The following is a 72,089-nucleotide window of genomic DNA, read 5'->3' as shown; positions in this document are numbered from 1 at the left end:
ACAGGGGTGAAATTCTTGAGGGTATCATGGGACTAACAGCCGGGAAAGCACCCGGACCAGATGGGATTCCTCCGGACCTATTTAAGTCTGAGCCTTCTTTTTGGGCTCTTGTTCTAGAGTCTGTATTTAATGCCGCAGTGCAAAGTGGATGCCCACAATCCTGGGTGGTCTCTACAATTTTCCCGGTTTTCAAATAAGGAGACAAATGTAGCCCACATTGCTATAGACCCATTTCGCTCATCGATTCCATGGTAAAAGTTAAAGGAAGGATACTACTGCAGAGACTTTCAGGTTCGATGGTGGAAAATAACATCATGTCCATCTCCCAGTATGGATTCTGCAGTGGTCGTTCAAACAATAACTAAATGCCTTAACCTGTTCTTAATTTTAAGTAAGTACACAGTGGCTCAGAGGGGCACCATCCACCTCGCCTTCATGGACTTGTCCTCAGCTTTCGACTGTGTGAACAGGCGGAAGCTGTGGCAGTCCATGAGGGCGATGGGGGTGGACAGTGGTATTGTTGAGTTTCTTGTAGATCTCCACAGCAATACCAGAGCCAATGTTAGATACTCTCAAGATCTGAGCGTGACAAACAATTTTGATATCAAAAAGGGAGTCCGCCAAGGATGCATCCTGGCTCCTTTCCTTTTTAATTTTTATATTGATGATCTGGATAGCGTTTTACAGGAGGTGTCGGCTGACTGCCCCAGAGTCGGTCGGTGGGGCATTCCAGTTCTCTTTATATGCAGATGATGCAGTATTAATATCGAGGACTGAAAGGGGCCTTCAAGCTCTTTTAAATGCTTTTAAGTCCTTCATGACAGATAGAGATCAAATGATTAATAACTCTAAATCATTTGTCATGCAAGTAGGTCAACAACCCAGAAGAAATTTTCTATTTAAAATAGACGAAGCAGTAATTCCGATATCAAAAACATTCTCCTATCTTGGGGTCCTTTTTGATACTAAGTTGAACTGGGGCCCGCATCTACTTAAAAAGAAAGGAGAACTGGTCAGGGTGAACACCTCTATTTTTAATTTTGCCTCGAAATTGGGGAAAAAACACACTGGTGCTATGCTGCAAACCTATAATGCCAAATCAGTGGCCACGGCTACATATAGTAGCGAAATATGGGGGTATGTCGGTGGTGAGCAGCTGCAGATTGCTGAAAATTCTTTTATGAAGCGTCTCCTGTGTGTCCCCTCAGGTACGTCCAATCTTGCAGTTCATGAAGAACCGGGGACACAATATATAAGTGATATCCTCTCCCTACGCCCACTGACCTGTTGGATAAAACTTTGGCTGAATCCTGACATCCCATTGACACACCTGATTGTGATGGACTGCTTGTCTCAGGACAAGGCACTGGCTATCCCATAGATAAAATATCTAAAATCCAGTTTCTCTAGACTGGGGCGTCCTGATTTGTTTGAAAATTCCAGTAATATTGTCAAGGGGGACCTGGAGGTAACGAAACAGGCCTTCCTCATGGACAGGAAGACCCAGAGGGAAGGCATAGAGCTCCAGAAGCCGAGTGTCAGGAAATAAGTTATGTTGAAAACGTGTGTAACTACTGAGCCATATTAATTGGGCTCCCTGACCTCTCATGAAATTTTTTTATTAACTAGGTTCAGGCTGAATCTTTTTCATCATCTGGTTATTAGGCCAAGAACTGCTAATTTTAACAAGACTGCAGCTCCCTGCGGCTGCGACGGAAAGTCTCAGCAGGATATGCTGCACTTTATATTTTTATGTAGTTTTTATGAATACCTCCGTAAGCACTATCTGGTGAATCTTTTAAGAAATCTTAATTTTACTCAGATCAGACCGGCCCTGATGTATTTTGCACAATGATAGTATTCTCCAAGTTACTGAATTTTTAAAATTAACTGTTAATTATAAAAAATGTATGGATCTGTAACGGGCCTTATGCAATGAATTTTTTTTCAATCTCCTAGTTTTCTTGTAATGATGACATTATATCCTTGCACCTTTGCACTTTATTATGATATGTGTTTTTAACAAAAAGTATTATGAATTGCTAGCATTACTGTATATGTACTTTTATGGTTTTGAACAAAAACCGAAATAAAGTTTCATTGACTTGACTGGACTGTTAAGTGGTGCGGGCTCATCAGAAACATCACCCATCAAAGGTAGATCATGTGCTGGTGTGGGTCTGCTCTCTGGGGACGTGCTGGACAGTCACCCACCGCCGGGTGCGGGCGGTGGGTGACCGCCCACACCATGGCCATCCATGCCAGGGTGACATCATTACACAGGGCGGTCACCCATCGCCCGCACACGGCGGTGGGTGACCGACCGCTCCCAGCGGTCTGCGGTGGGTGCTGTAATGTGACTGAAAGGGGGGGTACCAACTGCCATTTCCACTTGCACATTCAAATGTATGTGTTAGCCTGCCCCGCCCCCGCGGAATGCGTGCTTCGCCATTGCGCTGCCAGTGAGTGATGAATTTCAAATGATGCACCATCGTGATGGACCCTGACCATGCAGCCGATAGCACGCACAATTGCAGTATCAAGGATCATCTTCTGTGATTGCGGAAGGCGTACCCGGATGCCGTGTGTAGACACACTGCATTTCTCCGCACACATGTAATGATTATAGGTGTACATGTGTGTCAGGCCATGTCCGTACTGCGTCAAAACCCGTTATGTCATTTAAATGGCCCCTGTCCACGTGTCACATTAATGTCCATTTGTTGCATGTGTGATCATACTATTGACCTTCCCAGTGCTTTACAATGGACAGGGATGTGAGCCCAAGCTGCATCAGATGTGCATGTCAATGTGGTGACATCTTGGTTTTGAGATCACATACTGCTGATTGTACACATCTACACAGTCCATGAAGGCTGTGTAGCCACATTTTTAACTACTTCGATGCTGATGACGGAACCGCTCCGTCATCAGCTGCGGTTGGGCTGTGCTGATGACGGAGCGGTTCCGTCATGGCCCGGCCGCCGTGCCTGCGCGGCGCGTTCTATTAGGCGGGCGGGGCCATGACGGAACCGCTCCGTCACGAGCACAGCCCAACCGCGGCTGGTGACAGAGCGGTTCTGTCACCAGCATGCGGCCGCCCCGCCCTTTTAGCGCTGCGGCGGAATAGCCGCCGCAGCAATGTGGTTAAGAAGTCATGAGTGTGTGTTTTGTGTGTGCAAGTAGCAATGATGGGGGTATACATGCTTTCTGTGTATGCGTCTGTGTGTCGTCTGTTGTGTGTCCATGCCTGTCATGAGAGGATGCACAGCATTGTTGGTGTGGTCATGGGCGCATGAAGACACGGAGGGTGTGTTCCATGTTCGAGTTGTGAGTGCACATCCATGTGTGTATGTGGGGATGGTTGTCCACACATGGGCACTGTAGGAGAGTAGGGTCTGCTATCCTATGGTCACCCCAATTTTTGCTTTTTGCTTCACTGGTTTTCGACTTACTGAGGCTGTGGGCCTGCTAATCAGACCCCCAGCCTGCTGTTCTCTCTCTAAATTCTTAATACATGTGCTATAGGTACATACCACAATTGGAAATGGACGCCTTGTCAGCCCTTGTACCATGCACTATAGGTGCTCAGGGCATAGGTGCCACCAAGGCCTACCAGGGGCTGAAGCATAGCTTTTGCCACCCCTGGCTGGTTCTTAAATTGACACAACTGGCTGATCACTCAGCTGGGGCAAGTGGGTGTAATCACCCCTTGCTTAGATATAGTATACCTATATCTAAACCTATATCTGGACACATATATAGCCTGTAAGCCACTCCTATGGAAGGCCTCATCAATCCTGGAGGCAGAGTGCGTGGTTTTATGTGAGATGGTGCTCTGGCGTGAGCTGAGCCTGTCTGCAGCTGTCGGGAACAACTCCCTAAGCTGATCCGGGATAATGCCATACCATATACTCTTAAGCGCATTATAATCCTCGCGGTTATATAGCAACTTTGGTTTGGCTTTATCAAAACATGTCGTGTAAGGTGTCATACGAATTGGAATACTACCCCCTCGCCAGTTCTGGTGACGGGGGTAGCATTCCACCCTTCTAGAGGGAGAAGACATGTTACTTTACTGAAACGCGGTTGATTTAAAGATGAGCCTCAGATCCACAAAATGGATGCCCCTGCCACAGACACGGGTCTGACCTCCTGCTGCTGACCGAAACCCGGCAAAGGAGGCCTGGACAAAGAGTTTCCTGTCACAGGGCGGTGTCAAACCACCCCAGACAGGAGATAGTGGATTGGAGTAGGGAGGTTTCAATGAAACCAGACACTGCCTGGGGAGCACAAGGCTGCCCCTTGCAGGATCCGGCCAAACCGGTTCTGGGGCCTCCCAGCCCCTGTCCCAGCGCGGCCAGGATCAAAGGAGAGGGGTGTAACCACCCCCTTCCTGGGTCCCACCCATAGGAAGGGACCTAGCAGGATGTCCAACCCCCTAGATTCGAATAAGAGGGGGAGCAGTCCCAACGGACCTCAGATCATCCTGAAGAAACATAAGAAACGAAATCTGGACCCTTCGACTTTCTACACGACGTGAGAAGACTGAAGAATCTCCCTTGTGGTCAAGGAGTGACCACCCTGTGCAAACAGGCACCATCCAGCCCTCGACCCTTGCTTTGTTGCAGTTCCCGCCGGAACTCGAGCGACAGAGATCGACGAGATCAAGCTTGCCTGCCTTCTACCTGCCCGATCCACAGTCCCTGCAGAGCTGGGACCCGTGGAGGCGACCGGAAGCGTGGGGCACGCCATCTTGAAAAGGCCACGAGACGCTGACCGTGCGGCCCACGAGTGACCCTCGAAGCTGTACACCGGGGTTTGAGAAGCCCCAGCCCCGAGCTCCACTTGCACCAAAGCTCACCCCTCCACACTCGCTGAGTGCTGCGTGGGGCCCTTCTGCTTGTGTGCGCTCGACGAGTGGGCCCGGTCACTTGCCAGCTGGCTTGTGGCCCCTGTGCCGACGAACTTTGAAATCCGACTTGCTTTTCTGGTTGCTCCAGATCTGCACCAGCTCCTGTGAAAAGGAGCACCCACTCTGACCCTCCCGGTTCGAGTGATAAGCAATCTCCCGGTTCCGCGTGGATTGCTTTTGCCAAGTGCTGTTTGCTACAATCTTCAAGCCGACGGTGCTGACGGCGAGAGCCTACGTGGGACAGATCGTGACCCGCTCCTGGACGTCGCAGATGCCCCAGAGCCCACGTGACAGCGGAGAGAAGCCTATCGACAACTGCCTGATTGCGCCCGACATTGCCTGGTTCCGTCCTGGTTCCACCCTGGTCACTGCTGAGTGACCCAGACTCTGTCCCCTCTGCTTTCAGGTACTTTTCTACATCGATCCACCCTTGGATCGCACCGGACACTTCTGCTTCCCAGCGCCTGCAGCTGCAACAGCTCCAAGCACCAAGAACCTGCGTGACAGAACCCGACGCCACTTCGACCCTGTGCACCCACGGCCTGTGGGTGAGGTAACTTTGCAACGCCGGTGTCTTTACACTGGTACACACCTCTAGGGTCTGTGTCTAAAGTTTTGTGTTCCTAGGTTCAGCGGAAGTATCTTTTTATTCACTTTAATTGACTTTTACGCACCATTGACAGTGCATTGGTGCGCGCCGCACTTTCCGTGCTGCACCCGTCTCCTGTGGGCTACTCCCGACTTCTTCATTGCTTGTCCTGACTGCTCCCAGCGAATCTCTAGGCCCTAGGCCTAACCATTGTTCGTAAAGTGTTACTTATACCACTTTTTTGATATATGGTCTGAGTGGCCACCCGCCCTCATCCATAAACGTGCAACTTTATATGTGTAACAGTGCTTTTGATTTAACGCTTGTGCCCCTTTCCTCATAAAGAGTACTGGGGAGTAATTTAGAAATAAATACATATATTTTTATAATATATACTTGTGTGGTGTCCTTTCATTTGATTACAGGATTGTATGTGGTAAAACAAGCTCGCTTAACACGACCTCTTAAGTTAAGCCTTTAAGGCTGCTTAGTCCATGCTACCACTAGGATAGCTTGTCTACAAGGTTGACTTACAACCTGACATCTTTGGGGTTTGTTTGGACTGATAACCAGTGGTTCCAGAATTGGAAACACTACCTATCAGGCCAACTTCTCACATTGGTGTGCAGCGGTGCGGATTTGAGCTTGCTGTTTGTTTTACCATTGCAATCTTTATCAAATTGAAAGATCACATCAAGTACCTCTAGGTACATATAAATCAAAAGCTTAGCATATTAAGTTCTACTGAACTTAGTAGTTGTAGATTAAAGGGATTAGCACACCCTGACTACAACTCACTAGCAAGGTACAGTAGGAAACCACTTAGTGTAGGTAAGTGCACCACTTACACCTCACTAGCAGTCATGTCTGATACAGGTAGAGCCTCAGGCTCTGCTCCTGTAGAAGTTGATCCTATAGGGACAACATCCAGATATGACAACCTTAGCCACAAAGACCTGAGTGCCTTGTGCACAGCCAGGGGGCTAAAAAAGGGCAGAGGCCCTACCATTCCTTCCCTAATAGCTCTCCTAGAAAAGGATGATCTAGATAAGGTGAGTCAGGCTCCCTTAGATTCAGGTGAAGGGATAAACTCCCCTGAGAATGAGAATCTTCCAGAAGAAGAAGAGGAGGAGGAAGAGGAAGAGGAAGGCTCTGATGTAGAAGAGCCTGAAGATCAGGATCAGCAGGGAAACCAGGTACAGGTTGCCAGGCTTAACCAGGCCAACTTGGACCTACATGGGAATGGAGAGGGCCAGCACCACTCCAGATCTCATAACCAAATTCTCCCAGGTAATAGAAGGGAGAGATCTCTGTCAAGGGACTCTCACCTTTCTAGTGCCTCAAGAGAATCTCAAAGAGGAATGACTTCCTCCCAGAGAAAAGAGCATAGGGCCAGGATGAGGGCTGTCCAACTCCAGATAGAGAGGGAGGAGGTAGCTCTGGCTCAAGCTAAACTGACCTTAGCTCAAGCTAAACTTACCTTGGCTAGGGAACAGAAAATAAGTGGCTTAGATGCCACTGGTGGCAGCAAAGTTCCTAAAGAAAAAGACAGGGCCTATGACAATAGAAACCTGACAAAAATTGTGCCCCCCTACAAGGAAGGGGATGATATCCACAAATGGATGACTGCTCTTGAGAGGGCCTGCATGGTACAGCAGGTCCCTGAGGATCAGTGGGCAGCAATTTTATGGTACTCCTTTTCTGAGAAAGGGAGGGACAGGCTCCTCACTGTTAGACCTGAGGATGCCAAAAACTACTCTGTTCTGAAGAGTGCTCTTATTGAAGGGTTTGGCCTAACCACTGAGCAATACAGGTTGTTGTTCAGAGACACCCAAAAAGCACAGACTCAGGACTGGACTGATTTTGTAGATTGTGCCACTAAGGCTCTGGAGGGTTGGCTGCAGGGAAGTAAAGTTTCAGACTATACAGGATTGTACAATCTTATGATGAGAGAACAGATCCTTAATAACTGTCAGAACCAGCTGTTGCATCAATACCTTGTTGACTCTGATTTGACCTCTCCCCAAGAATTGGGAAAGAAGGCAGACAAATGGGTCAGAACAAGGATTAAGCAGAAAAACCAGAACCAAGGTGACCAGAAGAAAACAGACCAGAAGGGTGGGAATCAGAAAGATAAAGAAAAGGACCAGAAGTCTTCAGGCCCCCAAACTAGCAATAAGGAGGGGGGTTCCCAAAATGGAAACAAGAAAAAGAAGAACGATGGCCCAAAGAAACCTTGGTGTAATACCTGCAAATCAGTTTCACACTGGGGCAGTGAATGCACTAAGAAAAATCCAGTCCCCACCACTGCAGCTCCTAAAGCAACTGCACCCCCTAGTACAGTCAGCAGTGGTGGTACACAGCCAAAGGGTTTAGTAGGGTTGACCCTGGGTACTGAGGTGGAATCTGGCCTAGTCAGAATCCCCACACAGGCAGTTCTCCTATATGATGTGGACATATCTTTGCCCACTGCAGTAAGCCCCAGTAACCTGGGCAAATATAGGCAGACTCCCTTAATTAATGAGAAACTGGCTCAGGCCTACAGGGACACTTGTGCCAGTGTCACAATGGTGGCACCTGGCTTTGTGGACCCTGGACAAATTGTACTAGGTGAAAGTTACCTAGTGACCAATGCAAGCAACTCCACTACTTCCCATAGTGTGGCTGTTGTGAACTTCTCCTGGGGAGGGGTAGATGGCCTAAAGAAAGTTGTTGTGAGTGCAGACCTCCCAGTAGACTGTCTGTTAGGCAATGATCTTGAAAGCTCAGTTTGGTCAGAAGTGGAGTACAGGACTCATGCAGAAATGCTAGGGATTTCAGCTCATGTCCTTGCAGTGACAAGGTCTCAGGCTAAGAAGTGCCTTCCTGAACCAGTGGTGGATCTTGAAACAATAGACCAACCACAACCCAAGAGAAGGAGCAAGAGGGTTAAGGCTGTGCCTTCCCACTTGCCCCAGGTTGAGGATCAGGTTTCACAGGAAACTGATTCTGCAGTCCAAGAGGAGACTGTCTCTGAGGAGCTTGAACCTGATCAGGTTGAGTTTCTGGGGACAGGGGGACCCTCAAGGGCAGACCTGGGGCAGGCCCAATTAGATTGCCCTTCACTTGAACCCCTCAGACAGCAAGCTGCTGCTGAGGCTGCAGGGAATGCTCAAGGTACCCATAAAGTGTATTGGGATGAAGGACTCCTTTATTCAGAGGCTAGAGACCCCAAGCCTGGCACAACCAGGAGGTTGGTTATACCTTTGAAGTTTAGGGGCTTCCTTCTTACCTTGGCCCATGATATTCCCCTTGCAGGACACTTAGGCCAGAACAAGACTTGGGACAGGCTTGTTCCACACTTTCACTGGCCTCACATGTCAGAAAATGTCAAGGAGTTTTGTCGCTCCTGTGTCACTTGCCAAGCCAGTGGTAAGTCAGGTGGCACAACAAAGGCCCCCCTGATACCACTACCTGTGGTGGGGGTACCCTTTGAAAGAGTTGGAATAGACATTGTGGGTCCCATGGATCCTCAAACAGCATCTGGGCACAGATTTATACTGGTGGTAGTGGATCATGCCACCAGGTACCCAGAAGCAATTCCCCTGAGGACCACCACAGCTCCTGTGGTGGCAAAAGCCCTCATTGCAGTTTTCTCAAGAGTGGGCTTTCCAAAGGAGGTTCTTTCAGACAGAGGTACTAACTTCATGTCTGGATACTTAAAAGCAATGTGGAAAGAGTGTGGAGTAAACTATAAGTTTACCACACCCTACCATCCACAGTGCAATGGGCTTGTGGAAAGGTTCAACAAGACCCTAAAGGGAATGATAAAAGGGTTACCAGAGAAGCTTAGGCGGAAATGGGACATCCTTTTACCCTGCTTGCTCTTTGCTTACAGAGAGGTCCCACAGAAGGGGGTTGGCTACAGCCCTTTTGAACTTTTGTTTGGCCACCCTGTAAGAGGTCCATTGAGTTTGGTGAAGGAAGGATGGGAGTTACCTCTCAAAAAGCCTAAACTAGACATTGTGGATTATGTACTTGGTCTCCGCTCCAGGATGGCTGAATACATGGAGAGAGCATCCAAAAACCTTGAGGCCAGTCAGGAATTACAGAAAGCCTGGCATGACCAAAAGGCTGTTCTGGTTGAGTACCAGCCAGGGCAGAAGGTGTGGGTGTTGGACCCAGTGGGGCCAGCAGCTCTCCAGGACCAATGGACTGGACCCTACCCTATCATTGAAAAGAAGGGAGAAGTCACCTACCTGGTTGACTTTGGCACCCCTAGGAGCCCCCACAGGGTGCTCCATGTCAATCGTTTGAAAGCATTTGTTGACAGGGAGGACATGAGTCTCCTCATGGCCACAGATGGGGAACAGGAGGAAGAGAGTGACCCTCTCCCAGACCTGCTTTCCCAGAACCCTGATGATGGTTCAGTTGATGGAGTAGCCTTGGCAGGCAGCCTCACTGAGCAGCAACAGGTGGACTGCAGACAGGTGTTGCAGGCCCACAGACACTTGTTTTCACTCACACCCAGTCAGACTAACTGGTGCACCCATGAGGTGGATACTGGTGACAATCTGCCTGTGAAGAATAAGATCTACAGGCAACCTGACCATGTCAGGGATTGTATAAAGGCTGAGGTGCAAAAGATGTTGGAGCTTGGAGTGATTGAGCCATCAGAGAGCCCATGGGCTAGCCCAGTGGTCCTTGTGCCAAAACCTCATACCAAAGATGGGAAGAGAGAAATGAGGTTTTGTGTGGACTACAGAGGTCTCAATGCTGTCACTAGGACAGATGCTCATCCCATTCCAAGAGCAGATGAGCTCATTGATAAATTGGCTTCTGCCAAGTTTCTGAGCACATTTGATTTGACAGCTGGCTACTGGCAAATCAGACTAGCTGAAGAGTCAAAAGCCAAAACAGCATTCTCTACCCCTAGTGGACATTATCAGTTTGTGGTAATGCCCTTTGGTTTGAAGAATGCACCTGCCACTTTCCAAAGGTTGGTGAACCAAGTCCTTGCTGGGTTGGATGACTTTTGCGCAGCATATCTAGATGATATTGCTGTCTTTAGCTCCACCTGGGAGGATCACCTGATCCACCTGAAGAAGGTTCTGGAGGCCCTGCAAAAGGCAGGCCTGACTATCAAGGCTACTAAGTGCCAGATAGGGCAGAGCAAGGTTGTATACTTGGGCCACCTAGTAGGTGGGGGTCAAGTTCAGCCACTGGAGAGCAAGATCCAGACCATACAGGACTGGACTCCTCCAACTACCCAGACACAAGTCAGAGCCTTCTTGGGCCTGACTGGGTATTACAGAAAATTTGTAAAGAACTATGGGTCCATTGTGACACCATTGAATGACTTGACATCCAAGAAGATGCCCAAAAAGGTTCAGTGGACAGTTAGCTGTCAAAAGGCATTTGATGACCTGAAGAAGGCCATGTGCTCTGCACCTATCCTGAAGAGTCCTGACTACTCCAAACAGTTCATTGTACAGACAGATGCTTCTGAGTTGGGGGTGGGAGCTGTGCTTTCACAACTTAATCAAGATGGTCAAGACCAGCCCATTGCTTTTATTAGCAGAAGGCTGACCCCCAGGGAGAAACGTTGGTCAGCTATTGAGAGGGAGGCCTTTGCTGTGGTTTGGGCCCTGAAGAAGTTGAGGCCATACTTGTTTGGTACTCACTTCCTAATTCAGACAGACCATAAGCCCCTCTTGTGGCTAAATCAGATGAAGGGTGAAAATCCCAAACTGCTCAGGTGGTCCATTTCCCTACAGGGGATGGACTTTACAGTGGAGCACCGCCCAGGGACTGACCATGGTAATGCAGATGGTCTCTCCAGGTACTTCCACTTAGAACATGAAGACTTATCTGGTCAAGGTTAAGTTTAATGTCCCTGCGTTTGGGGGGGGGTTATGTAGGAGAGTAGGGTCTGCTATCCTATGGTCACCCCAATTTTTGCTTTTTGCTTCACTGGTTTTCGACTTACTGAGGCTGTGGGCCTGCTAATCAGACCCCCAGCCTGCTGTTCTCTCTCTAAATTCTTAATACATGTGCTATAGGTACATACCACAATTGGAAATGGACGCCTTGTCAGCCCTTGTACCATGCACTATAGGTGCTCAGGGCATAGGTGCCACCAAGGCCTACCAGGGGCTGAAGCATAGCTTTTGCCACCCCTGGCTGGTTCTTAAATTGACACAACTGGCTGATCACTCAGCTGGGGCAAGTGGGTGTAATCACCCCTTGCTTAGATATAGTATACCTATATCTAAACCTATATCTGGACACATATATAGCCTGTAAGCCACTCCTATGGAAGGCCTCATCAATCCTGGAGGCAGAGTGCGTGGTTTTATGTGAGATGGTGCTCTGGCGTGAGCTGAGCCTGTCTGCAGCTGTCGGGAACAACTCCCTAAGCTGATCCGGGATAATGCCATACCATATACTCTTAAGCGCATTATAATCCTCGCGGTTATATAGCAACTTTGGTTTGGCTTTATCAAAACATGTCGTGTAAGGTGTCATACGAATTGGAATACTACCCCCTCGCCAGTTCTGGCGACGGGGGTAGCATTCCACCCTTCTAGAGGGAGAAGACATGTTACTTTACTGAAACGCGGTTGATTTAAAGATGAGCCTCAGATCCACAAAATGGATGCCCCTGCCACAGACACGGGTCTGACCTCCTGCTGCTGACCGAAACCCGGCAAAGGAGGCCTGGACAAAGAGTTTCCTGTCACAGGGCGGTGTCAAACCACCCCAGACAGGAGATATTGGATTGGAGTAGGGAGGTTTCAATGAAACCAGACACTGCCTGGGGAGCACAAGGCTGCCCCTTGCAGGATCCGGCCAAACCGGTTCTGGGGCCTCCCAGCCCCTGTCCCAGCGCGGCCAGGATCAAAGGAGAGGGGTGTAACCACCCCCTTCCTGGGTCCCACCCATAGGAGGGGACCTAGCAGGATGTCCAACCCCCTAGATTCGAATAAGAGGGGGAGCAGTCCCAACGGACCTCAGATCATCCTGAAGAAACATAAGAAACGAAATCTGGACCCTTCGACTTTCTACACGACGTGAGAAGACTGAAGAATCTCCCTTGTGGTCAAGGAGTGACCACCCTGTGCAAACAGGCACCATCCAGCCCTCGACCCTTGCTTTGTTGCAGTTCCCGCCGGAACTCGAGCGACAGAGATCGACGAGATCAAGCTTGCCTGCCTTCTACCTGCCCGATCCACAGTCCCTGCAGAGCTGGGACCCGTGGAGGCGACCGGAAGCGTGGGGCACGCCATCTTGAAAAGGCCACGAGACGCTGACCGTGCGGCCCACGAGTGACCCTCGAAGCTGTACACCGGGGTTTGAGAAGCCCCAGCCCCGAGCTCCACTTGCACCAAAGCTCACCCCTCCACACTCGCTGAGTGCTGCGTGGGGCCCTTCTGCTTGTGTGCGCTCGACGCGTGGGCCCGGTCACTTGCCAGCTGGCTTGTGGCCCCTGTGCCGACGAACTTTGAAATCCGACTTGCTTTTCTGGTTGCTCCAGATCTGCACCAGCTCCTGTGAAAAGGAGCACCCACTCTGACCCTCCCGGTTCGAGTGATAAGCAATCTCCCGGTTCCGCGTGGATTGCTTTTGCCAAGTGCTGTTTGCTACAATCTTCAAGCCGACGGTGCTGACGGCGAGAGCCTACGTGGGACAGATCGTGACCCGCTCCTGGACGTCGCAGATGCCCCAGAGCCCACGTGACAGCGGAGAGAAGCCTATCGACAACTGCCTGATTGCGCCCGACATTGCCTGGTTCCGTCCTGGTTCCACCCTGGTCACTGCTGAGTGACCCAGACTCTGTCCCCTCTGCTTTCAGGTACTTTTCTACATCGATCCACCCTTGGATCGCACCGGACACTTCTGCTTCCCAGCGCCTGCAGCTGCAACAGCTCCAAGCACCAAGAACCTGCGTGACAGAACCCGACGCCACTTCGACCCTGTGCACCCACGGCCTGTGGGTGAGGTAACTTTGCAACGCCGGTGTCTTTACACTGGTACACACCTCTAGGGTCTGTGTCTAAAGTTTTGTGTTCCTAGGTTCAGCGGAAGTATCTTTTTATTCACTTTAATTGACTTTTACGCACCATTGACAGTGCATTGGTGCGCGCCGCACTTTCCGTGCTGCACCCGTCTCCTGTGGGCTACTCCCGACTTCTTCATTGCTTGTCCTGACTGCTCCCAGCGAATCTCTAGGCCCTAGGCCTAACCATTGTTCGTAAAGTGTTACTTATACCACTTTTTTGATATATGGTCTGAGTGGCCACCCGCCCTCATCCATAAACGTGCAACTTTATATGTGTAACAGTGCTTTTGATTTAACGCTTGTGCCCCTTTCCTCATAAAGAGTACTGGGGAGTAATTTAGAAATAAATACATATATTTTTATAATATATACTTGTGTGGTGTCCTTTCATTTGATTACAGGATTGTATGTGGTAAAACAAGCTCGCTTAACACGACCTCTTAAGTTAAGCCTTTAAGGCTGCTTAGTCCATGCTACCACTAGGATAGCTTGTCTACAAGGTTGACTTACAACCTGACATCTTTGGGGTTTGTTTGGACTGATAACCAGTGGTTCCAGAATTGGAAACACTACCTATCAGGCCAACTTCTCACAGGCACTCAGTCATGTGATGTTGGCTGTTCTTTCAACATGTGTGCACGTACCATTGGACATGATTGCACACAGGATGTTGTTTGTGGGTGAACAGTGTGTGTGTAGTTAGCTGTAGTGCCTTATATTTCTGTCACGTCACACATACAATCAGTGTCTGCAACATGTATTATTTGGATTGTGTTGGTCAAGATGTGATAGTGTTGTTCAGGTATGCGGTGCTGGAGAAATGACATCTGCTTCCATCTACTCCCACACAGGAGGGCTCCAAATGTGCATCGACCATACACTGTGCTGGAGGACATGGTTGATGAGGAGGTGATCTGCAAATTCCGGCTTTACTGACCGACATTGCTGGACCTTGTAGCACAATTGGCACCCCATCTGCAGCCACGAAGGCCATATCCTGGAGCAATTACACCCACAGCAAAGGTGACAGGCACATTCCAGTACACAGTTGGTCATGCCGGGCAGATGTCCCAATCCATGTTCAGCATGGTACTGCGGGATGTGCTGGACGCCATGATGCGTTACAAGGATGATTACATCCGTTTCCCACATCCAGCCGAGCTGGCTGCAGTGAAAGGGGACTTTTATGACCTGGGCCAGATTCCACACAATTTGGTCTGGTTCCACCCCAGGCACGTGAACCTATCTATCGCAATCGTAAGCACTACCATTCAATCAATGTGCAAGTGGTGTGCCTGGCTGACAACATCATCTCCCATGTGTGTGCCAGATTTCCCGGGTCGCACTTGACTCACACATCCTGCGGAGCAGCATTGTCCCCCAACTGATGGCCAATCTGCATCAAGAACGTGCGTGGCTTGTAGGTGAGTGTGCTGTGATGACTACTGTGTTGTATGTGTGCCATGCTGTTCACACCAGTCCTGGTAATGATGTATGTGTCTGTCATCCCCCCACCTAGGTGACTCTGCGTACCCAAACCGCCTGTGGCTGCTAAGCCCCCTATGAAATCATACTACCACCCGTGAGAAATGCGCTCTAATGATGCCCATGGGAAGACACGTAGGGTGGTGGATCATACTTTTGGACTGCTGAAGTCTAGCTTTCGCTGCCTGGATAAAACCAGAGGGGCCCTGCCATACTCACCCGGCAAAGTATGCAAAATCGTGGTTGCCTGCTGCATGGTCCACAACCTGGCCTTGCGCAAGGATATTGAACTGATCATGGACCCTGCTGACCAACAGGTTGCTCCGCCTCCCATCGCAACCATGTCCAGTGATGAGGATAGTGGGGAGGAAGAAGGTGTGGACCAGATGCGTCAGCTCATTGATCGCTACTTTCCTTGATTGTGAGTAACTACCTCTTGTGCTGCTGTTCAATGCATGATGTATGTCTGCTGGTGATGGGTGGATGTGGTGTGTGAATGCTGCCTGTTCTGTTATCTTCTGTTTGCACATGTGTGTGGGACATGGTGTACGAACAATGCTCCCTGATGTGTGTCCTGTGATCCGCTTACTTTGTGATGATTGTGGTTTGTGGCATGTTGCAGAATGTTGTTGTGTGATGGGTGTGATTCAGTTTCCTGACCTGTGCTTGTTGTTCTCTGATTGTCCCTAGGTCACTCACACAGAGCCATGATTCCAAACAACATTGATCCCTGCACCTGCTGATGACAACAACTAAGACAAATCTGTGTTTAAACATGAAGACCTTGAGTGTTTCCTTGAGTTGTATTTACAGGGTGTGGATTTGTGTTAGTAGATATTTACAAATGTGTGGTGGAGGGGAAGTGTGAGTTGAAGGTCATGTCAGATGACACTACCGTGGGGACACCACATTGTGTGATGTACACCTAGTCCTAACAGACATGTGCCAATGCTTGGCAATGTGGGGCAAGATAGTTCACAGAGTCAATGCCAGGCTCAAGGAAGGGTGTAGTCAGTGCCTGCCCATGTTCGTCCGGGTGTCTAGTGCTTTGCCACTGCTCTGTCCTGGGTCCAGCCTTGGACGGCCCCTCCGTCTTGGAGCCTGAATGGAGCCAGCTGTGGGGGCAGGTTGTTCGGAGGACACCTCCCTGTCAGTGGCCTCAGGTGATGTTGGCGGTGGTGATGGTGCCCTGTCCTGCTGGCCACTTGGGGGAGGGGGAGGTGGTGTTGTGTGGGATAACCACTCCCTCCAAAGAGTTGTTTGCTGCCCCATGAGGTCCACCATTTGGCCCATACGGTTGTCCATGGACCGCAACAGCTGGCAGGTGTCATGTGAGTCTTGGCACGTCCGATCCGCCTGTGCCTGCGACTGCTCGTACGACGCTTGCACTCTTGCAATGGCATCCAGCGTCTCGGTCCCAGGATTGTGTTGGTCTTGTCCCTGACCTCGCCTTGCACCTGCCCTCTTGTTCGTGACCTGTGGCCTCACCTGTGTCCTCCCCCGTCCACTCTCCCTGCTAGCCTGTGATGTTGATGGACCATCATCGTCCAATGGGTCTGGCAGGATGGCACTGGCAGGAGTGGTGGTGGTGGTGGTGGTGGTGGTGGTAGTTGCACAGGTCACATGGGCAGTAGCTGCTGTTGTTCTAATGGCCGAGGTGGTGGAGGCAGGAATGTCCGGGGGGCCTGATGGCCCTGAGAGTGTAGTTGGACCGGCATCGTCCTCCGCATACGAGTTCTCCAGGGAATCATCACTGGAGAGTCCAAGCTGTGAGGGGGCGGACTGGTGCTGGCGGTTGGTGTTTTCTCCTGTCAAGTCTCGGTCACCTGAGGGACAAGAATTTAAGAATCAATGCTGTGGACATGACAGGTTTGTTGTTGTTACATTTTAATTTACTAGGGACATGGGGGCCTGTTGGGAGTTGTAGTGCTGGGCCCACCCCCACCCCCACCCTCCCTGTAGACATGGGGGTCTTTTGGGAGTTGTAGTGCTGGAGCCACCCCCCACCCACCCTCCCTGTAGACATGGGGGCCTGTTGGGAGTTGTAGTGCTGGAGCCACCCCCACACCCACCCTCACCCTCCCGATAGACATGTGGGCCTGTTGGGAGTTGTAGTGCTGGGCCCACCCCCACACCCACCCTCCCTGTAGACTTGGGGGTCTGTTGGGAGTTGTAGTGCTGGAGCTACCCCCACACCCATCCTCACCCTCGCTGTCGACATGGGGGCCTGTTGGGAGTTGTAGTGCTGGAGCCACCCCCACACCCACACTCACCCTCCCTGAAGACATGGGGGCCTGTTGGGAGTTGTAGTGCTAGAGCCAACCCCACACCCGCCCTCACCCTCCCTGTAGACATGGGGGCCTGTTGGGAGTTGTAGTGCTGGGCCCACCCCCACACTCACCCTCCCTGTAGACATGGGGGCCTGTTGAGAGTTGTAGTGCTAGAGCGAAGTAGTGTGGCTCACTGGTTAGAGGCGGCAGACCCGAGAGCAGAGGACGGCCCGGGACCAGGGTTCGATTCCCGGTGCAGCAGGTTTCTGGACCAGGGTCAGCGGACTCGATAATTCTCTCGCCTCGGTGCCCACTCTGATCAGCGATCACACTCGGCAACTCTGGGCATTAGATTGCCTCATCTTCACTAACGGCCCCACCAGACCGTCGGGAATGCCTGGTCTCACCCTGGAGATACCCATTAAGGGACCATCTCTCAGGGAAGCCAGGAAGGGTTTCGCAGCGGTCGAAGCGCCTTGGGACCCTACGGGTAAGTAGTGCGCTATATAAATGCCTATACATTTACATTTACATTTACCCTCAACCTCCCTGTAGACATGGGGGATTGTTGGGAGTTGTAGTGCTGGAGCCACCCCCACACCCACCCTCACCCTCCCTGTAGACAAGGGGGTCTGTTGGGAGTTGTAGTGCTGGGCCCACACCCACACCAACCCTCCCTGTAGACATGGGGGCCTGTTGGGAGTTGTAGTACTGGGCCCACCCCCACACCCACCCTCCCTGTAGACATGGGGGACTGTTGGGAGTTGTAGTGCGGGAGCCACCCCCACACCCACCCTCCCTGTAGACAAGGGGGCCTGTTGGGAGTTGTAGTGCTGGGTCCCCCCCCACACCCACCCTCCCTGTAGACATGGGGGCCTGTTGGGAGTTGTAGTGCTAGGCCCACCCCCACACCCACCCTCCCTGTAGACATGGGGACCTGTTGGGAGTTGTAGTGCTAGAGCCACCCCCACACCCACCCTCCCTGTCGACATGGGGGTCTGTTGGGAGTTGTAGTGCTGGAGCCACCCCCACACCCACCCTCACCCTCCCTATAGACATGGGGGCCTGTTGGGAGTTGTAGTGCTGGGCCCACCCTCACACCCACCCTCCCTGTAGACATGGGGGCCTGTTGGGAGTTGTAGTACTGGAGCCACCCCCACACCTACCCTCCCTGTAGACATGGGGGTCTGTTGGGAGTTGTAGTGCTGGAGCCACCCCCACACCCACCCTCACCCTCGCTGTCGACATGGGGGCCTGTTGAGAGTTGTAGTGCTGGAGCCACCCCCACACCCACCCTCACCCTCCCTGTAGACATGGGGGCCTGTTGGGAGTTGTAGTGCTAGAGCCACCCCCACACCCGCCCTCACCCTCCCTGTAGAAATGGGGGCCTGTTGGGAGTTGTAGTGCTGGGCCCACCCCCACACCCACCCTCCCTGTAGACATGGGGGCCTGTTGGAAGTTGTAGTGCTGGAGCCACCCCAACACCCACCCTCACCATCCCTGTAGACATGGGGGCCTGTTGGGAGTTGTAGTGCTGGGCCCACCCCCACACCTACTCTCCCTGTAGACATGGGGGCCTGTTGGGAGTTGTAGTGCTGGGCCCACCCCCACACCCACCCTCCCTGTAGACATGGGGACCTGTTGGGAGTTGTAGTGCTAGAGCCACCCCCACACCCACCCTCCCTGTTGACATGGGGGTCTGTTGGGAGTTGTAGTGCTGGAGCTACCCCCACACCCACCCTCACCCTCGCTGTCGACATGGGGGCCTGTTGGGAGTTGTAGTGCTGGAGCCACCCCCACACCCACACTCACCCTCCCTGAAGACATGGGGGCCTGTTGGGAGTTGTAGTGCTGGGCCCACCCTCACACCCACCCTCCCTGTAGACATGGGGGCCTGTTGGGAGTTGTAGTACTGGAGCCACCCCCACACCTACCCTCCCTGTAGACATGGGGGTCTGTTGGGAGTTGTAGTGCTGGAGCCACCCCCACACCCACCCTCACCCTCGCTGTCGACATGGGGGCCTGTTGAGAGTTGTAGTGCTGGAGCCACCCCCACACCCACCCTCACCCTCGCTGTCGACATGGGGGCCTGTTGAGAGTTGTAGTGCTGGAGCCACCCCCACACCCACCCTCACCCTCCCTGTAGACATGGGGGCCTGTTGGGAGTTGTAGTGCTAGAGCCACCCCCACACCCGCCCTCACCCTCCCTGTAGAAATGGGGGCCTGTTGGGAGTTGAAGTGCTGGGCCCACCCCCACACCCACCCTCCCTGTAGACATGGGGGCCTGTTGGAAGTTGTAGTGCTGGAGCCACCCCAACACCCACCCTCACCATCCCTGTAGACATGGGGGCCTGCTGGGAGTTGTAGTGCTGGGCCCACCCCCACACCTACTCTCCCTGTAGACATGGGGGCCTGTTGGGAGTTGTAGTGCTGGGCCCACCCCCACACCCACCCTCCCTGTAGACATGGGGACCTGTTGGGAGTTGTAGTGCTAGAGCCACCCCCACACCCACCCTCCCTGTTGACATGGGGGTCTGTTGGGAGTTGTAGTGCTGGGCCCACCCCCACACCCACCCTCCCTGTAGACATGGGGACCTGTTGGGAGTTGTATTGCTGGAGCCACCCCCACACCCACCCTCACCCTCCCTGTAGACATGGGGGCCTGTTGGGAGTTGTAGTGCTGGAGACACCCCCACACCCACCCTATCCTCCCTGTAGACATGGGGGCCTGTTGGGAGTTGTAGTGCTAGAGCCACCCCCACACCCGCCCTCACCCTCCCTGTACACATGGGGGCCTGTTGGGAGTTGTAGTGCTGGAGCCACCCCCACACCCACCCTCACCCTCCCTGTAGACATGGGGGCCTGTTGGGAGTTGTAGTGCTGGGCCCACCCCCACTCCTACCCTCCCTGTAGTCATGGGGGCCTGTTGGGAGTTGTAGTGCTGGGCCCACCCCCACACCCACCCTCCCTGTCGACATGGGGGTCTGTTGGGAGTTGTAGTGCTGGAGCCACCCCCACACCCACCCTCACTCTCCCTATAGACATGTGGGCCTATTGGGAGTTGAAGTGCTGGGCCCACCCCCACACCCACCCTCCCTGTAGACATGGGGGCCTGTTGGGAGTTGTAGTGCTGGAGCCACCCCCACACCCACCCTCCCTGTCGATATGGGGGTCTGTTTGGGAGTTGTAGTCCTGGAGCCACCCCCACACCCACCCTCACCCTCCCTATAGACATGGGGGCCTGTTGGGAGTTGTAGTGCTGGGCCCACCCTCACACCCACCCTCCCTGTACACATGAGGGCCTGTTGGGAGTTGTATTGCTGGAGCAACCCCCACACCTACCCTCCCTGTAGACATGGGGGTCTGTTGGGAGTTGTAGTGCTGGAGCCACCCCCACACCCACCCTCACCCTCGCTGTCAACATGGGGGCCTGTTGAGAGTTGTAGGGCTGGAGCCACCCCCACACCCACCCTCACCCTCCCTGTAGACATGGGGGCCTGTTGGGAGTTGTAGTGCTAGAGCCACCCCCACACCCGCCCTCACCCTCCCTGTAGACATGGGGGCCTGTTGGGAGTTGTAGTGCTGGGCCCACCCCCACACCCACCCTCCCTGTAGACATGAGGGCCTGTTGGGAGTTGTAGTGCTGGAGCCACCCCCACACCCACCCTCCCTGTAGACATGGGGACCTGTTGCGAGTTGTTGTGCTGGAGCCACCCCCACCCCCACACCCACCCTCCCTGTAGACATGGGGGCCTGTTGGGAGTTGTAGGGCTGGAGCCACCCCCACACCCACCCTCACCCTCCCTGTAGACATGGGGGCCTGTTGGGAGTTGTAGTGCTGGAGCCACCCCCACACCCACCCTCACCCTCCCTGTAGACATGGGGGCCTGTTGGGAGTTGTAGTGCTGGCCCACCCCCACACCTACCCTCCCTGTAGACATGGGGGCCTGTTGGGAGTTGTAGTGCTGGGCCCACCCCACACCCACCCACCCTGTAGACATGGGGGCCTGTTGGGAGTTGTAGTACTGGGCCCACCCCCACACCCACCCTCCCTGTAGACATGGGGGTCTTTTGGGAGTTGTAGTGCTGGGCCCACCCCACACCCACCCTCCCTGTAGACATGGGGGCCTGTTGGGAGTTGTAGTACTGGGCCCACCCCCACACCCACCCTCCCTGTAGACATGGGGGCCTGTTGGGAGTTGTAGTGCTGGGCCCACCCCCACACCCACCCTCCATGTGGACATGAGGACCTGTTGGGAGTTGAAGTGCTAGAGCCACCCCCACACCCACCCTCCCTGTCGACATGGGGGTCTGTTGGGAGTTGTAGTACTGGAGCCACACCCACACCCACCCTCACCCTCCCGATAGACATGTGGGCCTGTTGGGAGTTGTAGTGCTGTGCCCACCCCCACACCCACCCTCCCTGTAGACATGGGGGTCTGTTGGGAGTTGTAGTGCTGGAGCCACCCCCACACCCACCCTCACCCTCCCTGTAGACATGGGGGCCTGTTGGGAGTTGTAGTGCTGGAGCCACCCCCACACCCACCCTCACCCTCCCTGTAGACATGGGGGCCTGTTGGGAGTTGTAGTGCTGGCCCACCCCCACACCTACCCTCCCTGTAGACATGGGGGACTGTTGGGAGTTGTAGTGCTGGGCCCACCCCACACCCACCCTCCCTGTAGACATGGGGGCCTGTTGGGAGTTGTAGTACTGGGCCCACCCCCACACCCACCCTCCCTGTAGACATGGGGGTCTGTTGGGAGTTGTAGTGCTGGGCCCACCCCACACCCACCCTCCCTGTAGACAAGGGGGCCTGTTGGGAGTTGTAGTGCTGGGCCCACCCCCACACCCACCCTCCATGTAGACATGGGGACCTGTTGGGAGTTGTAGTGCTAGAGCCACCCCCACACCCACCCTCCCTGTCAACATGGGGGTCTGTTGGGAGTTGAAGTGCTGGAGCCACCCCCTCACCCACCCTCACCCTCCCGATAGACATGTGGGCCTGTTGGGAGTTGTAGTGCTGTGCCCACCCCCATACCCACCCTCCCTGTAGACATGGGGGCCTGTTGGGAGTTGTAGTGCTGGAGCCACCCCAACACCCGCCCTCACCCTCCCTGTAGACATGGGGGCCTGTTGGGAGTTGTAGTGCTAGAGCCACCCCCACACCCGCCCTCACCCTCCCTGTAGACATGGGGCCTGTGGGGAGTTGTAGTGCTGGGCCCACCCCCACACCCACCCTCCCTGTAGACATGGGTGTCTGTTGGGAGTTGTAGTGCTGGGCCCACCCCCACACCCACCCTCCCTGTAGACATGGGGGCCTGTTGGGAGTTGTAGTGCTGGGCCCAACCCCACACCCACCCTCCCTGTCGACATGGGGGTCTATTGGGAGTTGTAGTGCTGGAGCCACCCCCACACCCACCCTCCCTGTCGACATGGGGGTCTGTTGGGAGTTGTAGTGCTGGAGCCACCCCCACACCCACCCTCACCCTCCCGATAGACATGTGGGCCTGTTGGGAGTTGTAGTGCTGTGCCCACCCCCACACCCACCCTCCCTGTAGACATGGGGGCCTGTTGGGAGTTGTAGTGCTGGAGCCACCCCCACACCCACCCTCACCCTCCCTGTAGACATGGGGGCCTGTTGGATGTTGTAGTGCTAGAGCCACCCCCACACCCGCCCTCACCCTCCCTGTAGACATGGGGCCTGTGGGGAGTTGTAGTGCTGGGCCCACCCCCACACCCACCCTCCCTGTAGACATGGGTGCCTGTTGGGAGTTGTAGTGCTGGAGCCACCCCCACACTCACCCTCACTGTAGACATGGGGACATGTTGGGAGTTGTTGTAGTGCTGGAGCCTCCCCCACCCCCACACCCACCCTCCCTGTAGACATGAAGGCCTGTTGGGAGTTATAGTGCTGGGCCCACCCCACAGCTACTCTCCCTGTAGACATGGGGGCCTGTTGGGAGTTTTAGTGCTGGGCCCAACCCCACACCCACCCTCCCTGTAGACATGGGGGCCTGTTGGGAGTTGTAGTACTGGGCCCACCCCCACACCCACCCTCCCTGTGGACATGGGGGTCTGTTGGGAGTTATAGTGCTGGAGCCACCCCCACACCCACCCTCCCTGTAGACATGGGGGCCTGTTGGGAGTTGTAGTGCTGGGCCCACACCCACACCCACCCTCCCTGTAGACATGGGGGCCTATTGGGAGTTGTAGTGCTGGGCCCACCCCCACACCCACCCTCCCTGTAGACATGGGGACCTGTTGGGAGTTGTAGTGCTGGAGCCACCCCCACACCCACCCTCCCTGTTGACATGGGGGTCTGTTGGGAGTTGTAGTGCTGGAGCCACCCCCACACCCACACTCACCCTCCCTATAGACATGGGGGCCTGTTGGGAGTTGTAGTGCTGGCCCACCCCCACACCTACCCTCCCTGTAGACATGGGGGCCTGTTGGGAGTTGTAGTGCTGGGCCCACCCCACACCCACCCTCCCTGTAGACATGGGGGCCTGTTGGGAGTTGTAGTACTGGGCCCACCCCCACACCCACCCTCCCTGTAGACATGGGGGTCTGTTGGGAGTTGTAGTGCTGGGCCCACCCCACACCCACCCTCCCTGTAGACAAGGGGGCCTGTTGGGAGTTGTAGTGCTGGGCCCACCCCCACACCCACCCTCCATGTAGACATGGGGACCTGTTGGGAGTTGTAGTGCTAGAGCCACCCCCACACCCACCCTCCCTGTCAACATGGGGGTCTGTTGGGAGTTGAAGTGCTGGGCCCACCCCCACACCCACCCTCCCTGTAGACATGGGGACCTGTTGGGAGTTGTAGTGCTAGAGCCACCCCCACACCCACCCTCCCTGTTGACATGGGGGTCTGTTGGGAGTTGTAGTGCTGGGCCCACCCCCACACCCACCCTCCCTGTAGACATGGGGACCTGTTGGAAGTTGTATTGCTGGAGCCACCCCCACACCCACCCTCACCCTCCCTGTAGACATGGGGGCCTGTTGGGAGTTGTAGTGCTGGAGACACCCCCACACCCACCCTATCCTCCCTGTAGACATGGGGGCCTGTTGGGAGTTGTAGTGCTAGAGCCACCCCCACACCCGCCCTCACCCTCCCTGTACACATGGAGGCCTGTTGGGAGTTGTAGTGCTGGAGCCACCCCCACACCCACCCTCACCCTCCCTGTAGACATGGGGGCCTGTTGGGAGTTGTAGTGCTGGGCCCACCCCCACTCCTACCCTCCCTGTAGTCATGGGGGCCTGTTGGGAGTTGTAGTGCTGGGCCCACCCCCACACCCACCCTCCCTGTCGACATGGGGGTCTGTTGGGAGTTGTAGTGCTGGAGCCACCCCCACCCCCACCCTCACTCTCCCTATAGACATGTGGGCCTATTGGGAGTTGAAGTGCTGGGCCCACCCCCACACCCACCCTCCCTGTAGACATGGGGGCCTGTTGGGAGTTGTAGTGCTGGAGCCACCCCCACACCCACCCTCCCTGTCGATATGGGGGTCTGTTTGGGAGTTGTAGTCCTGGAGCCACCCCCACACCCACCCTCACCCTCCCTATAGACATGGGGGCCTGTTGGGAGTTGTAGTGCTGGGCCCACCCTCACACCCACCCTCCCTGTACACATGAGGGCCTGTTGGGAGTTGTATTGCTGGAGCAACCCCCACACCTACCCTCCCTGTAGACATGAGGGTCTGTTGGGAGTTGTAGTGCTGGAGCCACCCCCACACCCACCCTCACCCTCGCTGTCAACATGGGGGCCTGTTGAGAGTTGTAGGGCTGGAGCCACCCCCACACCCACCCTCACCCTCCCTGTAGACATGGGGGCCTGTTGGGAGTTGTAGTGCTAGAGCCACCCCCACACCCGCCCTCACCCTCCCTGTAGACATGGGGGCCTGTTGGGAGTTGTAGTGCTGGGCCCACCCCCACACCCACCCTCCCTGTAGACATGAGGGCCTGTTGGGAGTTGTAGTGCTGGAGCCACCCCCACACCCACCCTCCCTGTAGACATGGGGACCTGTTGCGAGTTGTTGTGCTGGAGCCACCCCCACCCCCACACCCACCCTCCCTGTAGACATGGGGGCCTGTTGGGAGTTTTAGGGCTGGAGCCACCCCCACACCCACCCTCACCCTCCCTGTAGACATGGGGGCCTGTTGGGAGTTGTAGTGCTGGAGCCACCCCCACACCCACCCTATCCTCCCTGTAGACATGGGGGCCTGTTGGGAGTTGTAGTGCTAGAGCCACCCCCACACCCGCCCTCACCCGCCCTCACCCTCCCTGTAGACATGGGGGCCTGTTGGGAGTTGTAGTGCTGGAGCCACCCCCACACCCACCCTCACCCTCCCTGTAGACATGGGGGCCTGTTGGGAGTTGTAGTGCTGGCCCACCCCCACACCTACCCTCCCTGTAGACATGGGGGCCTGTTGGGAGTTGTAGTGCTGGGCCCACCCCACACCCACCCACCCTGTAGACATGGGGGCCTGTTGGGAGTTGTAGTACTGGGCCCACCCCCACACCCACCCTCCCTGTAGACATGGGGGTCTGTTGGGAGTTGTAGTGCTGGGCCCACCCCACACCCACCCTCCCTGTAGACATGGGGGCCTGTTGGGAGTTGTAGTACTGGGCCCACCCCCACACCCACCCTCCCTGTAGACATGGGGGCCTGTTGGGAGTTGTAGTGCTGGGCCCACCCCCACACCCACCCTCCATGTGGACATGAGGACCTGTTGGGAGTTGAAGTGCTAGAGCCACCCCCACACCCACCCTCCCTGTCGACATGGGGGTCTGTTGGGAGTTGTAGTACTGGAGCCACACCCACACCCACCCTCACCCTCCCGATAGACATGTGGGCCTGTTGGGAGTTGTAGTGCTGTGCCCACCCCCACACCCACCCTCCCTGTAGACATGGGGGTCTGTTGGGAGTTGTAGTGCTGGAGCCACCCCCACACCCACCCTCACCCTCCCTGTAGACATGGGGGCCTGTTGGGAGTTGTAGTGCTGGAGCCACCCCCACACCCACCCTCACCCTCCCTGTAGACATGGGGGCCTGTTGGGAGTTGTAGTGCTGGCCCACCCCCACACCTACCCTCCCTGTAGACATGGGGGACTGTTGGGAGTTGTAGTGCTGGGCCCACCCCACACCCACCCTCCCTGTAGACATGGGGGCCTGTTGGGAGTTGTAGTACTGGGCCCACCCCCACACCCACCCTCCCTGTAGACATGCGGGTCTGTTGGGAGTTGTAGTGCTGGGCCCACCCCACACCCACCCTCCCTGTAGACAAGGGGGCCTGTTGGGAGTTGTAGTGCTGGGCCCACCCCCACACCCACCCTCCATGTAGACATGGGGACCTGTTGGGAGTTGTAGTGCTAGAGCCACCCCCACACCCACCCTCCCTGTCAACATGGGGGTCTGTTGGGAGTTGAAGTGCTGGAGCCACCCCCTCACCCACCCTCACCCTCCCGATAGACATGTGGGCCTGTTGGGAGTTGTAGTGCTGTGCCCACCCCCATACCCACCCTCCCTGTAGACATGGGGGCCTGTTGGGAGTTGTAGTGCTGGAGCCACCCCCACACCCGCCCTCACCCTCCCTGTAGACATGGGGGCCTGTTGGGAGTTGTAGTGCTAGAGCCACCCCCACACCCGCCCTCACCCTCCCTGTAGACATGGGGCCTGTGGGGAGTTGTAGTGCTGGGCCCACCCCCACACCCACCCTCCCTGTAGACATGGGTGTCTGTTGGGAGTTGTAGTGCTGGGCCCACCCCCACACCCACCCTCCCTGTAGACATGGGGGCCTGTTGGGAGTTGTAGTGCTGGGCCCACCCCCACACCCACCCTCCCTGTCGACATGGGGGTCTATTGGGAGTTGTAGTGCTGGAGCCACCCCCACACCCACCCTCCCTGTCGACATGGGGGTCTGTTGGGAGTTGTAGTGCTGGAGCCACCCCCACACCCACCCTCACCCTCCCGATAGACATGTGGGCCTGTTGGGAGTTGTAGTGCTGTGCCCACCCCCACACCCACCCTCCCTGTAGACATGGGGGCCTGTTGGGAGTTGTAGTGCTGGAGCCACCCCCACACCCACCCTCACCCTCCCTGTAGACATGGGGGCCTGTTGGATGTTGTAGTGCTAGAGCCACCCCCACACCCGCCCTCACCCTCCCTGTAGACATGGGGCCTGTGGGGAGTTGTAGTGCTGGGCCCACCCCCACACCCACCCTCCCTGTAGACATGGGTGCCTGTTGGGAGTTGTAGTGCTGGAGCCACCCCCACACTCACCCTCCCTGTAGACATGGGGACATGTTGGGAGTTGTTGTAGTGCTGGAGCCTCCCCCACCCCCACACCCACCCTCCCTGTAGACATGAAGGCCTGTTGGGAGTTATAGTGCTGGGCCCACCCCACACCTACTCTCCCTGTAGACATGGGGGCCTGTTGGGAGTTTTAGTGCTGGGCCCAACCCCACACCCACCCTCCCTGTAGACATGGGGGCCTGTTGGGAGTTGTAGTACTGGGCCCACCCCCACACCCACCCTCCCTGTGGACATGGGGGTCTGTTGGGAGTTATAGTGCTGGGGCCACCCCCACACCCACCCTCCCTGTAGACATGGGGGCCTGTTGGGAGTTGTAGTGCTGGGCCCACACCCACACCCACCCTCCCTGTAGACATGGGGGCCTATTGGGAGTTGTAGTGCTGGGCCCACCCCCACACCCACCCTCCCTGTAGACATGGGGACCTGTTGGGAGTTGTAGTGCTGGAGCCACCCCCACACCCACCCTCCCTGTTGACATGGGGGTCTGTTGGGAGTTGTAGTGCTGGAGCCACCCCCACACCCACCCTCACCCTCCCTATAGACATGGGGGCCTGTTGGGAGTTGTAGTGCTGGCCCACCCCCACACCTACCCTCCCTGTAGACATGGGGGCCTGTTGGGAGTTGTAGTGCTGGGCCCACCCCCACACCCACCCTCCCTGTAGACATGGGGGTCTGTTGGGAGTTGTAGTGCTGTGCCCACCCCACACCCACCCTCCCTGTAGACAAGGGGGCCTGTTGGGAGTTGTAGTGCTGGGCCCACCCCCACACCCACCCTCCATGTAGACATGGGGACCTGTTGGGAGTTGTAGTGCTAGAGCCACCCCCACACCCACCCTCCCTGTCAACATGGGGGTCTGTTGGGAGTTGAAGTGCTGGAGCCACCCCCTCACCCACCCTCACCCTCCCGATAGACATGTGGGCCTGTTGGGAGTTGTAGTGCTGTGCCCACCCCCATACCCACCCTCCCTGTAGACATGGGGGCCTGTTGGGAGTTGTAGTGCTGGAGCCACCCCCACACCCGCCCTCACCCTCCCTGTAGACATGGGGGCCTGTTGGGAGTTGTAGTGCTAGAGCCACCCCCACACCCGCCCTCACCCTCCCTGTAGACATGGGGCCTGTGGGGAGTTGTAGTGCTGGGCCCACCCCCACACCCACCCTCCCTGTAGACATGGGTGTCTGTTGGGAGTTGTAGTGCTGGGCCCACCCCCACACCCACCCTCCCTGTAGACATGGGGGCCTGTTGGGAGTTGTAGTGCTGGGCCCACCCCCACACCCACCCTCCCTGTCGACATGGGGGTCTATTGGGAGTTGTAGTGCTGGAGCCACCCCCACACCCACCCTCCCTGTCGACATGGGGGTCTGTTGGGAGTTGTAGTGCTGGAGCCACCCCCACACCCACCCTCACCCTCCCGATAGACATGTGGGCCTGTTGGGAGTTGTAGTGCTGTGCCCACCCCCACACCCACCCTCCCTGTAGACATGGGGGCCTGTTGGGAGTTGTAGTGCTGGAGCCACCCCCACACCCACCCTCACCCTCCCTGTAGACATGGGGGCCTGTTGGATGTTGTAGTGCTAGAGCCACCCCCACACCCGCCCTCACCCTCCCTGTAGACATGGGGCCTGTGGGGAGTTGTAGTGCTGGGCCCACCCCCACACCCACCCTCCCTGTAGACATGGGTGCCTGTTGGGAGTTGTAGTGCTGGAGCCACCCCCACACTCACCCTCCCTGTAGACATGGGGACATGTTGGGAGTTGTTGTAGTGCTGGAGCCTCCCCCACCCCCACACCCACCCTCCCTGTAGACATGAAGGCCTGTTGGGAGTTATAGTGCTGGGCCCACCCCACACCTACTCTCCCTGTAGACATGGGGCCCTGTTGGGAGTTTTAGTGCTGGGCCCAACCCCACACCCACCCTCCCTGTAGACATGGGGGCCTGTTGGGAGTTGTAGTACTGGGCCCACCCCCACACCCACCCTCCCTGTGGACATGGGGGTCTGTTGGGAGTTGTAGTGCTGGAGCCACCCCCACACCCACCCTCCCTGTAGACATGGGGGCCTGTTGGGAGTTGTAGTGCTGGGCCCACACCCACACCCACCCTCCCTGTAGACATGGGGGCCTATTGGGAGTTGTAGTGCTGGGCCCACCCCCACACCCACCCTCCCTGTAGACATGGGGACCTGTTGGGAGTTGTAGTGCTGGAGCCACCCCCACACCCACCCTCCCTGTTGACATGGGGGTCTGTTGGGAGTTGTAGTGCTGGAGCCGCCCCCACACCCACCCTCACCCTCCCTATAGACATGGGGGCCTGTTGGGAGTTGTAGTGCTGGGCCCACCCCCACACCCACCCTCCCTGTAGACATGGGGGCCTGTTGGGAGTTGTAGTGCTGGAGCCACCCCCTCACCCACCCTCCCTGTAGACATGGGGGCCTGTTGGGAGTTGTAGTGCTGGGCCCACCCCCACACCCACCCTCCATGTGGACATGGGGACCTGTTGGGAGTTGTAGTGCTAGAGCCACCCCCACACCCACCCTCCCTGTCGACATGGGGGTCTGTTGGGAGTTGAAGTGCTGGAGCCACCCCCACACCCACCCTCACCCTCCCGATAGACATGTGGGCCTGTTGGGAGTTGTAGTGCTGTGCCCACCCCCACACCCACCCTCACCCTCCCTGTAGACATGGGGGCCTGTTGGGAGTTGTAGTGCTGGAGCCACCCCCACACCCACCCTCTCCCTCGCTGTAGACATGGGGGCCTGTTGGGAGTTGTAGTGCTAGAGCCACCCCACACCCGCCCTTACCCTCCCTGTAGACATGGGGCCTGTGGGGAGTTGTAGTGCTAGAGCCACCCCCACACCCACCCTCCCTGTTGACATGGGGGCCTGTTGGGAGTTGTAGTGCTGGCCCACCCCCACACCCACCCTCCCTGTAGACATGGGTGCCTGTTGGGAGTTTTAGTGCTGGGCCCAACCCCACACCCACCCTCCCTGTAGACATGGGGGCCTGTTGGGAGTTGTAGTACTGGGCCCACCCCCACACCCACCCTCCCTGTGGACATGGGGGTCTGTTGGGAGTTGTAGTGCTGGAGCCACCCCCACACCCACCCTCCCTGTAGACATGGGGGCCTGTTGGGAGTTGTAGTGCTGGGCCCACACCCACACCCACCCTCCCTGTAGACATGGGGGCCTATTGGGAGTTGTAGTGCTGGGCCCACCCCCACACCCACCCTCCCTGTAGACATGGGGACCTGTTGGGAGTTGTAGTGCTGGAGCCACCCCCACACCCACCCTCCCTGTTGACATGGGGGTCTGTTGGGAGTTGTAGTGCTGGAGCCGCCCCCACACCCACCCTCACCCTCCCTATAGACATGGGGGCCTGTTGGGAGTTGTAGTGCTGGGCCCACCCCCACACCCACCCTCCCTGTAGACATGGGGGCCTGTTGGGAGTTGTAGTGCTGGAGCCACCCCCTCACCCACCCTCCCTGTAGACATGGGGGCCTGTTGGGAGTTGTAGTGCTGGGCCCACCCCCACACCCACCCTCCATGTGGACATGGGGACCTGTTGGGAGTTGTAGTGCTAGAGCCACCCCCACACCCACCCTCCCTGTCGACATGGGGGTCTGTTGGGAGTTGAAGTGCTGGAGCCACCCCCACACCCACCCTCACCCTCCCGATAGACATGTGGGCCTGTTGGGAGTTGTAGTGCTGTGCCCACCCCCACACCCACCCTCACCCTCCCTGTAGACATGGGGGCCTGTTGGGAGTTGTAGTGCTGGAGCCACCCCCACACCCACCCTCTCCCTCGCTGTAGACATGGGGGCCTGTTGGGAGTTGTAGTGCTAGAGCCACCCCACACCCGCCCTTACCCTCCCTGTAGACATGGGGCCTGTGGGGAGTTGTAGTGCTAGAGCCACCCCCACACCCACCCTCCCTGTTGACATGGGGGCCTGTTGGGAGTTGTAGTGCTGGCCCACCCCCACACCCACCCTCCCTGTAGACATGGGTGCCTGTTGGGAGTTGTAGTGCTGGAGCCACCCCCACACTCACCATCCCTGTAGACATGGGGACCTGTTGGGAGTTGTTGTAGTGCTGGAGCCTCCCCCACCCCCACACCCACCCTCCCTGTAGACATGAAGGCTTGTTGGGAGTTGTAGTGCTGGGCCCACCCCCACACCTACCCTCCCTGTAGACATGGGGGCCTGTTGGGAGTTGTAGTGCTGGGCCCACCCCCACACCCACCCTCCCTGTAGACATGGGGGCCTGTTGGGAGTTGTAGTACTGGGCCCACCCCCACACCCACCCTCCCTGTGGACATGGGGGTCTGTTGGGAGTTGTAGTGCTTGAGCCATCCCCACACCCACCCTCCCTGTAGACATGGGGGCCTGTTGGGAGTTGTAGTGCTGGAGCCACCCCCACACCCACCCTCACCCTCCCTGTAGACATGGGGGCCTGTTGGGAGTTGTAGTGCTAGAGCCACCCCCACACTCACCCTCACCCTCCCTGTAGACATGGGGGCCTGTTGGGAGTTGTAGTGCTGGAGCCACCCCCACACCCACCCTATCCTCCCTGTAGACATGGGGGCCTGTTGGGAATTGTAGTGCTAGAGCCACCCCCACACCCGCCCTCACCCTCCCTGTAGACATGGGGCCTGTTGGGAGTTGTAATGCTGGAGCCACCCCCACACCCACCCTCACCCTCCCTGTAGACATGGGGGCCTGTTGGGAGTTGTAGTGCTGGCCCACCTCCACACCTACCCTCCCTGTAGACATGGGGGCCTGTTGGGAGTTGTAGTGCTGGGCCCACCCCACACCCACCCTCCCTGTAGACATGGGGGCCTGTTGGGAGTTGTAGTACTGGGCCCACCCCCACACCCACCCTCCCTGTAGACATGGGGGTCTGTTGGGAGTTATAGTGCTGGGCCCACCCCACACCCACCCTCCCTGTAGACATGGGGGCCTGTTGGGAATTGTAGTGCTGGGCCCACCCCCACACTGAGGTTCCGTGACAATTGTAAGTGGTGTTTTCGACTCGCACGAATATGGTCGAGTCTGGTATCTATGAACCGCAAATGACGAGTTTAGTAAGTGTGCGCAGTTTCGCTGTGCTAACTTAAACCGTTCGTTTGTTATGTGGGTTTTTCATCTGTACCCACGGGTTCCATCTTAGATACGGCATCCATTTTGTCTCTTGCCCTCAAGTAGTCAGCGAACGGACGCTGTCCGCTTCGCGACCCTGGGACTCCCAAGATATTGGCGGAAGACACATGTTCTTTTGTAAGTGTCTTTATGACGAGGGGGTTGCTGCTGTAAGGCAGATGGCGCCGCTCGAGGCTCATCTTGCCGCACGGGCTTATTGTCTCAAGCCGTGCATCTCATTAGGCACGTCCCTTTGATGCCTGTATCTCGTGTTTCTCGATACCTCCCCTTTTACACCCTTTCCGATCTCCCCACTGTCTCCGTCTTCCTCTGCACCTGTCTTCGTTCCTATTTCGATCTACTTTACTGCTGATTGGAATTTGTTAATGGTGGGAAGATGGGTTTTTACAGTTGGGAACCGCCAAATGTTTCCGCACTTATGTTCCGGACCTTGTGTGTTTCAAAGTGACCAAAGCGACCCCTCTGGGAGCTAAATGTGGGAACCGGGTTGTAAACTTTTGTGTTCAATGTTATCCTATGGGTAAAAACTGTATAAAAGGAGCGATCCACAGAACCAATTTGAAGCAGTCTCCCCGAACTACACTTGATGTACTTCCTGTGACTTCTGTGTTCCCTGCAGCAAATAAACCTTGAATCTTTGACGTCGAAGGAAGTGTCCCGTGTCTCTGTGACTTGTACGCCGGAGCAGGTTACCCACGAAGGTTTCAGGTGTTGTGCCCTGGCACCGCTGGGTCCAAAAGAACCCAGTCCTTCAGTTGGCGCCCAACGTGGGGCTGCATCAGTGGTACCGGTCCAAGCCCGACGATCGTGAGGAACTTCGTGTGAAATCTCCGAGGGAAGGTGCACCCCGCTTCATCGATCCTGTTGTCGAAATAAGTGGCCCGAAGACTTTTCCCGCGAAGATTCCCGCCTCCTGACGGCTGCGACGGACTGCTGCCCTGACTGTAGACCTGTTTTGGCGCCTGGCGTAGACCTTGGTATAGCGAGACGATTGACGGGCCTTCCTGAGGACGCCATCGATCTTTGAGTTAAGTATTTGTGGGTCGCTCCCAGAGTTCTTGGTTGTTGACACTTTAGCGAGTGTTTTTGTTGTTCACGCTGTGTGAGTGTTTTTGTCGGTGACACTTTGCTAGCGTACTTTGTTGTTGTATTGTTTGACGACTGCAGCCGCCAAAAACCGAGGGTTTTGTTCTTTGCTGGGACTTGGTAAATCCCGTAACCCTTGAAGTTTGTGAAACTCGGCTAGTGTGCGAGATGCCTGGTCGCAGTACTTTGTTCAGTTGTTTTAGACCTTGTGGTGCGGATTCCCTGCTGGAGGACTCATGTCCGATACCTCCGGTTGGAACTCCTACTTATGACTTATATAGCAAACATGGGCTAGGCCCGATTGCTTTTAACGATTATTGGGTTAAATATACAAAGAAAGACGGCGACCTTCGTTGGCCACCTCACGGTAGCTTCGAGGCGTCGATCTTAGATAATTTGGAAATAAAGTTGTTTGAACGTAAATCTAGGCCGGCCATGTTTGATGCCTTTCGGTTGTGGCGCAAAGAAGCCCGACAGAAAGAAATCAGACAGAATAAATGTAGTCAGCGAGATAATGTTGCTACCATAGTGAAGAAAGCTGAGCAGTTCCAGCGTGATAAGGAGGATAAGGATAAGGAAGTGTTTGAGAGGCTACAGCGTATGACCATAGATAAATGCTATCCCGCTTTGCCTACGGAGTCGGATAAGAAGGAAGAGGCAGTTGAGGATCCTTTAATGTCCTATCTTATGAAGTCGCCACCTCCGTACGTACAGGGTACCGCAGCTCCTGTGGTCCCTGCCGTACCTGTTCTTCCACCTATTGTTCCTCCACCAGTTCCTCAACCTGCACCCGCTCTTCCGACTGTTCCTGCTCCTTTGTCTGTTTCTATTCCTACTGCTCCTCCGCTTCCACATACTCCTGCTCCCGCTACTGCTCCTGTGTTGTTAACCCCTGTTGTTGCTACTGTCTCTACTCCTTCTCTTGTTAGTCCTGTGTCTTACTCTTCTCCCTCTACTCGTAATCGTAATTCTCCCCTTGCGACAAACTTCTTTCAGTCGCTCGGACCTGTTTTTGGGTCTGCTGGTTCTGATGGTCCTCAGAGACGTAGTCAGCTTCCTGGAAACAGAGAACGTGTTGCGCTATATAATATGGCGATGGGTTGGATGGTAAACCCTCTTAGAAATCCACCCCGTGTTGTCCTCGAAACGTTTAATCAATTCAACATACCGACTCAGAGATATGTGTTTGACGAAATGTGCAAGTTCCTACATGATCAGATAGCGGCCAATGCGCCTGACGAGGTGCTGACCGCCCTGTCTGAACTTCAGCTTCAGTTCGCAACTGGACTGATAGTCGATACTAATGTCCGACGGGCTGTTGAGCGGTTGCTATCTCTTCGACCCGCTCCTATTCCACATGCACTGTTTGTCGAGGATATTGAAAAAGTAGACGAATCTGGCCAATACCCTATGCGTGAAGTTCCGCCAGTTTGGATGCCAGGTAATCCTGGGGCAAACCCCCCGGTTCCGCCATTCTTCCAGAGAGTATGGATACACCTCCCATGGAAAAGATCGGAAGTGTTACAGGTGAAGCAATCTTTGCCCGACCCTCGCAAAAATCCTGCAGGGTATTACAAAGAACTATCGCAGCTCGTAGATGCTACGGTAATGAATCTTGCCGATATCGACATGTTGTTTGGCAACGTCGTACCGCAACCGGTATGGGCTAAGATTCGTCACCAAGATCACGCAACTGAATTGGGTGGGGATTGGGCAGCCATTGTAGCGTCAGATGGGTTGCAAGTCGGTGGTGCTAAGCCTGAACAATTGATTACTGCTCTTCCTCAGCGGATAATAACATTAATGAAAACGCTTATGCCAGCTATGAGGGTAAATTGGGACAAGTTGTCAGCCTGTAAGCAGAAGAAAGATGAGAGTGTTTCCGACTTCTTTACGAGGTTCGAGGAAGCATTCATTGATCATAGTGGACAGGATATGGGTACTGAGGGTGGACAGAGGTTGTTTGTGGATAAATTCGTGTCGAACTTGTTGCCCGATCTCAGCAATAAATTAAAGAATTCAGAAAGTGCATGGGCCGTTTCTACCTCAGCTCAGATATTGGCTACGGCACAATATTACGAGAATAGAGAGAAAGAAGAAAATGACCGTGCTGATAAAAAGACGAAAGAGCTAAAAACTAAAGTGTTGTTACAACAAGCGTATCCGCCACGTTCTAATCAGAATGCGTCTCAGCAGAATAGATCACAGTCGCAATCGAATCGATCGCAGTCGCGTAATGATTCCTCTTTCCAAAGATCCTCGTTAGGGTACAATCAATGTGCTTATTGTAGACAGGAGGGACACATTAAATTCAATTGTCCTGCTTTAAACGAACGTAATAGTGGTAATTCATCCAAAGGAGGCCGTGGTGGTTCACAGCACGCATCACGTGGTAGAGGTCGTGGTGCTCAGAATGATCGTTCTGACAATTCATCAAATTCTAATAACTGTTTCGATCAACGTGGATCATCGCAAGGACGATCTGCGCAGTACAATGTAGACGATTATTACGTTGATCAGGGGACTGACGACAGTAATTACTAGGACAGCCAAAGACAAGGAGAGGGAGTGGTATCAGTTCCGGTTGATCAGAGAGGGCCTTACGTCGCAGTTGCTACATCGGGCGTCGTTGAGCCTTTTCTGTTGGACACTGGTGCAGCGAAAAGTTCTATCATGCATTCGAAACTCCCTGGCGCACCTTTGTCTGGCTTAACAAATGTTTCCGTTGGATTCTCTGGCGCCCCCGTTAGCAATCCAGTTTCGCGCCCTTTGCCCCTTAAAATTGGGCCTCGTGAGCTCGAAGCTCCGTTGATTTTGACTACTGGTTGTGGCGAAAATCTTTTGGGTCTGGATCTGCTTAAACGTTTGTATGCAACTTTGTATTGTTCTCCTGCGGGTGTAAAGCTTACGTTAGGAGAGAGGGTAGTCTCTCCCATGTATTTGTCCCTCGATAAGCTTCCACCGGAATTGAGTTCTCTTCCTGCGTCTTTGTGGGCGACGGGTCCAAATGATGTGGGCCTACTTGATATCTCCCCTTATGTTGTTCAGTTGAAATCTAATGTGCGATTGCCACGTATTCCCCAATACCGTATCTCCCTTGATGGTGAACGAGCTTTGTTAGCGATCATCTATGATTTGATCGAGAAAGATGTTATTGAGGAGACTCGGGGAAACGTGTGCAACAGCCCTGTACTGCCCATTCTTAAACGTACTGATCCTACCAAACCGCCTGTTTATCGTTTTGTTATCGATTTACGGGAGGTAAATAAAATTGTGGTTCCTCAATTCCCTGTTGTGCCTGACATCACGGCGCTACTGACTCTGATTCCAGCTACTGCTTCATGGTTCTCGGTGATTGATTTGAAAAATGCATTTTTCAGCATCCCGATTGCCGAAGAGAGCAGGGACCTTTTCGGTTTCTCTCTTGGTGGACGTAGCTTCCGGTTCAAACGCGCTCCTCAGGGCTACTGTGAAAGTCCATCGATTTACAGTCAAGCTTTGAAGGGTCAACTGGATGCGTTTAGGTTGCCGGTTGGTGCGGCTTTAATCCAATACGTCGACGACTTATTGGTGGCTGCTGATACTCAGGACATTTGCAAAATTGCTACAGTGTCGTTGCTGCAACATCTCTGTGAGTTAAATCACAAGGTGTCACCTTCTAAACTCCAATATTGTTGTCAAGAAGTAACCTATCTAGGTCACTTATTGTCAAAGGAGGGAAGGAGATTGACCCCTGAGAGGATTGCAGCGATTGCGCGAATGGCTGTGCCACAAACCCAAAGAGATGTGCGTGCCTTTCTAGGTATCACGTCGTACTGCAGGCAGTGGATTCCTAATTTTTCATTGCTAGCGAAACCATTGGTGGCTCTTACGTGCAAGGATGTTTCAACTCCTTTACCATGGACGGAAGAATGTCAGAAAAGTTTTTCTGAATTACGTGATTCATTGTGTTCGGCTCCTGTGTTAGGTACCCCTGATTACAGTAAGCCGTTCACGTTATATGTTCACGAGAGGGAAGGTTGTGCTTTGAGTGTTCTAACGCAACCTTTTGGTGGTAAGCAACGTCCATGTGCATATTTTTCCTCGACCTTAGACCCAGTAGCTAGAGCATTGCCGAGTTGTTTGAGAGCAACTGCGGCAGCTGCGGTCTCCATCCGACAATCAGCAGGATTGGTCATGGATAATATGCTTACGGTGATGGTTCCGCATGCAGTCGATACTCTTTTGAATCGAACGAAAACTCAGCACTTGACGAGTGCGAGGTTGTCTGGGTACGAATTGACGCTCTTGGCAAGCCACATTCAGATAAAACGTTGTAATGTCCTAAATCCGGCAACTTTGTTACCAATTAGTGCAGAGTCAGATGAAGTAGCAGAACATGACTGTTACTTGCGGACAGAAGAGGAAACAAAAGGTCGAGTGGACCTTAAAAACACCCCATTGGAAGACCCGGATGGCACTCTGTATGTGGATGGGTCATGTTTTAAGTTGCCGAATGGCGATGTGACTACTGCTTATGCTGTTGTAACATTGAATACTGTTGTTGAGACTGCAAGATTGAATCAGAATTCTGCCCAAGCTGCAGAGCTGATTGCTCTCACTAGAGCATGTGTGTTAGCAAAAGGGAAACGTGTGAATGTGTACACCGATAGCCAGTACGCTTTCGGTGTAGCGCATAGTTTTGGACGATTGTGGCGAGAGCGTGGTTTCTTGACGTCGCATGGCACGAAAATACAGCATGGCCAGCTTGTGAACGATCTTTTGGATGCATTGACTTTGCCTGCGCAAGTTGCAATTGTTAAGTGTAGTGCGCATCGTAAAGTGACGGATGATGTTGGTTGTGGTAATGCGTTTGCAGATGAGATTGCTAAGGAGACTGCCCGGAACCTTAGCACTCGAATGTATGTGACGAGTTCGGTTAGGTGGCCTACAGAATCAAGTATGTGTGAAGATACCATAGAGAGCGTGAAAGCAATTCAGAATGAGGCCACTGAGACTGAAAAGACGAAGTGGAAAGAAAGTACGGGAAAGTTGGATGCGAATGGTTGTTGGATTGATTTGTCAGATCAGAAAAGATGGATGTTGCCTGATGCGTATGTGCTGGCCGTTGTGACAATGGCACATGGGTTAGCACATATTAGCGCGAAAGGCATTTGCAAGTTGCTGGCTGCTGTGTGGAAGAATGATGGAATTACGAAATGTGCTGAACGTTTGGTGAAGAATTGTATGGTGTGTATAATGTACAATCCTGGCAAAGGAACCCCAACTCCCCCTGGCAGTTTTGCTCCTCCTTCGTATCCCTTTGAGGTGATCCAATTGGACTTCATCCATATGGAGCGATGCAATAACCTGAAATACGTTTTGGTTGTGGTTTGTGCATTCTCCCGATGGATCGAGGCCTATCCCCTCAAAGACAATACTGCTTTGTCTACTGCGAAAATCCTACTGAAGGAATACTTTCCTCGGTATGGAATGCCTAGAGTCGTGTGGTCAGATAACGGAAGTGAGTTTGTTGGAAGTGTGATGAAGAGTGTGTGTAAGGGCCTTGGAATTAATCAAAAATTCCATAGCGCCAATCATCCCCAGTCAGCTGGATTGGTTGAGGGGTACAATGGCACCCTTAAACTAAAACTAGCGAAGATTCAGGCTACGACTGGACTTTCGTGGCCTGATGCTTTGCCTCTAGCACTACTGTCAACTAGGGCGACTGTACACTCCCGAATAGGGCTTAGTCCCTATGAAATAGTGTTCGGCCGTCCTGCGAATGTGTGGGGGGTTCCTAGGCCAGGAATATTCTCTGATCTTGAGTATCCGATGTTGATTGACTACTTACATGACTTGACTGCTAAACTGAGGTTAATTCACCAACAGGTTTACGACGCCTTGCCGACGCAGACGGAGGGTCCAGGCCACCAGCTCCAGCCCGGGGACTGGGTGGTTACTCGCAACTTTTCACGCAAGAACAATCTGGACCCCCGATTTACCGGACCTTACCAGGTACTCCTGGCCACGAGGACTGCCGTTCGTCTTGAGGGGCGGAAAAATTGGGTACATGCTACCCATTGTAAGCGAGTCCCTATTCCTCTGCCGGCAGACCCGTGGGTAAGGAAAGGCATTGCGTCAACAGAAACAGAAACATTGCCGGCGTTTGTACCTTTTAGCGACGCACAGCTTGTTGGAGAACCCTCAGCGCAGCAGAGAGCCACTGTTGAACACTTGTCAGCAAAAGACTCAAGACCAGATCAACCAACTGATCAGCAGGACGCTGTTTCTTCAACGGATCCTTTGTTCGACGAGCAGACACGTCCCGGGAAACATCGATATTCTTTGCGATCTCACACTAAGGACAAATAAAATTTTCTTGCTTTGCTGAAATTGACAACTGCAATATCCTCGTTTCCCATGATCAATTTTGAACATTCGTATCATTGAAATTTTTTGTACATATATCAAGCTTTTTCCTTGTATCTTTTTCCTTCCACAGCTGAGAGACATTGTGCTTATATATATACATATTGTGTATTGAGGGCCGTAGGGCCGCGCGCGTACTTCCTTCTGGACAGTAGGTCTTGACGCTAGGTTAAAGGCCGTCGGTTCCTGGGAACTCCTGGGGATTGACTATTGCTGCACAGAACGAAGTGCGTCAAGAAACGTTGCGGACGGTCGTAGGGAATGGCATTTTCAAAGCTGAATGATTTGGAAGGAGCTCAGGCATACAGATTCAAGCTGCAGCAACTCAGTCGTACCAAATGTTTCATATTTCAATTGTTTGTGTTGTTTTTGACTGCTTCTGCATTATTGGCGGGTGGGGTGTATTACACTATGTCTTACTTCTTACCTGCTACCCCTACTCCTACTCCTCACCCTAATCTTACCACTACTGCTTCTCCCCATTCCTTTCACATGTTACCGGAACACGAGCAGGCTAGACGTGTAGAATTCCGCAACAATTCCTTTATTCAGCTCCTCCATCAGCATCAGTTAGTGGTTAACACTACTAATTGTTGGGTGTGTGGGTTGATGCCACATACTGCGGGTAAGGGAATTCCATATCTGGTGTTACCGTATAGTTCCCAAGGGTCAGCTCGAGCATTCCAAACAATGTTTCAAAGCACACTGGGTTTCCACCCCATTCAAGAACAACGTTCCCCCAACTCTGGTCCTACCTCGTATCAGAGGCTGCTATCGATGGCAATAGAGGATATGGAAGATGAGATCCATGATCCTTTTCTTATCCCTGAAGAGGAGGTACAAGCCTATAGGGTCCTAAGTAGAGGGGAATATAGTATGTTCACTAGTGAAAAGCAGCTTAAAAGCTCGCCTCCAATATGGGTCGTACCCCACACTGGTAATCTTTGTCTTGTGGGTCGTGGTTCGCAAGCCCTACCTGGAGCAAGTGCTTGCACTGAAAGTTACGTTCTGCCAATGTTCTCGTCCCCTGTGTTTCTGGCTGCCAAGGGTACATACTTTATCTGTTATGATCGTGCATACACATGGTTGCCCGCAGACTTCATGGGCTCATGTTTTATTGCAAATCTGTTGCCTCCGACGTTCACTGTAGATGCCGATTACCATAAGACTAGAGTTGTACGAGGCGTAATTAGCGAAGAGGACACTGCCGGTCAAGAGGCAGGAGACTTTTTCAAGGGTTTCCTCCCGTTTTGGGGACCTATGGTTAATAGTAGGAACCTGAGACAGTTGACTCGAGTGGTAGAATCGACAGCTAATATTACTGCCAGTGCCCTTGGTAATATCACCACAGAACTTCAGGCGGAGAGACTTATGACGTTACAAAACCGTATGGTTTTAGATGTCGTCTTAGCAGATCGCGGTGGGGTATGTAAGGTGATCCATTCGAGCTGCTGCATTTTCATTCCAGATAATGCTCCTACTGTCTATCAAGCCATCTCGAAGTTGCATAAGATCTCCGAATCCATACACGTGGATGTAGGGGATTGGACGCTACTTGGATGGTTTTGGGGCCTGATGTCGACTTGGGGTTGGAAGATTCTGATGATCATCGGAGTTGTGGTAGTGTTCCTGTTCACGTGTTGCCTTTGTGTGCAGTGTGGTCCTGCCTTATGTGGCCTCTGTGCTACAACGTGTATGAGACAACCATCTGTTACCAAGGGGACTCGATTGGACAGAGCTATGCTACAACGACATCTTGATGGTCTGATGAATATCGAATATGATTCCGACTAGTGCTTGCCTACATGAGGGCAAAAGGAGCGTCTGAGGTTCCGTGACAATTGTAAGTGGTGTTTTCGACTCGCACGAATATGGTCGAGTCTGGTATCTATGAACCGCAAATGACGAGTTTAGTAAGTGTGCGCAGTTTCGCTGTGCTAACTTAAACCGTTCGTTTGTTATGTGGGTTTTTCATCTGTACCCACGGGTTCCATCTTAGATACGGCATCCATTTTGTCTCTTGCCCTCAAGTAGTCAGCGAACGGACGCTGTCCGCTTCGCGACCCTGGGACTCCCAAGATATTGGCGGAAGACACATGTTCTTTTGTAAGTGTCTTTATGACGAGGGGGTTGCTGCTGTAAGGCAGATGGCGCCGCTCGAGGCTCATCTTGCCGCACGGGCTTATTGTCTCAAGCCGTGCATCTCATTAGGCACGTCCCTTTGATGCCTGTATCTCGTGTTTCTCGATACCTCCCCTTTTACACCCTTTCCGATCTCCCCACTGTCTCCGTCTTCCTCTGCACCTGTCTTCGTTCCTATTTCGATCTACTTTACTGCTGATTGGAATTTGTTAATGGTGGGAAGATGGGTTTTTACAGTTGGGAACCGCCAAATGTTTCCGCACTTATGTTCCGGACCTTGTGTGTTTCAAAGTGACCAAAGCGACCCCTCTGGGAGCTAAATGTGGGAACCGGGTTGTAAACTTTTGTGTTCAATGTTATCCTATGGGTAAAAACTGTATAAAAGGAGCGATCCACAGAACCAATTTGAAGCAGTCTCCCCGAACTACACTTGATGTACTTCCTGTGACTTCTGTGTTCCCTGCAGCAAATAAACCTTGAATCTTTGACGTCGAAGGAAGTGTCCCGTGTCTCTGTGACTTGTACGCCGGAGCAGGTTACCCACGAAGGTTTCAGGTGTTGTGCCCTGGCACCGCTGGGTCCAAAAGAACCCAGTCCTTCAACACCCACCCTCCATGTAGACATGGGGACCTGTTGGGAGTTGTAGTGCTAGAGCCACCCCCACACCCACCCTCCCTGTCGACATGGGGGTCTGTTGGGAGTTGAAGTGCTGGAGCCACCCGCACACCCACCCTCACCCTCCCGATAGATATGTGGGCCTGTTGGGAGTTGTAGTGCTAGAGCCACCCCCACACCCGCCCTCACCCTCCCTGTAGACATGGGGCCTGTGGGGAGTTGTAGTGCTGGGCCCACCCCCATACCCACCCTCCCTGTAGACATGGGTGCCTGTTGGGAGTTGTAGTGCTGGAGCCACCCCCACACTCACCCTCCCTGTAGACATGGGGACCTGTTGGCAGTTGTTGTAGTGCTGGAGCCTCCCCCACCCCCACACCCACCCTCCCTGTAGACATGAAGGCCTGTTGGGAGTTGTAGTGCTGGGCCCACCCCCACACCTACCCTCCCTGTAGACATGGGGGCCTGTTGGGAGTTGTAGTGCTGGGCCCACCCCCACACCCACCCTCCCTGTAGACATGGGGGCCTGTTGGGAGTTGTAGTACTAGGCCCACCCCCACACCCACCCTCCCTGTGGACATGGGGGTCTGTTGGGAGTTGTAGTGCTGGAGCCACCCCCACACCCACCCTCCCTGTAGACATGGGGGCCTGTTGGGAGTTGTAGTGCTGGGCCCACACCCACCCTCCCTGTAGACATGGGGGCCTATTGGGAGTTGTAGTGCTGGGCCCACCCCCACACCCACCCTCCCTGTAGACATGGGGACCTGTTGGGAGTTGTAGTGCTAGAGCCACCCCCACACCCACCCTCCCTGTTGACATGGGGGTCTGTTGGGAGTTGTAGTGCTGGAGCCACCCACACACCCACCCTCAACCTCCCTATAGACATGTGGGCCTGTTGGGAGTTGTAGTGCTGGGCCCACACCCACCCTCCCTGTAGACATGGGGGCCTGTTGGGAGTTGTAGTGCTGGAGCCACCCCCACACCCACCCTCCCTGTTGACATGGGGGTCTGCTGGGAGTTGTAGTGCTGGAGCCACCCCCACACCCACCCTCACCCTCCCTATAGACATGGGGGCCTGTTGGGAGTTGTAGTGCTGGAGCCACCCCCTCACCCACCCTCCCTGTAGACATGGGGGCCTGTTGGGAGTTGTAGTGCTGGAGCCACCCCCATCCCCACACCCACCCTCCCTGTAGACATGGGGGCCTGTTGGGAGTTGTAGTGCTGGAGCTACCCTACACCCACCCTCATCCTCCCTGTAGACATGGGGGCCTGTTGGGAGTTGTGGTGTTAGCTGCTTGACCACATGCAAGCCTGGGAACGTAGGAGGCTACATTTGTGGTTGATCATGATGGGTGCATTTGAGCCCTGGCCTTCACATTTTGGTGAGTGTGTGGTCCACATGCATGGATTGGAGCCTGGGAGATGTGTCTTAGCAGTTGTTCAAGGCAGAAGATGACAGTGTGATAGTGGTCATTGGTTTGTACTTACCAGCCTCAATTCCCTCTTCTATTCCTTCCAGACTCTCAGGGTGCAGTATGCCTAGCACCTTCTCCTCCCATTCGGCGTATGGTATTTGCTCCGTGGGACCGCCACCGCCAGTGTCGTGTGCCTGCAGGTGGTTCTTGGACCCGATGCCTTTCACCCTTGCCTTGAGGTCGTGCCACCGCCTCTGGATATCGTGTTTGGTGTGTGGCACGGTCCCTGAAGCATTGACTCTGGTCACTATCCTGTCCCACATAGTGGTTTTAGTTGCCAAGGTGGTCTGCTGCACTAGGGTACCAAACAAATGTGGTTCGACACGGATGATTTCATCCACCATGACCTTCAACTCACTCTCTGTGAACTTGGGGTTTTTCTTGGGTGCCATGGTGTGTGATGTGCAAGGTGTTGGTGTGGGGTGTGCAGGTGGGTGGTATGTAGGGATGGTGTTGTGGGGGTTTGTGTGGTGGGTGTGTTGGTGTGCAGGTTGTATGTGTGTTTGTGTGTGTCTGTTGTATGTGATGTTCTGCCTCTTTCTTGCAGCTGTGCTGTGTTGCAAAGGATTGTGGTTATGGGTGGGATTCCTTTTATACTCTGTGTGGTGCTTGTGTCCCAATGGTTTTTTGCAGTCAGGTGTTCTGTGGGTGTGGTGACTTGGGTGCTCTTGTTAGTGCTGGGTGGGCGTTCCAGGTGGGTGTGTGTCCTGTTTTTGGGGTTTTCTATTTACTTCCGTCTGCCATTTTTGAATCGGTTTGACGGCAAGGGTCTTGTTTGTTTGGTCCTTCCGCAGTCATGCTCCGTTTGTCGATGCTTTTTTTCCGCAGCGGTCGAGGACGGTGGTGAGTTCCGTTGGGATGGCGGGGTTATCCTAATTGTGCGCCCGGACCCTCCACAGGTCTGGCGGCGTTTGGGCCTGTTTCCACGGTCATTGCGTCCGCGGCGGACGGTGTTTCTGTGGTTCGTGCGGCAGTCTTTGATGTGATCCGTCCGCCGCGGTTGGTGTGTGATGACAGAAATATCCTAATCGCACCCGCGGTTTATCCGCTGTGCGGTCGGAGGTTTATTTGCCGCGACCATGGCGGTCGGACCCATTTCCGTCCGCCATTGTAATCGACCCCATAATTAGGGCAATTATCCCACCTGAATACAGGATGCCATGCCTAGGTCTTTCAAGGCTCGACTATGGCAAGCCCTGTTGACTGACATTCTCAGAATCCCTTTGACCCCCTTAAAAGCAACCTGGTTCCAGAATAACTGGCCACATTGCCTGAATCACTATCACTCTTAACCAGCCCCATAAAAGCCAAAAGGTTTTTAAGCTGGCCTGTGTAGTACCCAGGTCCTTAGATGGGCAGCAATCTATCTGGCACGTGAATTTGTCGCATCAGGAGGATGCCACTTAGTTTGAAGTGGTAACCTTTTCTGCCTGGAAACTTCAAGCTTCAAGATAGTGAAAGTCTGAAGCAAACCTTTGCAGGGAGTGATGTCAAAATCTGGGCCTCTATCCACCAGCTATGAAGACGCACCCTTCATAAGACTAAGGTGCTTCAACAGCTACTGTTTCTGTCCATTTCCAGCTGTGATATGTTACAAACCAGTTGTCAGTGGTTGTCAAAAATTAGTGAGCTGACATTTATGCCTAGGCAGGGCAAAGATATCCCACAGAGACTGAGTTGCACTCTAGAGGGGGCTCCCTTCTCTACCGTCGCCTTAGTTTCCTCTAATCCTTCAGACTATAAGCTGCCACTATGGCCGCTGCTCCTCTGATACTATCATTTCTGTCTTGTATGTTATGTTTTCAGCTATTAACCTCCATATGCTACGTGCTATTTACATTCCTATGAGGAAATATAAATTTTATGGTCAAATAATGTTCCCTACTGTGTACCCCACCGTCTCCATGTACCAGCTTAAAGTGCATGTAACTTCCCTCCTGTGCCAGCTATGAAGACGCAAATACATTTGCGTCCAACGTTAACATGTCCTCTTTCAGACCCACCCTGAATGGGTTGAATATTCTGTTTCTAAGTATGCTATGCCAACGTCTTTTTCTAGTGCACTTTACACGTTTTTCAGCTCTGGCAAAGTAGGCCCTGAATTCTGCCATCGAGCCTTTTTCCTGGCTTCTGACTCTGAAAGCCTCAGCCCAGGCTGTCTCTGTACCCGTGACCTCTGCCTTACTCCCTGTGCGGCTCATGGCGCTTAGCTCAGCCTGCTGCCTGCCAAGACTGACTTCAACCTTCGAATTATCTGTTCCGCTCCTCGAAAATACATTCCTGCCTACTAGGTTAAGTAAACATCCCCCCAGCTGCAGAGCAAAGGGCCCGGCCTCACTGTCTCCATGCAAGTAATTCATAGCCTCTGTTACCATGGTAGGCCCATGCCCCTCGCATTCTCATGTAGACACTTAGGCGCTTATACACGCACTCACAGTCAGTATAGAATAGCTTCTGCCTCAGAGACCTTTTCCGTTTAGATAATATGGTTCCCAAACATCAGATATCAGATATGATAGAAGTACGAGTTGATCTGACATGCCAGACTTCTGTCTCTGTCCGCCCGTGTAAATGTCAAGTCCCCTGCACCCTCCAGTTTCCACGTCAATCACACGTCATGCAGCTGCGCGCGCATCCAGGCCTCAGATTTCTGCTGGCATTACAAGATTCTGCCTTGTTGCCACCCACTTGTGACACCTATCTGTGACGTTTCTAGCACACACCTCTATGTTCACGCCTAGTTCACGCCTTCTAATTACGTATCACTACCACCTGGATGCTGTTATCTTGTTTCTCTCAGCTGTTACGCCTACTGTATTTGTTTCTATAATATGAATTAAGTATATAAGCTATGTATTGTCAATAAAATATTGCTCTATCCCTTCCTGAACCCCTGTGGTTGCAGGAACATGATATCCAGTTCTAGAACCATTCCTTTTTAAGGAATAAAACCCCTAAGAACTCTAACACCACGGACTCTGCCTATTTCTTCCCGATTGAGTTATTATTGATTAAGTACTTACCTGCATAGAAATTAAGACGGTAAATCAAATATTTACCACACCTATACTACAGTAACTGTGCTGCTATTTATGATGCTGTACTGCCCTGGAGGGTTGGTTTACAGTAGATAAACCTGAAAAATAAACAAAGGTAATTGCAGGTCAGGCACTGTCCCCATTCTCTCCCCAATGATTCCTCAAAATGGGGGTTTCCCTTCCTGCTTGGATAGCTCTCCTTCAGGGTTTGGGAGTCAGCTGTTTATGCCACACAGCAGAAGCCAGAGTGCATTAAACTCTGTGGAGCTCAGGGAGATCCGGCTAGCCATCAAAGCCTTCCTACTGCAAGCAAAGAACTCTCAGGAAATGGTTTGCATGGAGACTACAAAGACCATGTATTAGAACTGGGAGCAGAGAGGGGCAAGAACTCTTCCTTTGGCGCTAGCAGCTCACCTGTAGCAGTGGACCCTGAAATACATCCTGAGACAGTTCAGCTAAAGCTGCTCCAAGAATCAGTGTGTGCACCTACAATGCTGCAGACAGCTGCCAGTAATAGGAGAGGCACACCAGACAACTGTCACTTATACTAGCCTGCTGGTGAATGCTGCAGTGGAACATCTTTGCATCTGATGAGAACTTCAGATCTCTCCTTCACACCAGCAGATAGAGTTACCCCAGGGTCCCATGGAGCGGTCTATTCAACAAGATTACATTTATTTAATTTTACAGGGTTTTTTATTGCACGAACTTGACCCGAATCGGGTATCCAAGCGCTTTACATAGAGACAGCTGCATACAGGAGGACACATTCATTTTTGTTAGGCACAGGGAGATTAAGTGATTTGCCCAGAATCACAGGATGTTCAGCGGCATCGCCGAGACTCAAACCTGGATCCCCAGACTTGAGGTTGACCCCCCTAGCCGTTCGGCCACCTCCTCTGCCATAGAAGATGGTTTGACACATTTTATTACTAACTTTCCTCCATTTCCATAGAGTCTGGGGAACCATCCGCAGTGATCTGAATGGCACCGGCTTGGGCCGGAGAGCACGCATTCTTAGAGCTTTGGGAAGTGTAGACCTGGACCCAGATGCCTCCTCTGTTAGCCTGGTGCAGGTGAGCGTGTCACCATCTTGGCACAGTCGCCGCAATAAATCCGTTGCTCAGAACTCGGAGCTTGACTTGTAGACCTGTCGCAGAGAATATCCAGGACTCCTCCTACTTTGCATCTTATGTGGCACAACTGGAAACACTGGACCTACTCTCAAAGTCTCCCCAGCACTACTTGCCCTATCTTCTCCCTCTAGCAAGAGCAGGACTCAAATACTTGTGAATCAGGGTATATCTGGCTGCCATCCTTAGATACTTGAGGAAATCAAAGTGTCCCTCTTTATTCTCTTCAGTATTTTCGGTGTTCATGAGGGAACTTTTTCAATATGTTCCACCAGGAAGACTGTGTCATAAGAGCTGATTCTGGTGCTGACCACTAAAAAACAATTTGGAACTCATCCATCGGAGCCCCATCCAGCATTTGTCTTGGAAGACTGCTTTCATGCTCACTGTCACAAGAGTCAGATAAGTGAACAAGATGCACACCTGTTGCTGTAAAGAGCCTTACTTTTGTTTCTTCAAGGACAGGATGGTCCACAGAACTAAGAACATGTGTTCCCAAACTACCTTTTCCAGTTTATCTGAATCAATGTTATCATTTATTTGCACAGCCATCTACTGCAGCAGTTACTGCTTCACTCTCTCAACTTCCAAGATACTATTTATGGCAAATTTGAGCAAATCTTAAAGAAACAAGGTTACACAATGGTGTTGGAAGACCCTTTCCCAGTTGTGGTAGAGTTCTCTCAGTGAGGGCTTCTTTGCGGGAGTGACTGAGAGAAATCTGGAGAGTGGTGACTTTCAGGCAGACTCATGCCTTGGCCAAGTATTCTTGCCTTGGTGTAGAGTCCAGACCAGAGTCTACGGGGGAGAACATGTCAGCTCAGTACCTTTTCACATAAGATGATTCTCAACCCCAGCTGTCAGCTTCTCTGCTACTGTTTTGCAGCCATAATTTACGCTTGTACATCTTCGAAAGATCCAGTATTGCTAAACACAGATGAGTATGGTATCTTTCATGCATTAATTTGTAACTAGCATCTCCTCCCATTTCATGGGGCTTTGTAAAATATAAATGTTTGATGAGCTTTAAAAATCTAAGCAGTTAAGAGTGAGTGTGGGTGGAAGACCCTTGTCTTTATTTGACTAATTGTCTGGAGTTTGTCACATAATGAAGAAGGTGGACTACACATAGTATACGGCTGATTTCAATGTTAATTACCTGCACATCTGTACAGCTGTGTCAGCAATGACTACAGAGGAACCACATCCTGACGTGGAATAATTCAAGCATGTGAATCTATGAAAGTTACCAACGCTGTCGAACTTTAGTTGGAGGTGGGCAACACATTTCATTGCAGCCCTGCTCAGAAATGTCTTGATTGTGCAGATGTGCAGAGCAGCTGCCGAGAGATCAGTCTGCATACAATTCTGCTACTGCACTTCAGTATTCAGTCCTAGAACCCTCTGCTATTACGGGCCCACTTACACTTCAATGTACCCAACCCTCACATACAGCAACACCCCCATCCCGCCCCCTCACCCCCCAACTGTTCCAGTACTGGGCTCTTCGGTACTCTCTGTGATTGTATACATAGCTCTGCCATTTCATGCTTAGCCTATCGTTTTCCATCCTTTGTATCTTCGCTACTCCATTCTAGGCTTGACATTCGGTTTCAGTTGTTATAAAGAAATGATAACCAAAAATGTTTCTGCCTTTTTAACTTTAACATTATTTGTATATACCCTATGTGTTTTTTCTGTAGTAGGGTTTCTGTGCAGGTTTGTCATAATATCACAGCTCTGAACTTTAGCTAGCTTTGTTGTTTTGAAGGTCTCTACTACGCAGCGCACGTTCGTTGCATAGGAGAGAGACATTTAGCTATCAGCACAGCTTTGGGGGCAAAAACGTGCACGCGTTGCATCGCTTGCAATGGCAATGTGTGCACGTCTGGGGATTCCCTTGCGTGCTGGTTTTGATTAACAGAGTGACGCCCATGTTGCTGTTTTTAACCATGGCCACCCGCCCTCACTATTGGAGATTAACTGTGTACGTCGCAGGATGCTTACTGGAGTGGAGTCTTTGTTGCTGTAGCCTGTGAGGATCCCTGGGTTGCTGATCTGTTTGGCACAACGTGCGCAGCATCTCCTGTCTGTCTCCCCTGCCGCCGCTAACCACCATCTCAGCGGCCACAGAGCGGGGGGACCACATTACCCAGAGCCCATAGCGGGACTGCCACGCCCACCCGCCGCATCTACGTGCCCGGAGGGGCTTAAAAACACCTGTGTTGCCTCTGGGAAGCGGGAGACCGTGTACGCCGCAGGACGCTTACTGAAGTGGAGTCTTTGTTGCTGTATCCAGTGAGGATCCCTGGGTTGCTGATCTGTTTGGCACTACGTGCGCAGCATCGCCTGTCTGTCCCCCCCACCGCCGCTAACCACCATCTTAGCGGCCGCAGAGCGGGGGGACCACATTACACAGAGCCCATAGCGGGACTGCCACGCCCACCCGCCACATCTACGTGCCCGGAGGCGCTTAAAAACACCTGTGTTGCCTCTGGGCAGCGGGAGACCGTGTACGTCGCAGGACGCTTACTGGAGTGGAGTCTTTGTTGCTGTAGCCTGTGAAGATCCCTGGGTTGCTGATCTGTTTGGCGCTACGTGCGCAGCATCGTCTGTCTGTCTCCCCCACCGCCGCTAACCTCCACCTCAGCGGCCGCAGAGCGGGGGAACCACATTACCCAGAGCCCTGAGTGGGACTGCCACGCTGTTATGGCAGGGTTTTTGGCTTTATTTAGCAGTGATAATAGATCATTATTCTTGCTCGCATCTAGTATAGGCCTTCTTAGCCTGTGTTGGCCCTTTTAAGCCCTTTTTCCAGACCTAGAAGAGGATAGCTGCTTAATATGCCTTTATTCTTGACTTTAACCTGTCTATTGCCTATTGGCTTTGACATATTAGACATATTGGTATGGTTCATGTAGGTATTCTGACAGAGCTAAGGAGCATTTCACCCCTTTCAGGCCTAAAGCTAGAGAGACTCCATCTTGATGGAAGCAGAGAGGCTTTCTAGGGCGAAGGCAATGTTTTCACTTAAGGCTGTTGTGCTGGAGGGAAAATCCAGTTAGGACTGCTTCTTATCCGAGAAATGTGTTTTTCTCTTGGGCCCAGACGTAACAAGCAGATGGCCACTGCGGTTGCGTGAAAGCCTGGGAGCTGGCACAGGAATTCGGTAGGAGACAGCCCTCCTGTGGAAATTTCCATGAGGGGAGAGGAATCCATAATAGCGAGCTACAGGAGAGGAGGAGTGGTCAGTTCAGTTTTGGAAGTCTGCAGCGTGGTGTGCAGTTCAGCGTGGTGCTCAGAACAACTTGGAGCATAGGACTGCTGGGAGCCCAGAACAACTTGGAGCTCCAAATAGCTTGCAGAGAGAGAGAGGATGTCTGCTAGGAGCTGCAGAATAGAGTGCAGTTCTTGAATGGAGAAAGAAGGCAGACGATTGCTGAAGATGAGGAGAGAGAAAAGCAGTGCAGAGAGCATCAAAGAAGGCTGTCAGCTGGAGCAACTGAACCAGAGGCGTGGTGATGTGGTGAAGGAGGGAGAGACACAGAGAGCCCTAATCCCACCAGAGGCAGAGAGAGAAATCTTCCTTCTAATAGGTGAGGTAGTCTGAATTAGTTACATTTACACTCTACACTTAATCTTTTCCCTTTCAGCGGAGTGTTCCTGTTACATTGTAATCTTTTCTCTTTCAAGCGGTGTGTTCTACCTATAGTCTTTGTTAGATGTGCATTAATGTTTATATTACTGTAATAAATAACCTCCCCCAGTTTATAACTAACTGGTGTGTAATCCCTATTCTTGTTCACTAAAGGTAAACGGCGCTTCTAGGTAATTGCTAGATGCATGAATGGATGAGTAATCCCAATCAGGTGAGTGGTGATCACATAAATAGGGAGTGAGTGAACCTTTGATGCCAAGAGCAGAGAGTACATTATATAATCCGGAACCACATCCAAAGTCATCATTGTAGTTTCATCCCGAGTAGACAGCTGAGATAATATCCCAATATATATATATATGTATAGGTGTTCATAGGAATGTGGTCGTCGTTGATATGCGGCGTTAATGAGAGCGATAGGAGGGATACTATCGTTTAAAGCCACCGGATTGTGGCATAAGACTAAATGAGAGCACTTGGGGGTCGAACCAGTGTGTAGGTTTCGCAGGATCGCGAACGCTTTGGAAAAGGAGAGCACTGGGGCTGCAGACCCACGTGTGTAGACGCACCAGATTGTGTGTCAGATCTGCCCTAGGGTAGAACGGTCTGGGTCAGGGTGGCCGCGAGACCAACTGATGTAAATAAGTGTGGTGTAGGGTATGGATATCCCTAGTAATCAGTGAGTATTCTTAGTATCCCTATAGATTTAGTGGTGTTCTTAATAATATGAGCTTGTATATTGCGAGTTCCCTATCCTCAGGTAGGTACCAGGTGCCTGGATATAGAGGAGTCCTGAGGACGGAAGGTGAGTACGTTTTGGCTGGGTCACAGGGGCCCCTGGGGGCTGATCCCATCTAAACAGAAAATCCAGCCATTACATTTTGGCGTAGTCGGCATCTTACGAACTCTGTGTGCCTGGCCATGTGCTTAGAGAGTTGCCCATGTGTTCTGAGGGAGTGCCCTGAACGCTAGTTCCATCTGGCATAATGTTGCAGTTTATGTAGCCTGTTAGACCTATTGGCTTGAACAGTTGCAGCGTGAGGAGATTGTATTTCATCATGGCATTTGGTTTATTCAGGGTGGAAGGAATGGTTTTCATCTTGGTGTTTAAACTGTCAGAGTTGAAGGATGGCATTACATGAGAAAGCCAGTTACATCTATGTGATGGTCCAATTGTATAAATGTGTGTAAAAAATGCTTTTAAATTGCCCATTCAATTGCTTGCTGCATCTGCTTATGCTGTGCAATGTGAAATGTGTTCATTGTTCTATGATCTGTGGAGTTATGTGAATATAGCTCCTTGTGAATAGCGCCATATTTTTGTGACTTGTGAGGTGCAGGTTCTCATGTTGATCTATTGTGTTCCTTGTGCATTGCGCCTTGGAAATGTTGTTTGTGAAAGGCTTGTCTTGTAAATATGGCTTGTGAATAGCGCCATGTGGTCATGGCTTGGACAGGGCATGTTATCATTACGTTTGGCAGGAGAGAGCTGGATCTTTCTCGGGTGCTTGGGGATAACGTTTTTGAAAATATGTACGTGTCATTTGTAAACGTGAAGAAATGTGCTAATGATTTTCCCATGTAAAAATGGACGTTGGGAAATGTTTCCATTTGAGCTGCCAAAGGGTTAATATCTTGAGTTGAGATGGCAGCCTTTATTTTTTACATGCTGTCAACATGCATGGTTATCTGACCTGACTATAAAAGTCAGCGAATTATTTTAAGGATTTTTGATGGTTTGATTTTGACTTTTTTTTTTGGTTCCTTGGTCAGCCTACGTGCTTTGTCAGTTTCTTGACGGAAAGGTAACATCTTGTGTTTTGAGAAGGGTTCTGTTCATTTCACATTCCTTTTGAAATGCGTCTATGTATTTGTGTGGGTTCACCTTGGAATTGATGTGGTTATAAATCAACGTTATGGAGAAAGCTATGTTCTTTTAAAATGAGTGAAATGTTAAAAAAGATAGCCCGTTAGAGTGCACGCTACGAGCTGTTTTCATTAATTATTTCTGTGAGGGGTTTCCATCTAGACAGGAATGTGTTGGTTTTAAAAATAATAAATCTTGCCCGACTGTGCATGGTAACATGTGCTTTTAATTAGTGACTGGCAACTATTTGCCTTTGAAATGAAAATGTTAAAATCAAAATGTATGTTTTTATAAATGTGAACTTAAATACAATGTTGAAATGTATTTGCATTTTTATGCTGTTTTATAAATTATGTATCTTTGACAAATGGACCCTAAATAAGTGAAATGTCTTGCCTTTAGTTGAGTTAGTTGGACAAACGTCTTTTTTAAAAAAAATTGGACCTTTTTTAATTGGCAATGCACTGTAACAGAATTGTTTTTGTTAAACTCGAGCTTCTGTTAGTTACAAAATAAGGCAGGAGAAATTTGTTTTTTGACCTTGGCAAGACCAGCTGGTCTGCGCAGACGAACTTTTTTTTCATTCTGCAAGTTTCGATCACGTCCCAGTGTGTTATGATTGGCTACAGTCCAATTTTCTTCCGCGCACGGCTTGTTTATTTAAGGGCGGGGTGGCCTGGCTCTTCAGACTCTGACCAGGGAAAATGGGAGGCTTGCAGTGCCCTGCTGATGCTGTCACCATTTGGGCGGTACTCCAAATTTTTTTTTCACACTGTAGCATGGCTCTTGCCCAGAAGGGTGAGACTGGCTTAGTTAGGATTAGGGTATGTTAGGCCCCACTCAATGTTGCTAAAAGTTAAATTTTGAATGTTTTAATTAATTAGGATATTTCCTTTTCAATAATGAAAGGCACGCGGGGTGCTTTTTTAAATGGAAAATTTTATTTTACAAGAATAATGATACTTCTTCTCTTGTTTCTAGGATGGCTGCAGTTGGGGTGCGTGCGTGCGTCTGCCCACTCCCTTTATTTGTTTTAGCTTTTTATTTTCATGTTATTATTTTAGTTTATTGTTTTGGATGATGGAACCAGACCAGACCAGACCAGACCAGACCGGGTGATGGATGGCCCCATTGGAGGAAGTGCCCAGGATGCAGGGTGGTGGCCTACACTGAAGAATTTGGACATTAAATAATCCCTTGGACAATCAGGCCCCACTTTTAAAGCAAAAAAACGTGTCACCTATTATAGTTTTTCCAAATGAAGGACTTTTTTCAATGATGGTGCGCACATGTGTTCCACCGTGTGATTTAAAATGTTTTTTGTTACTGTTCTTACATTTTCACCTTGATTGATATGTATTAATGTTTGCCCAGACCTTGCAACTGTATTTTTCAGATTTCACTTTAAATTGACAAATGTCAGCAGGTAGGCCTCATTTAGGCCTATTGTTATTTTCATCTCACATATTAGCACCTACACCAATAGCTTCATGAGTCATCATTAGCTTAAGTTGCCTATAGTATGTAAGGCTCATTTAGGCCCTTTCTTGTTCTCTCATTAGAAGTTGAAACACATTTAGTTTTTAAGTTCACAACTGTAGGTAGGCCTCATTTAGCATTAAGTTGTCCGAAGTAGGCCCATTTAGGCCCCTTGCTGTTTTCATTCAACACATAAGTCCCTACATCACTAGATTTCACCAGTTATCATTAGAAGTTGAGGAACATTTAGTTTGAGGATGCTTTGGTTAGTTTCTGTCGTTATCAGATCCAATCTCAGATATGTTTCAGCATTCAAGTCAAGGGTGCTTTGATTTGTTTTTAGGTTTCTATTCCCTACAATTGAGTTTCAGGTGGAATTTTCTTGAGTTGTCATTGTTTTTAGGGAATTTTTTAGGTTTTGATTTGTTGATAGATTTTGTTGATGTTTGTTTATCTAGATGTTATTGTTTGTCAGATGTTCGCAAGATAAGGATCTAAGGGTGGATGGCAGAGATATTTAGCAGTGATATAGATCTTAATCTTGCTCACATCTAGGATAGGTATTTTTAGCCTATGTTGGATAGATTATGTTGATGTTTGTTTAGATGGTTGTTGTTGTTTATAAGATGCTCGCAAGATAAGGATCTAGGGTGCAATGTTATGGCAGGGTTTTTGGCTTTATTTAGCAGTGATAATAGATCATTATTCTTGCTCGCATCTAGTATAGGCCTTCTTAGCCTGTGTTGGCCCTTTTAAGCCCTTTTTCCAGACCTAGAAGAGGATAGCTGCTTAATATGCCTTTATTCTTGACTTTAACCTGTCTATTGCCTATTGGCTTTGACATATTAGACATATTGGTATGGTTCATGTAGGTATTCTGACAGAGCTAAGGAGCATTTCACCCCTTTCAGGCCTAAAGCTAGAGAGACTCCATCTTGATGGAAGCAGAGAGGCTTTCTAGGGCGAAGGCAATGTTTTCACTTAAGGCTGTTGTGCTGGAGGGAAAATCCAGTTAGGACTGCTTCTTATCCGAGAAATGTGTTTTTCTCTTGGGCCCAGACGTAACAAGCAGATGGCCACTGCGGTTGCGTGAAAGCCTGGGAGCTGGCACAGGAATTCGGTAGGAGACAGCCCTCCTGTGGAAATTTCCATGAGGGGAGAGGAATCCATAATAGCGAGCTACAGGAGAGGAGGAGTGGTCAGTTCAATTTTGGAAGTCTGCAGCGTGTTGTGCAGTTCAGCGTGGTGCTCAGAACAACTTGGAGCATAGGACTGCTGGGAGCCCAGAACAACTTGGAGCTCCAAATAGCTTGCAGAGAGAGAGAGGATGTCTGCTAGGAGCTGCAGAATAGAGTGCAGTTCTTGAATGGAGAAAGAAGGCAGACGATTGCTGAAGATGAGGAGAGAGAAAAGCAGTGCAGAGAGCATCAAAGAAGGCTGTCAGCTGGAGCAACTGAACCAGAGGCGTGGTGATGTGGTGAAGGAGGGAGAGACACAGAGAGCCCTAATCCCACCAGAGGCAGAGAGAGAAATCTTCCTTCTAATAGGTGAGGTAGTCTGAATTAGTTACATTTACACTCTACACTTAATCTTTTCCCTTTCAGCGGAGTGTTCCTGTTACATTGTAATCTTTTCTCTTTCAAGCGGTGTGTTCTACCTATAGTCTTTGTTAGATGTGCATTAATGTTTATATTACTGTAATAAATAACCTCCCCCAGTTTATAACTAACTGGTGTGTAATCCCTATTCTTGTTCACTAAAGGTAAACGGCGCTTCTAGGTAATTGCTAGATGCATGAATGGATGAGTAATCCCAATCAGGTGAGTGGTGATCACATAAATAGGGAGTGAGTGAACCTTTGATGCCAAGAGCAGAGAGTACATTATATAATCCGGAACCACATCCAAAGTCATCATTGTAGTTTCATCCCGAGTAGACAGCTGAGATAATATCCCAATATATATATATATGTATAGGTGTTCATAGGAATGTGGTCGTCGTTGATATGCGGCGTTAATGAGAGCGATAGGAGGGATACTATCGTTTAAAGCCACCGGATTGTGGCATAAGACTAAATGAGAGCACTTGGGGGTCGAACCAGTGTGTAGGTTTCGCAGGATCGCGAACGCTTTGGAAAAGGAGAGCACTGGGGCTGCAGACCCACGTGTGTAGACGCACCAGATTGTGTGTCAGATCTGCCCTAGGGTAGAACGGTCTGGGTCAGGGTGGCCGCGAGACCAACTGATGTAAATAAGTGTGGTGTAGGGTATGGATATCCCTAGTAATCAGTGAGTATTCTTAGTATCCCTATAGATTTAGTGGTGTTCTTAATAATATGAGCTTGTATATTGCGAGTTCCCTATCCTCAGGTAGGTACCAGGTGCCTGGATATAGAGGAGTCCTGAGGACGGAAGGTGAGTACGTTTTGGCTGGGTCACAGGGGCCCCTGGGGGCTGATCCCATCTAAACAGAAAATCCAGCCATTACATTTTGGCGTAGTCGGCATCTTACGAACTCTGTGTGCCTGGCCATGTGCTTAGAGAGTTGCCCATGTGTTCTGAGGGAGTGCCCTGAACGCTAGTTCCATCTGGCATAATGTTGCAGTTTATGTAGCCTGTTAGACCTATTGGCTTGAACAGTTGCAGCGTGAGGAGATTGTATTTCATCATGGCATTTGGTTTATTCAGGGTGGAAGGAATGGTTTTCATCTTGGTGTTTAAACTGTCAGAGTTGAAGGATGGCATTACATGAGAAAGCCAGTTACATCTATGTGATGGTCCAATTGTATAAATGTGTGTAAAAAATGCTTTTAAATTGCCCATTCAATTGCTTGCTGCATCTGCTTATGCTGTGCAATGTGAAATGTGTTCATTGTTCTATGATCTGTGGAGTTATGTGAATATAGCTCCTTGTGAATAGCGCCATATTTTTGTGACTTGTGAGGTGCAGGTTCTCATGTTGATCTATTGTGTTCCTTGTGCATTGCGCCTTGGAAATGTTGTTTGTGAAAGGCTTGTCTTGTAAATATGGCTTGTGAATAGCGCCATGTGGTCATGGCTTGGACAGGGCATGTTATCATTACGTTTGGCAGGAGAGAGCTGGATCTTTCTCGGGTGCTTGGGGATAACGTTTTTGAAAATATGTACGTGTCATTTGTAAACGTGAAGAAATGTGCTAATGATTTTCCCATGTAAAAATGGACGTTGGGAAATGTTTCCATTTGAGCTGCCAAAGGGTTAATATCTTGAGTTGAGATGGCAGCCTTTATTTTTTACATGCTGTCAACATGCATGGTTATCTGACCTGACTATAAAAGTCAGCGAATTATTTTAAGGATTTTTGATGGTTTGATTTTGACTTTTTTTTTTGGTTCCTTGGTCAGCCTACGTGCTTTGTCAGTTTCTTGACGGAAAGGTAACATCTTGTGTTTTGAGAAGGGTTCTGTTCATTTCACATTCCTTTTGAAATGCGTCTATGTATTTGTGTGGGTTCACCTTGGAATTGATGTGGTTATAAATCAACGTTATGGAGAAAGCTATGTTCTTTTAAAATGAGTGAAATGTTAAAAAAGATAGCCCGTTAGAGTGCACGCTACGAGCTGTTTTCATTAATTATTTCTGTGAGGGGTTTCCATCTAGACAGGAATGTGTTGGTTTTAAAAATAATAAATCTTGCCCGACTGTGCATGGTAACATGTGCTTTTAATTAGTGACTGGCAACTATTTGCCTTTGAAATGAAAATGTTAAAATCAAAATGTATGTTTTTATAAATGTGAACTTAAATACAATGTTGAAATGTATTTGCATTTTTATGCTGTTTTATAAATTATGTATCTTTGACAAATGGACCCTAAATAAGTGAAATGTCTTGCCTTTAGTTGAGTTAGTTGGACAAACGTCTTTTTTAAAAAAAATTGGACCTTTTTTAATTGGCAATGCACTGTAACAGAATTGTTTTTGTTAAACTCGAGCTTCTGTTAGTTACAAAATAAGGCAGGAGAAATTTGTTTTTTGACCTTGGCAAGACCAGCTGGTCTGCGCAGACGAACTTTTTTTTCATTCTGCAAGTTTCGATCACGTCCCAGTGTGTTATGATTGGCTACAGTCCAATTTTCTTCCGCGCACGGCTTGTTTATTTAAGGGCGGGGTGGCCTGGCTCTTCAGACTCTGACCAGGGAAAATGGGAGGCTTGCAGTGCCCTGCTGATGCTGTCACCATTTGGGCGGTACTCCAAATTTTTTTTTCACACTGTAGCATGGCTCTTGCCCAGAAGGGTGAGACTGGCTTAGTTAGGATTAGGGTATGTTAGGCCCCACTCAATGTTGCTAAAAGTTAAATTTTGAATGTTTTAATTAATTAGGATATTTCCTTTTCAATAATGAAAGGCACCCGGGGTGCTTTTTTAAATGGAAAATTTTATTTTACAAGAATAATGATACTTCTTCTCTTGTTTCTAGGATGGCTGCAGTTGGGGTGCGTGCGTGCGTCTGCCCACTCCCTTTATTTGTTTTAGCTTTTTATTTTCATGTTATTATTTTAGTTTATTGTTTTGGATGATGGAACCAGACCAGACCAGACCAGACCAGACCGGGTGATGGATGGCCCCATTGGAGGAAGTGCCCAGGATGCAGGGTGGTGGCCTACACTGAAGAATTTGGACATTAAATAATCCCTTGGACAATCAGGCCCCACTTTTAAAGCAAAAAAACGTGTCACCTATTATAGTTTTTCCAAATGAAGGACTTTTTTCAATGATGGTGCGCACATGTGTTCCACCGTGTGATTTAAAATGTTTTTTGTTACTGTTCTTACATTTTCACCTTGATTGATATGTATTAATGTTTGCCCAGACCTTGCAACTGTATTTTTCAGATTTCACTTTAAATTGACAAATGTCAGCAGGTAGGCCTCATTTAGGCCTATTGTTATTTTCATCTCACATATTAGCACCTACACCAATAGCTTCATGAGTCATCATTAGCTTAAGTTGCCTATAGTATGTAAGGCTCATTTAGGCCCTTTCTTGTTCTCTCATTAGAAGTTGAAACACATTTAGTTTTTAAGTTCACAACTGTAGGTAGGCCTCATTTAGCATTAAGTTGTCCGAAGTAGGCCCATTTAGGCCCCTTGCTGTTTTCATTCAACACATAAGTCCCTACATCACTAGATTTCACCAGTTATCATTAGAAGTTGAGGAACATTTAGTTTGAGGATGCTTTGGTTAGTTTCTGTCGTTATCAGATCCAATCTCAGATATGTTTCAGCATTCAAGTCAAGGGTGCTTTGATTTGTTTTTAGGTTTCTATTCCCTACAATTGAGTTTCAGGTGGAATTTTCTTGAGTTGTCATTGTTTTTAGGGAATTTTTTAGGTTTTGATTTGTTGATAGATTTTGTTGATGTTTGTTTATCTAGATGTTATTGTTTGTCAGATGTTCGCAAGATAAGGATCTAAGGGTGGATGGCAGAGATATTTAGCAGTGATATAGATCTTAATCTTGCTCACATCTAGGATAGGTATTTTTAGCCTATGTTGGATAGATTATGTTGATGTTTGTTTAGATGGTTGTTGTTGTTTATAAGATGCTCGCAAGATAAGGATCTAGGGTGCAATGTTATGGCAGGGTTTTTGGCTTTATTTAGCAGTGATAATAGATCATTATTCTTGCTCGCATCTAGTATAGGCCTTCTTAGCCTGTGTTGGCCCTTTTAAGCCCTTTTTCCAGACCTAGAAGAGGATAGCTGCTTAATATGCCTTTATTCTTGACTTTAACCTGTCTATTGCCTATTGGCTTTGACATATTAGACATATTGGTATGGTTCATGTAGGTATTCTGACAGAGCTAAGGAGCATTTCACCCCTTTCAGGCCTAAAGCTAGAGAGACTCCATCTTGATGGAAGCAGAGAGGCTTTCTAGGGCGAAGGCAATGTTTTCACTTAAGGCTGTTGTGCTGGAGGGAAAATCCAGTTAGGACTGCTTCTTATCCGAGAAATGTGTTTTTCTCTTGGGCCCAGACGTAACAAGCAGATGGCCACTGCGGTTGCGTGAAAGCCTGGGAGCTGGCACAGGAATTCGGTAGGAGACAGCCCTCCTGTGGAAATTTCCATGAGGGGAGAGGAATCCATAATAGCGAGCTACAGGAGAGGAGGAGTGGTCAGTTCAGTTTTGGAAGTCTGCAGCGTGGTGTGCAGTTCAGCGTGGTGCTCAGAACAACTTGGAGCATAGGACTGCTGGGAGCCCAGAACAACTTGGAGCTCCAAATAGCTTGCAGAGAGAGAGAGGATGTCTGCTAGGAGCTGCAGAATAGAGTGCAGTTCTTGAATGGAGAAAGAAGGCAGACGATTGCTGAAGATGAGGAGAGAGAAAAGCAGTGCAGAGAGCATCAAAGAAGGCTGTCAGCTGGAGCAACTGAACCAGAGGCGTGGTGATGTGGTGAAGGAGGGAGAGACACAGAGAGCCCTAATCCCACCAGAGGCAGAGAGAGAAATCTTCCTTCTAATAGGTGAGGTAGTCTGAATTAGTTACATTTACACTCTACACTTAATCTTTTCCCTTTCAGCGGAGTGTTCCTGTTACATTGTAATCTTTTCTCTTTCAAGCGGTGTGTTCTACCTATAGTCTTTGTTAGATGTGCATTAATGTTTATATTACTGTAATAAATAACCTCCCCCAGTTTATAACTAACTGGTGTGTAATCCCTATTCTTGTTCACTAAAGGTAAACGGCGCTTCTAGGTAATTGCTAGATGCATGAATGGATGAGTAATCCCAATCAGGTGAGTGGTGATCACATAAATAGGGAGTGAGTGAACCTTTGATGCCAAGAGCAGAGAGTACATTATATAATCCGGAACCACATCCAAAGTCATCATTGTAGTTTCATCCCGAGTAGACAGCTGAGATAATATCCCAATATATATATATATGTATAGGTGTTCATAGGAATGTGGTCGTCGTTGATATGCGGCGTTAATGAGAGCGATAGGAGGGATACTATCGTTTAAAGCCACCGGATTGTGGCATAAGACTAAATGAGAGCACTTGGGGGTCGAACCAGTGTGTAGGTTTCGCAGGATCGCGAACGCTTTGGAAAAGGAGAGCACTGGGGCTGCAGACCCACGTGTGTAGACGCACCAGATTGTGTGTCAGATCTGCCCTAGGGTAGAACGGTCTGGGTCAGGGTGGCCGCGAGACCAACTGATGTAAATAAGTGTGGTGTAGGGTATGGATATCCCTAGTAATCAGTGAGTATTCTTAGTATCCCTATAGATTTAGTGGTGTTCTTAATAATATGAGCTTGTATATTGCGAGTTCCCTATCCTCAGGTAGGTACCAGGTGCCTGGATATAGAGGAGTCCTGAGGACGGAAGGTGAGTACGTTTTGGCTGGGTCACAGGGGCCCCTGGGGGCTGATCCCATCTAAACAGAAAATCCAGCCATTACACACGCCCACCCACCGCATCTATGTGCCCGGAGGCGCTTAAAAACACCTGTGTTACTTCTGCCTCGCGGGACGCGCACAGGCGGCGCCGGGCTAAGCCCGGGCAAAGGGCGGGCCGTCTGTGGCCGTCCGGGGCCTGACGGAGACTGGACTGGGCTACCCCCTTTACACCTTACATCCCGCCTCTTGGAAACTGCGATCAAGGTGACTTTTAAAAACTCATCTGTCCACATCAAAAACATGTTAAGTAGTTGGTATATGCATTTATTGCATTGTGTAGACTCATTTTGAACACATACTCACAGTTGTTTAAAGGAAATTATAAATATGAGTAAGAACAAAAGAACACCAATGGCGACTCGTTCGTCCTCAAGGAAAAAAGCACAAATTACTACCCCACTCCCAACCCTAACTGCAATAGATAGGATGCTCCAAAAGACTATAGGAGTTGTTGTCACTGCGATAGCGAGCACGGAGAGGCGCCTCTCATTACCTCGAAGTATGTGCCTATCCACTCAGCTTACTCAGGAAATTAATATGAATGCAAATGCCTCCACAATAATGGCGTATTCACAGGACTCCATTCTTATGGAATCATGTGCAGGCTTTCCGGTAAAAGAAAAAGAGAATAACTGCGCAACCACACTATATCAAACCTCTCCAACTGACTTTTTCACTCGGGAAACCAGGTTGTCATTGACTCTTAACATGCGGACAAATGTAGAATTCCCCCCATCCACTAATGTTTCAGATGGTGTAGAGGGGACGGATGTTTGTATTATTAATGACAGTAATTCTGTAGATAAAGTGTCCACCTCTGGAGATCAAATACAGACAAAGGCTACCCAGGGAACCACAGGCCCGATATAGAACTGTCTAAACAGGCAAGTGATAATAATACTTGCGTGGAAACCCTAATGCAAAGAATGGAACACTTAATGAAGTCACTCATGCTCCCAATGTACGAAAGGATAAAAGTGATAGGGTAAAAATAGGTAAAAATAGAGGAATTGCAACAGCATAACAATGAAATTCTGGTGAAATATACTAAACCCCCCCAAACACAGACCCAGAACAAAGTTAATGACAGGCCAGTAAATCTACCAAATAATAAGAATACTATAGAAGCTGCACCAGGCATACGCAAATCCGCCAAATGTATGCAGCTACGGACACTATTAGGCAACGGGCATAAGGAGCCATCAAAAGACCCGCCAGTACACTCAGGTGGGAATAGAGATGAGTTGCCTGCTAGTGTACAGTCCAGAGAAGCAGGACCGGAATATACAAACAGGAAGGATGAGAGTAAGATGGTAGCTGAGGGTGTGAATAATAACAACCAACAGAAGCAACCCAATAGAGCAAGACCACCCAACAAGAACACACACATTGATTTGCCACCTGAGTCTCACCCTTTTACTGTGGTCATGATAGGAGTACCACTTTTAGGAGAGGGAGAGTTAGAAAACCACTCTAAACTAAAGAAAAAGGTTAGCTATTGGCTAAATAAACATAGGCCTATCCCCCTTTCCTAAATGGTCAAATACTCCATGTAAGAAGATTAAGTTGGGTGGGACAGAGGAAAAAGGACCAAGAAGGTGACTGTATTATTATAAATTTTAAAGATAGGCGTGTGGTGAACTATACTAGCGGTTTGAGGGAAGGTGACTTAGAAAGTAGAATTCAAACAGTAGATATCAGTTATTTCTACCCTTCACCACCCATGGCTCAACGCAATATGTTCTCAAACTATACACAAGGAAGTAGGTACTATGACCCTTATGACAATCAATACAGGATACCTAGTCTCAACCGATTTGACACCTTCCACTCTCAGGAAGGCCTCGAGGGAGTGGATTGACCCTTTGTTGAGATTGGGACCCCAGCAACTTATAATTCGTTTGAACCACAAACCAGTGTAGCGAACAGGGAACAGGCGCAAGCAGTTCTGCATTCGGTGCCCGCCTCACGGGATGGATTGGATTCGCTACTACTGAATGTCCCGGGGGAAAGGGATGAGCCTGAGAAACTCGCAGGGCAATTGGTGGTAGATAATGAATTACTGAGTAACAAAAATCTAGTTAAAGACCCATCCGCACAAATGTGCCAACTTATAAGATTGCCATTAACTGAGCGGAACAACGCCCCTGACTTAAAAATACTCAGCTGGAACGTTGCGGGCCTTCAACCTAGACTAATGGACAAAGACTGGGTTGACCTAATTTCAAGGTACAACATAATTATGTTCCAAGAAACCTGGGCACCCTATGACTTGCATGTTAACGGGTTTCACTGTTATAACACAGTGGCTCGTAAGTCACACTATGGTCGAGCAGTCGGAGGATTGTTTGTTGGATTCAGTATAATGGCCGGGGGAAAACACAGGATTATTAACATTAATAATGCTAATATACAAGCTATTGAGTATACGCGGAAAGTTTCCTTTGTTTTAATGCATTTTTATAATAACGATTTTATTTCGGTTCCAAATAGGAATTTCCTAGCACTTTCTAAATTTATCTCTAAATTAGAGGATACTCGGGGCAAAAGTAACGGATTAGAGATTATTTTGGCTGGCGACTTCAATGCTCAGCTCTCAAAGAATGTACGGCAGGCAGATTTAAGAAAGGGGGACTCAGCTAATCAAAGGGGCCAAGAATTGAGAGTTATGCTAGGCTAGCATATTTTGAGTAACATAATGGACTTTGGCCAAAAGCCCCTGTCGCAGCAGGCCCCTGCGCATAGAGGACTAGCTTGCACCTCAACTATTGATTTTATTTTTGTTTCTCCGGGTATGGCAGACCGTATAATAACAACTTACACAATAGTATCAGACTTTGGGGACCATAATCCCGTAACTGTAACTATGAAATTAGAACCCCGACCCGTCTTTAGTATGATGCAAGGAGCAAAGAATATAAGTGTAACTACAGATAAACTGAGGTTAAAATGGAAAGGCATAGATAAAGAGGGAACTACCATGTCCCTACTAAGGGAAGAACAGAGATCAATAGATTGCTGTCTAGATTCCACAACTAGTGGTCAGGTAATTATTACATACTTTAGTACAATATGCTCCACAGTCAGAACTTTGTTGACAGTACCAGTAGCCCAGGGCCCCAAAGACCCTAGGTGGTTCGACAACAACTGTTCTGTGGCGAATAGGAATCTACGCAAGGCCCTTTCAGAGATCCCCAGAGTCAGGGCGAATGTTAGTGCAGCAAGGAAAGCATACAAATTAGCTTTAAATAAACGGAGAGCCAAACTATTGGGAGAACGCTGGGAGGCCCTGGCTGAAACTGCTGGAGGGAAATCAAGTAACTTATTCTGGCCTGCAGTAAAAGAACTTAGGAAAATCGCCCAACAACTCACCCCAATTAGTTGTGCCATTGCCAGTAGTTCCTGGGAATCCCACTTTTCAAAAATGTATGCCAGACCATTAAATAATCCGACCCTCGATACACTTGAGGCGACTAGCAATCTAAAGATAACTCTGGGAGAAGTGGAGGAGGCAATTGCCCAAAGTCTTGGAAATAAAGCTCCCGGTCCAGACGGGCTGCCCATAGACCTTATTAAATGGAAACCTGATGTCTGGGCTCCGATATTGGTGAATGTTTTTAATAGCCTACCTCAAGCTACAATGTCTAATACTTGGGGTACTAGTATAATAGTCCCCATATATAAGAAAGGAGATAGGTCTGACCCTATGAATTACAGACCGATCTCATTGTTAGATAACACACTAAACATTTTGGGCTGTGTCATCTACAATAGGCTAATCTCATGGACAGAGGAAAGTGGGATTTTATCACCTTGCCAACGAGGATTCAGAAGTAGGGTTGGTACAGTTGAACAATGCCTCAACCTCAAACTAATTATTGATAAATATAACATCGCTCGCTCCGTCCCTATTTATTTAGCATTTATGGAATTGTCATCCGCTTTTGATTTGGTTAACAGGTCCAAACTTTGGTCTATTTAATGGGAGTATGGCCTGGACATTTCCCTGGTCAACTATTTATCTTTTCTACACACAGATCTAAAGTCGAGAGTGAGAATAGGAATGGGTGGGGAACTATCAGGACCGATTAAAATTGGAAGAGGAGTTAGGCAGGGGTGCGTTTTAGCACCTCTGCTTTTTATTATTTATATTAACGGCCTCAGTAACCATCTCGGAAAGTCAACCACAGATGTCCCCCTAATAAATGGTAAGCCTATACCGGCCCTATTGTATGCAGACGACGCGGTAATAATGGGACGCACTCCGAATTCACTCCGTATTTTGATTTTAAATTTTACAAACTTTATGGACAACTTAGACCTGCGGGGTAATTTTAAAAAATCTTTTATAATGTCATGTGGGCCAGGAAAACGACAGATGAACTCCATACAGGTTGGTGAAGAAAAACTCACTGCAACCCATAATTTTCCATATTTGGGAGTGACCTTTGCTGGGAATGGATCGTGGACTGGGCATATGGCCCAGGCCACGAGCAAATTCTCAAAGGCCACTAACTCGAATTTAAGTATTCCTAGACCAAAGAGATCAAACGTCACTAAAGCGATTGTTAAAATGTTTAAATTACAGTGTGTCCCTGTAGCAACCTATGGGGCAGAAGTATGGGGCATTGGGAATAGTACCATTATCCAGCAAGAAGAAAATAGGTTTTGCAGGAAATTGTTAAGTGTGCCAATTTTCACATCTAATTTTATTGCACACAATGAACTAAACTCACGATTTTTCTCGGATTTTGTTAGTGCCCGACCAGTACTATTCTGGCATTCAGTTTGGATGTATCACCCAGCGACACTCACACAAGAGATAATAACTGACTGCTTAAGCTGTGATAGGGGTATGAATATCCCGTGGCTTCATATGTGTATAACAACTTGCGCAAAATAGGCATGGATAATATCTTTGTTAATCCAAGTAACGCTAGTACCGTCAAGAAATCTGAACTAAAGGAAGCACTATATGCACTTTATTCATCGAGAAGATTTAAGATTGAATTGAGGACAACTACAGTTGTTGGTACCTGAACATAGAGACAACCAGACATCCTTTTCACTGTATCTAACATTACCACTGACAAATTGGGAAAGAAGTCTTTTGTTTCGATTAAGGGCTGGCTCCATCAGATACTTGCTAAACTTTCCCTTGGGTCAACAGCCAAGTACAGTTAAAATCAGTTGCCCTTGCAACGGGCGAAGTAACCAAAATGATTTGCACTTTCTTTTTTCCTGTAAATACTATCTGAAATATACAAAATGGCATTTAATTCTGTTTTTTTAAAAACATAGACCTATTACTTTGGACCAACCTTATCAGGCGCTGTTAACTCTTGACAATGAGGAAATAATCTGTCGTATTTGTACTTCTTAAAAATTGCTGTTCATGCTCGCAAGATGATGGAAAATGCCTAAATTAATACCTTCACCCGTTTTATCCCTAATTTTGTATTTTTAATGGAACACAGGTTTTTATGAATTGTGTATTAGGATATGTGCTTTTATGAATTTCTGTAATTCGAATAAAGATTTTGAACTGAACTGAACTGAAGTACTTAACCCATGATTTGAAGGCAGGTTTTAGAGTTTCCATAATCTGTTCATAATATATAACCATACATTGCAAGAAGACCAAATAAATCTGTCAAAATTAATATTTCACAAATAACCATTTATGCAGCAATAACTAATACGTCTTACTACCCAAAATAACCATTTCAGCAACCTTGGAATTAGGAAAAACTGAGGGAAAAAATAGTAAAGTTCCACATTTCTGCACTTCAGCCTGCAAACAGCACCTTGATGCCAGTTCATAAGTAACTGAGCTATGATTCAAGAAATAGAACTTGAAACTTGCGGGTGACAAAAGGATCTTTCCACAATAAACAGAAACTGACAAAATTGTGTACATAAAATACAAATCTGTGACCCGTGTATTATATTTTGTGTTTTGTAGAAGGCACATTAACCCCAAGCTATTTTATGAACCTGTAACTAGAGAGTTGAGAATTCTCCAGCAAGTGCATTGACCACCAGGTAGCTTAGTGTCAATTAGCCTTCCTTATCAGGTGGTTTACAGCAGTTTCAAGGCGTTTTCCTTCTTTGCAGCAGTTTCAAGGCTTTCCCTTGTTCAAAGTGGGTCATTTCTGATTTTCATCTATCCACATGGAGCGTTTCACTCGAACTGTTACATATTTGGTAGTGAAATGCCACGCAGAAGTACAAAGGAACCATAGAAAATCTCACATATAAGTGGTCTTAAAACCTGGCAGCTATGTAAGTGGAGATGGAAGGATACACTAAAACCTCTAAAAGCTGCGGCGGGGCTGGCCTCTTATTCTATCAGGCATTTCCCAGATGGTCTGGAGCCATTGGAGGCTGGTTTCAAAAGCCAGTGGTAGCCGACAGAGACAGACTGATGGAGCGGACGGAGGGGGCTTGGGGGATTTCGGGGCGGCTGGAAGCATGCAGGGAGAGAGCACAGCAGGGGGCTTGGGGTTAATCATAATAGCATCTATTACTGGTCCCAGCAGTCCTTGGAACAACATCGGACTCTCCATCCAATCCCTGGGCCGCTCTAAAGCATGAGAGCAGCGTGGGGATTGGCCTGAGCGGATTGGATAAACGCCCGTCCGTGTGCATGTCATCAATTAGTCTGCTTGACAGCTGCAATGTCAAAACTGAAAAGTAAAAATAGAATAATTCCCGTTTCTGAAAATGTGCACAAAGTAGCTATAGTATCAGAGAGACCTTAGGAGAGCACTAATTATGGTGCTGTGGAAGTTCTGGAAAAACATAAAACTGTTGATTTCTTCGCTTATTACAATAAACATAATTTTTGTCAGGCATGCGTATAAGATCGCCATACAATTCTTCCCTCAAACACAATGCTCTTTCCTTTATTAGGCACACTTCTTCAAGCGGTCTCCCCATCCTTCGCTTGTTGCAGGGCATCCTGGCAAAATGCACAGCCAAAGCACCAGGGTGCGTGGTTGGTGCACTCCTAATTACAACATGCAGCGTTTGCAGTTTACAAGGGTTATGATTGTGGACTCACAAAAAGATCGGAGAAACACATTTGGAAATTCTCCTAAAACCCTTTGCTGAAAGGCAGGGCCGTCATTACAGCATATGGGCCCTCAGGCAAACCAGCGCACTGGGCCCTGCCTCCACTCACAGGAATAAACATTTCAATGGCAAATTTGTGTTAAATTCTGGTCTGCACGTGCCTCCTATACCCATGGGGCCCCCTGGCAACTGCCCAGCATGCTCATGCGCTAAGACCGCACTACTGAAAGGGACGTCCTGGTCATACAACAGACTCTAAAAAAAAACACTTACATTTACCAGTTACGGTGAGTTATGCGAGCATAGCATAACAATACCGCCCCATCTCGCTCCTCCCGTTTCCAGCCAAAGTCATCGAGAAGACCGTCAACAAGCAGATGGCCGCCTTCCTCGAGACGAACGGATCCCTCGACCCCTCACAGTCCGGCTTCCGAGACAATCACAGCACCGAGACCGCCCTCATCGCCGCCACCGATGACCTCCGAGCCCTGATGGACAATGGAGAAACAGCGGCCCTCATCCTCCTAGACCTCTCCGCGGCATTCGACACGGTCTGCCACCGCACCCTAGTACGGCGCCTCAGCAACATCGGAATCCAGGACAAGGCGCTGGAATGGATCATCTCCTTCCTCGACGGAAGAACTCAGAGAGTCCGCCTACCACCGTACAAGTCAGAGGCCTCCGAAGTCATCTGCGGCGTCCCTCAAGGATCATCTCTGAGCCCCACCCTCTTCAACGTCTACATGAGCCCCCTCGCGGCCATCGTACGCAAACACAACCTCAGCATAATCTCCTACGCCGACGACACCCAGCTGATCCTCTCCCTGACCAACGACCCCACCGCCGCCAGAGCCAACCTGCACGAAGGGATGAAAGAGGTAGCCGAGTGGATGACGACCAGCCGCCTGAAACTGAACTCGGACAAGACGGAGGTCCTCATCCTGGGCCCCTCACCCTCCGCCTGGGACGACTCCTGGTGGCCTCCCGCCCTGGGCACCGCACCCAAACCGACAGACCATGCACGCAACCTGGGCTTCATCCTGGACTCCTCCCTCTCCATGACCAGGCAAGTCAACAACGTCTCCTCGGCGTGCTTCAACACCCTACGCATGCTACGGAAGATCTTCTGGTGGATCCCCACCGAGACCAGGAAGACCGTCACCCAGGCCCTCGTCACCAGCCGACTGGACTACGGCAACGCCCTCTACGCCGGTACCACAGCCAAGCTCCAGAAGAGACTCCAGGGGATCCAGAACGCCTCAGCCAGACTCATCCTCGACATCCCACGAACCAGCCACATCTCCGGACATCTGAGAGACCTTCACTGGCTCCCCGTCAACAAAAGAATCACCTTCCGCCTCCTCACCCACGCACACAAAGCCCTACACGACCAAGGCCCGAGCTACCTCAACAGCCGAGTCAACTTCTACGCTCCCCAACGCCACCTCCGATCAGCCAACCACGCCCTCGCCGCCATCCCCCACATCCGAAGAGCGACTACAGGAGGAAGGTCCTTCTCCTACCTGGCCGCCAAGACCTGGAACTCCCTTCCGACCGACCTGCGCCTGACCCAAGACCACCTCTCCTTCAGGAAGAAGCTGAAGACCTGGCTGTTCGAGCAGTAGCGGCACCCCCCCCCCCCCTCCCCAGCGCCTTGAGACCCTACAGGTATGTAGCGCGCTTTACAAGTGTCATTGATTGATTGATTGATTGATTGATGTTTTATGTTTAAGTGAACTGATGGAGAAAGAAAGGTTTTGGGGCCCCCATAAAGTTTATATTTTTTAGAATTAATAAATACCATCCAAAGTTTAAACTTCCAAATAGATTAACCTAATTTTGTTTGAGCAAGAATGCAATTCAGAAGACGTCTATGAGACTTTCCTTTAGTGAAGTCTAAAGCTA

General features: G+C 50.5%; 1 long non-coding RNA gene across 1 annotated transcript; it reads left to right on the top strand.

Moving 5' to 3' along the window:
- Positions 1 to 51,375: 51,375 nt before the first annotated feature.
- On the top strand, positions 51,376 to 62,347 carry LOC147710074 (uncharacterized). The gene is made up of 2 exons (XR_015295840.1): positions 51,376 to 57,214; positions 60,125 to 62,347. It is a non-coding gene; the product is annotated as an uncharacterized LOC147710074 (long non-coding RNA).
- The last annotated feature ends 9,742 nt before the right edge of the window (positions 62,348 to 72,089 follow it).

This window comes from Lissotriton vulgaris, chromosome 5, assembly GCF_964263255.1.
Source record: "Lissotriton vulgaris chromosome 5, aLisVul1.2, whole genome shotgun sequence".
Classification (NCBI taxonomy): Eukaryota; Metazoa; Chordata; class Amphibia; order Caudata; family Salamandridae; genus Lissotriton; species Lissotriton vulgaris.
The sequence above is the reverse complement of the archived record's forward strand: the minus strand, read 5'-3'. Positions and strand labels throughout refer to the sequence as shown.